Here is a 63,510-nt window from a genome sequence, read left to right as displayed (position 1 = left end):
AACTTTGGCCGTAATGATCCTGATGCAGATAATGCTACTGAACAAAGACCCAAAATGATCTTCAATGTATACCGTGATACATTCTGCAAGTAGGTATCATCAAATTTGGTGTTGATCCAATAATAAAGTTGCATCCTCGGAGTAAGTAGCGATGCATCAGACAAATTCGCATCATCGACACAATATTGCATCAACTCTGCCAAACGTAACAGCTCTTTGACCATGAAAGAATGATCTGCAAACAAAATGGCCCAAGACTTGATATCATGAACATTGCCAAAATGGCTCAAAACACCATACAGCACGGTACAGGTTTGCTCAAGGCTTTTGGTAGTCCAAAGTCCCAAAATGGCGTGGTTATATATAGTGTGGTCTAGCTGGATCCCAACACTTCTCACCAGCTTGATAATTAGCTCAAAACACCATGTTCCTGAGTAAGACATAGCAGCCCTAAACATCCAAGGCATATATAGTTTATAACTTGCTGATAGGCTCCATAAAAGTATATGCCCTTGATGAACATAAAGGAAATAAGAGCTTAGAAAAGATATTGCCAGATTGAATTGGAGAAGAGCAGTAATCCCATTGTGATGAAAATTGAAGTAAGCAAGGCCTAAACTAGCCTTTCTTGCACCAAATTGCTCCAGGGGAATATTGTGCTTGCTTTTTTGTGACTGGTCAAGGTCATTGATAGCAATTGAATGCACAACTGCTGACTCGGCACTTGAGAACTGAGGCAAAGTTAGACAGAACTGTAGTATCATAGTTTCTAGTGTAGCATTCCAGAGTGCTATGAAAATTTTCAATTCATTATTCATGAGCGTAGGATGTTCAGTCGCATACGTAGACTGCAACTTTGGAAGAATGATCATCCAATAGAAGTTCTCAATCTCAACAAGATTAGGAGAAAAAAAAGAGCAACCAATCTGCTCAGTACCCACTGCGAGAGAAAGAACCATAGAAATCAACTTCTGAAAATTAAGAGAAAGTGACTCTGCCATGATTTGGAAAGGATCAGGTAGGTGTCCACGGAGAAGAACTGCAAACGCTTCCGCTTCTTGTCTAAAATATCCATCTGTAGGCCATTTCAAGTTGGCAAATTTTTCCAAAAGCCGGATAATGGTTCTAGTGACAGATGTGTAGCAATCGGAGACAAGTAGACAAACATTGGGCATTATAGTTAAAATATTGCACGAAATTGTAGAACAAACCATGGAACTTCTAGTAGTAAATCTAGAAGCTTGTAGTGCCGTGTGCTGTAGCCTGTCAATTGGGTCCAAATTATAAAAATGGATTTCCCAGTCCTTACTGTCCAAAGGAAAACCTAACGCATTCAAAATCCCCATGTGCTGACAGATTTCCCCAAGCAGTATGTCAAAAAGTGATATATGAACAGAAATTTTTGTGTGCTGTATATATCCAAAAAATTGCAGAGCACTAAAAACTGCGAGAATCAGTTGCAGATTAGTGAACCGAATGAATGTGAAAGACTGACGAATGCCATTGTTCTGTAAATCCATGGAAGAAAGTGAAAGTCCATTTTGATGTGCATGTTGAGCAAGTTCCATTAGCTCCCCTTTCTCAGCAAATATCTTTTCGGAGCGCAAAACCTGCTGACCCACGGACGTATTACCCAGACGAAAATGCAAGTGTAGCCAATCCAATTGCTGGAAGTATGCCAGGTTGGGCTGATCCATGCACAATAACCGCAAAATTGGACGACAAAGGGAACCTCCAGGGTGTAGTCCTTGACCTTGCTCCCTACCAAAAAGATTTCCTGTCCACTTCGGAGCTTTCCCCACCATATTTACAAACTATCCACAAAACACAGACTCACCCATCCAAAAGTGCCAGTCAAAAAGGTAGGTTGAAAAAGCAAAATGATTTCAATATCACGCTGAACATTTCTAGGCAGGAATACACTCTTTAAGAACCACCAAGCAGGAAAATGAAGTGATAATGCAGGGTAAACCTTCTGGGCAATTTCTCTCTTTTGCCTTTTGTCAAACACCTCGTGGGCCAATATGTTTCTTCTACTTCCATAGGAATTAAACACAATCATTGCAAAGGTCATATAATGTGGAATAAATGCCAAATGCAACCGTGACTTTTTCAGCGGAGAATACAATATTGGTAGCTGACAACTGCGGGCCTTGTCTGGTTCCTTAAGTGGGTGGATTGGATGGGCAATCTGAAGAACATTTACCTTAGGAGAGACCGGCACGGTGTGGACGAGACCGGCAGTGCAAAAGTAGGAGCACAAGCTTGATTCTACGGAGGAGGAGGAAAAGTGTGAAGAGTTCTTGGACTGTCGGTATCCAAGGACCCCTGACTTAGGCTTCCTATTTATGTCCACGGGAGAAGTCGTGTTCAGGAAACGATTGATTTGTTTAGAAGTATTGCCAGAACGATTTGTTGCGTGGGAGCCCTCAACCGTTACGGAAGCCCGGGTCCTGGACGGAGTCGCCATTACTGTCAACAATGGAGATATCGAAAGTAACGGTGGAACACGATGGTTTCGGAGCTGCCGTGGTGCAGAAGATGGAATCCACGATGGAAGATGTGGTGTGGTTAGAAGAGAGCCCATGGGTGCTGTGGGCAAGGACCCACTTTCCGGCGCAAATGAGGGAATCGAAACTGCTGAGAAGGAGCAAGGAGCCTTCGTAACTGAGGAGGTCAGTGGTGGCGAGTATAATGAGAGCCGCGAAGACGCTACGGTTGAGCCAGGAGTGGAAGACGCCGAGTCAATGACACGGGAAGGGTTCAATTCAAGTGTTAAATCCAAACCCTCAAGTGGAGACTCTATCCCTTCTTCTCCTTCCGTAGTCGGAGTTTGCAGCATGTCTTGGCAAACACGCTGAGAGGACACGGAGTCCGTACCACTCGTAACATGTTTTCCCAATCTTTCACGGTGAAGAACATGCGTAAGCACTGCCGTGGTGACCTTAATGGCGGGTGGAGACTTTGTTGTCCCCAGGAAGGCCGAATCAGGAATGGTCATGGTCAAAGTTGCAGGGATCGAGTAAGGGTGGGTGAAATGAGGGTCGTGGGTTGGTAGAGGTGGCGGGTAGTGGTGGGAGGAATGTGGGTTCTCAGAATCGAAAACCCACGAATCCTGTTCGTATGATGATGGAGGGTAAATTTGGGGATTGTGAAAATTAGGGTTTGTGGCATAGGAATGAGGGATTTCAGGGACGTCTGTGGAGTCCGAATACACAACGGAAGGTGGTGCGGGGTGCGAGAGGAAAATGGGACTGGTATATGAAGGAGCTATGGGAAGCTCAGGCATATACGAGGCTGGGTAATCTGGCGGTCGATAGGTACAATCGGAGGAAGGAAAAGTGGGCGTATACCATGGAAACTGGTAGTGATCAGGAGGAAGAGGTGGTGGAGGCGGAGCCGGATTTGGATGTTCATATTGAGAAACATTGGTTTCTGGATTCCAATAGAACACTAGACCACTGGGCTCATCCATCACACTTCTCCACGGTGCTGGAAGTGTGGGATCGACGGAGGCAAACCACAGATCCACGGTGGATCTCTGGCTCTGGTACCAATTGATAGGATCAGACATGGTATAAAAGGGAAATTGCAAGAAAAGTAATGCAGTAAATAGAAAAGGAAATCAAAAGAAATTCATATCTTCATTCATGTCCAATTTAGATGAACATGGTGGTTTAAATACACAAAAGGATAGCTAGGGTTTAGTAGTCTTAATGGGCTTAACATTAGAAATGGGCCTAATAAATACTAGTAACCAATGGTGGCCCAAAGGGTCCTAACACACTCGGCATGCCATGGTTTCAGCTGGTACTACCACCATTAAGTTTCCTGGACTTCGGCTATCAGGGGCAACCTCTTTCTTCTGTTCACCCATAGACAGTAGGTTTCGATGTACGTTATCACTAAGTTCTCTCTCTTTTCTAGCGGAACTTGTATAACAATGGCTGCAATTTCAAGGTTTGGATGTAAATCTGCAGATGGCCAGGCTCAAGAATCATTATCACTGTTTTCGGAAGCATGTTTTTTTTGAAATTTGACCTTGGTAGGACAAGACTCATCCGGCTTTAAAGTTGCCCCCACTGTGCCTGGATTGGAACCTTTGGGAGGTTTAACATCATCAGGGGTACACTTCGAGTTTTCTTGGGCAGCACATGTTTGCCTTGCATGAGCAATATCATACAATACAAACTCCGTCACCATGGAATTTTCGAAAACTCCATCTTTGAGTTCCGAACATAGATAACAGGAAACTTGCATCTGTCCCACCATTGAAGAATCTTTGTCACTACCATATAATCCCCAACCACTAGCATTGCTCTTCTTTCTACTTCCTATGGAGTGAAAGGTATACACCCAATTAATCGCATTATCTGCTTTCCATGTCCTAGCCACAAGCACTCCAACGAGAACTCAAAAAATGGCATTCCGTGTTTATTTTGTAACTTGAGATGGCCATGTAGGTGAACTGGTGAACATGCAACAGAAGATTGGTGGTTATCTCAGTTCGTAAACTGGGGTTCACAATTTGGACTCTCTGCAGTATTTGAAAAGACTGCCAACACCGACTTTTGATGTGACCTGTTTCCCGTCATGTTTGCCAGCACAGTAGTTTTGGCTCCACCAGGTTCCACTACATAACTCGGAGTTCTCAAAGACTTGGACTTCATGAACGGATCAAACATCTTTCTAATAAGGCTGAACCGGGTCTTTGAGTTGACCCTGGACAAACGTGCACTATCTGGTAGGGAAGGAAAAATGAGCATTTCCACCTTAGCAGAGAAAGACTTGTGCAATGTGTGAACTTGGTCTCTTTCCAGAAGTGCATTACCATTGTTTAGAGGTCTGGCTAAAGAAAAACAAATCTTCTTCTGTAAGATTGTATTTCATTGACTGAATAAACAATTACATGGATGTACATTTATATAGCCTTTTGGCTCTTTACATTTATACCTTTAGCTTCCTTAACTAAACTTGTACAATCCTAACTAACCACAACTAATAACAAAACTAACTACATTTAGTTTTTCCAAACTATTTATCATTAACAGAAATGGATGATGTATCATCTGTCCTAATACACCCCCTCAAGCGAGAGGAGGAATCAGAAGTGATGCCAAGAGGAAGCTTGGAACACAAGTAGCGGAATCTGGTTTTGGACAAGGACTTGGTGTGTAGATCAGCCAATTGATCAGCACTGCACACAAACTGCACTTTAAGCAGATGAGCTAAAACCAGTTCTCTAATGTAGTGGTAGTCAATCTCGACATGCTTAGTGCGAGCATGGAATACAGGATTTGAAGCTAAGGAAATGGCGGAGATGTTATCACACCACAGAGTAGGCAGTGTAGGAATAGAACAGTGAAGGTCACGAAGAATTTTGCAGACCCAAGTGAGTTCTGCAGCTGTGTGAGCCAGAGACCGATATTCGGCTTCTGTAGAAGAACGAGCAACAGTGCTTTGTTTCTTTGCACTCCAGCTGATGAGATTAGAGCCAAGAAAAACACAATAACCAGTAGTCGACCGCCGATCAAATGTGCAGCCAGCCCAATCAGCATCTGAGTAGGCAGAGAGAGCAACAGAACCTTTGGTAAACCACAGTCCTTGGGAAAAAGAACCTTTGAGAAAACGGAGGACTCTTCTAGCGGCCTGAAAGTGTTGATCACGCGGAGCATGCATGAATTGACATAACTGATTAACAGCAAAAGCAATGTCCGGTCTAGTCCAGGTGAGGTATTGAAGACCTCCAACAAGAGACCGATATTCAGTCGGATTGGAGAGAAGTGACCCACTGTGATCCAGTTTTTGAGAGCCAAGAGGTGTGCAGCAAGGCTTTGCACCCTCCATATTTGTCCGCTGTAGAAGATCAAGTAAATATTTTGTTTGATGAAGAAAGATCCCGTGGGAAGACCTCTGAACTTCCAACCCCAAAAAATAGTGTAAAGGACCAAGATCCTTCACTGGAAATCCGTCACTTAGCTGCTGAATAAACTGATGACAGAGAGTGGAGTTAGGCCCAGTGACAAGAATGTCATCCACATACACAAGAACTATAACCAACTGAGGACCATGCAATACAAATAAAGATGCATCAGAGGAGGATTGGGTGAAACCAAGAGCATGTAATGCTTGAAACAGTTTATCAAACCAAGCGCGAGGCGCTTGTTTGAGTCCATACAACGATTTTCTGAGCTTGCATACATGATCTAGAAGGAGAGGATCAATGAAACCAGGGGGTTGTTGCATGTAAACAACCTCTTTTAAGTCACCATGAAGAAATGCGTTGCTAATATCTAATTGATTTAAGAACCAATTGTGTTGAACAGCAAGAGTAAGCAGAATTCGAATGGTAACCGGTTTAGCAACCGGACTAAAGGTTTCTTGGAAATCAATTCCCTCTTGCTGATGAAAGCCCTTGGCCACTAGCCGGGCTTTGTATCGATCAACAGTACCATCAGCTTTTGTCTTGACACGAAACACCCACTTGCAGCCGACGACATTTGGAGTGGAATGAGAAGGAACTAGAGACCAAGTCCCTGTAGATAGTAATGCATTATATTCATCCTGCATAGCAGCCCTCCAGTGAGCATACTTAGACGCTTGTAAATAGGTGCTTGGAACAAAATCAAGAGGAACTGGGAGTGGATGTTTAGTTGCTGCATAAGCCTTAGGTTTGTAAATTCCTGCCTTAGATCTAGTAATCATAGGATGATCATTAACAGAAATGGGAAGAGGGCGTGGCACAGGTGGTGATACATCAGGACTTGCAGTTGGTGATACAGCAGGACTGGCAGGCATAGAGGCAGGAGGAGAAGCACCCGGTGAAGAAAGAGACCTCGGGCTAGAGGAAGATGAAGTAGCAGCACCTGGATTAGCAGGTTGAGTAAACTTGCTAAAGTAAAGGTCCATGGAAGAAGAAGAAACTGGAGAAGCAGTGGCTGACCGAGAGTAATGAAGAGGCAGGGACTGAAAAGGATATGCGTCTTCATGAAAAAGTACATGTCTAGAGATGTAGACTCGGTTGTCAATAGGATCAAAACAGCGATAGCCTTTGTGTTGAAGACTGTAGCCCAAAAATATACAGCTCTTGCTCTTAGCATCCAGTTTACTATGCATATAAGGTTTGAGCCATGGGAAGCATTGACAGCCAAATACTCTGAGTTTGGAATAATCCGGCGGCTGAGTAAATAAAATTTCCCAAGGAGAGATTGTAAGACCAGAGATGGGCAGGCGATTGATAAGGTATATGGCAGTCGAGAAGGCTTCTACCCAAAACACATGAGGTACATGAGAAGCAACAAGTAAAGTACGAGCTGTTTCAACAAGGTGGCGGTGCTTCCTCTCGGCACATCCATTTTGTTCGGGAGTATGCGGACAGCTAAATTGATGAAGAATACCATGTGTGCGAAGAAAGGAAGCAAAAGAGTTACCAGTGAACTCACCCCCTGAATCTGAACGCAAAGTTTGTATTTTATTTCCAAGTAAATTTTCTACATAGTTTTTGAAGATAACAAATGTAGAAAATACATCAGACTTTGCTTTCAAAGGGAAAAACCAGCTATATTTACTAAAATCATCAACCAGAAGTAAGTTGTACTGGAAACCACTACTAGATTTAACAGAAGCAGGTCCCCACAAATCACAGTGCAACAGTTGAAGGCTACGAGTTGAAGTTGAAGAAGCCACTCCAAAAGGAAGCTTGTGGTTCTTAGCTAGAGCACAGTCTGAACAGAAGAAGTCAACTGAAGATTTACCATGCACTGCAAGCTTATTAGTAGAGATGACCCTGCGAAATATTGAAGAAGATGGATGACCTAAGCGTTGATGCCACACTTTGACAGGAGCTTTAACACTGAGAAAGGCAGAGTGTAATGAAGAAGAAGAGGTACTCGAACTTTGCAGTGGATAGAAACCATCTCTAACCGGTCCCCGCAAAAGCATCCTCCCCGAAGTACGATCCTTGACAGTGGATCCATAAGGGTCAAGAGTTAATTCACAATCATTATCCTTAAGAAATTGATAAGCAGATAAAAGATTATGTGCCATGGAAGGAACATGAAGAACATTCTGCAGCTTAAACGAATGATGAGGAGTATACAGAGAAGAGGAACCAACATTATGAATGGATAAACCTTTACCATTTCCAATATACACTTTGTCCTCTCCAGTGTAGGGAGTAGGAGAAGAGATGTTAGCAATATCATTGGTGATGTGAGATGTAGCTCCAGAATCAATTAACCAAGGCTGAGATGGTTTAGCAGAATGATGTACACACATGGCAGCAAGTTTAGCTGGAGGAATACGACCACAGATCTCGGGGTTCATGCGATCAAAGCAGTCAAGGGCCTCATGACTGGTAGATCCACAAATTTGACATTGGACTTTGAAGGTAGAAGAACCGGGATGATTGTGCGAGCCTTGATAAATCCGATTACCACGATTAGGATTGAAATTACCACGAGAATTGCGATTTCCTCGATTAGAAATGAATTGACTCCTGGGAGGCTTGCCACGATTGGAGTTGTACCGAGAGGCAGAGTGAAGTGGTAAAGACTGAGCAGCAAATGCCGAGGGAGTAGGAAGCAGAGGAGGCTGAGACTGCACAGAAAAGGCCTGAAATGGTTCAACCACAGATGCTGAAGCGACTGTCTTCCTTCGAGCCATAGAAAGCTCCTTGGTAAGTAAGAGACCGTGAAGTTCATCCAGAGACGTCGAAGACAAACGAAGCATTATAGAATCAATGAAGGACTCAAACTCATCAGGCAAACCATGTAAAGTAGCAGCAATTAGATCACGATCAGAGACGGAAGCACCTGCAGCATGTAATGAATCTGCAATTTCCTTGATTTGCTGGAGATATCCCGAGATAGAATTGGAGCCTTTCTGTACTGATTGAAGGCGTGAGCGCAATTGATGAATATTAGCCTCCGAAACACCACCAAAACGCTGTTCAAGCTTCACCCAAAGCTCGCGAGAGGACGAAACGCCAACCGTGAACGGAATAATCTCTTCAGAAAGTGTGGAATTCAACCAGATTAGCAGATTTTGATCTTTTTCATACCATTCTTCAAAAGCTGGATTCAGTGAGCGATCAGCCAAGAGAGGCGGTGGACAGATCTCAGTGCCTTCAATCACACCGAGAAGTTTATAACGCCGGAAAATAGGAGCAAACAACGCTCGCCATGGAAGATAGTTGGAGCTTTTCAGTTTAATCGGCACCATACTACCAATGTTGTGAATCGTCAGAGAAGTGTACGAATTCAGAGAAGGAGGATTAGAAGAGAAATTAGGGTTTGGAGTCAGAGAAGATCCAATTGGGGACGAATCTGACGGAGAAGCCATGATCTCGAACAAGAATCAATCGACGAACAGAAGAGAAATCAGAGAAGAAAGAGTGAAGAATCAGAGTTGAAACACCAAGAATCGATCAAGAGAAGATCGATCGATGCGGAAGATGGATACGATGCTGTGAAGCAAAAAGGCTCTGATACCATAAAGAAAAACAAATCTTCTTCTGTAAGATTGTATTTCATTGACTGAATAAACAATTACATGGATGTACATTTATATAGCCTTTTGGCTCTTTACATTTATACCCTTAGCTTCCTTAACTAAACTTGTACAATCCTAACTAACCACAACTAATAACAAAACTAACTACATTTAGTTTTTCCAAACTATTTATCATTAACAGAAATGGATGATGTATCATCTGTCCTAATACTGGTAACAGCATCACTTCTTAGTTTTAGATCCACTGAGAAGTCTCTTAAAGCTTCAGCAGAGTGATTTTCCCTGTTATCTGGATCCATACAAATATCAATTAAGCTATCTGACGAACATGGTTCAACATGAGGCCGTCCAACAGATGGTGCATTCAAGTCCGATTTCAAAGATACTACTGAAGACCTATTATGTGAGCTTTCCTCATCAGAACTACGCGGCATTTGAACCTTTCTCCTTCCTTCGACAGTGCCCATTTTCTTAATATATTGTACCTCTTTGGAGCTTTGATATATCGAACCACGCTTAAGGTCTACGTTAACAACAGGCCTAGATGGAACACTTTTACAAGAAGCACTGCGATAGCGATGAAAGCTAATTTCCACAAAATCCTCCTTTATGCTCAATAAATCATCTTTACGTTTTAATTTCCCTTTTGTGCTCCTGTTTTCAACATGGGAACGATGACCATGAGTCAGAAGCACAGTGTTAGGACTCAAATCCGCCGTGCAACTTCTATCGAAGTTCATCTCTAGTCCCATTAACAGATAGAAAACTCTGCAACAACTATGGAAACAATAACAAGAACAAAAATCAAGACCTGCAGGATTGAATTTAATCCTAACAATACTGATACTGCTAAAAATGACATGCAATTTCTACAACAAAATTCTTTTCCCAACATAGGCAGGAAAATACAAACAACAACAACAACAACAACAAAGCTTTATCCCACTAAGTGGGGTCGGCTCAGCATGCCACTTACGGGTGACGACCTAGCGTTAGCGCAATTTCGTATATAATTCATTATCATAAAGATTCGACATAAGAATGGAGTGTCAGCTGTCGACTACCAAATGCCCTCCCCCTCCCCCTCCCCCTCCTCCTTTATCTGGGCTTGGGATCAACAATGTAAGATAAACTTACACAGACGAAGTATACACCAAAGAAAATAGGCAGTACATTGAATAAAAATAAATACACCAAAGAAAAGCATTCAGCTCCAACAAAAATTGACACCAATGGCAGTTATTACATCTCATATGCCAAATAAATCAGATTTTTCATCTATTTTTCATGTTTTGCAACAGACAATTGGAAAGGAATATGCTTTCTGCAAATATTGATAAGAACAGAAGAAATTAGATTTTAAAGAGCAATTGAATTACACAAAAAATACTGATGGCAATGCATTTTTCTATCTGTAGAAATTAGATATCCTAATTTGCAAAATTCCTAAAATTCTTGAAAAAATAATAGTTGAATAATTCTCACCTTGCAAAAACCATTCTTTGAAAAGGCACAAAACCCATCAAAGATTCCAAACTCTGAGATCACATAAACCTCAAAAAACCAGAACTTGATCTCTCCAAAAATGAAAACCCATAAACCAAACGCACACAAGAAATTCTATTGACTACAAAAGCACCCAAATGAGAAAAGCAGTACAGCTAAAAGCTACATATTCTCTAAAAAATTAAAAATTAAAGAAAAGAACTTGCTTGTAATTTCACATGCATTTGAACTTTTGAAGCCAACAAAAAAAGTAATAGTTGCAGAAAATGAGCTTACCCCACCAGTAGATCTCTTAGAGCAGTTCCAGCGTTGGCTGGTGCTCGGGGGAAAGGCTGGTGAACAGGGTCGTAGAGCCCGAGTGAAGTGCTCCGGCGTGTGGGAGCCCGAGGGACAGGCCAGGCCCGAGCAACAAGCCTATGAGGAATTGCCAATCCGCGAGCCCGAGTGGATGTGACACCAGGATTGACGTCATCCTGGCGTCAGCCCAATTTTATATTTTTTTCTGTCAGGCGCGTGCACCTCACCCGCACGTGGGGGCGTGTCAGCCAACACCTTTTCAGAAGCCAGGCTCGCGTCACAATCTGCCGATGTTACCGTTGGGAAGCCACGTGGCTTCCTATAGTCCGTTCGATCTCAACGGCTCTTTAAATTGGACCGTCCGATTTGCAATGGTAATAAAAATAAAAATAAACTTATTTAATATCAACCGTTGGATCTGAGATCAACGGTTGATATTATTCTGCTTTATAAATAAATAAATAAAAGAAAAAATAGTTTTAAAATTAAGAAAAGTTACCGTTGTGACACGTGGCACAATCTGGAGTGTTGGAATTCAATTTTTTTAAATCAAACGGCAGAGATTAATTAGTTCAATAAAAAATTGTAAAAAATTGTAAAAAATCCGAAAAAGTATCTGAAATTTTTTTTAAAAAAAATTGTTTTTACTTTTCTATAAATACCTTCTCATTATCATCTACCTTATACCACAATTTCATATTTTCTTATTGTCGGAAATCCATCACCAATAATTGTCTTTTTCGGATTATGATACGTGGTGCAACGAGAACGATTAAAAATATTATCTAAAATTACAAATAAAATTATTTTGTATTATTTTATAAATAAAAAAAATACTAATATTTTATTGTCTATTGTCAGGGGAAGGGCTTCCACACTGGAGATGCAAAAGGTAATTATTGTTCGCTGGGTGGATTGAATAGTGAAATGTCTGGGGAGAGGGCTCCCACGCTGGAACTACTCTTAGATAAGTGAAGCCAAAGGAAAACCCACCAAACTACTAGCAAATGCAATCATGTTCTTCAATCTCTTCCACTCAAAGTTTCCTCAAATCCTCAACAGCAAAAAAACACCAAACTCCCAAAAGTGTACTAAAAGTAGTAATAATAATAAATAAATATATATATATATCACTTAGGATAAAAAGGAAAAGAAGAAACTAATCAACAAGTGTGACATCCCACATTGTCCAGAGGAGTGGATCATGTAAGCCTTATATGTATATTCTCATCTCTACCTAGTACAAGGTTTTTTGGGAGCTCACTGGCTTCGGATTCCTTAGAAACTCTGAAGTTAAGCGAGTTCACAGCAAGAGCAATCCCAGGATGGGTGACCCACTAGGAAGTTCTCATGTGAGTTCCTAGAAACAAAACTATGAGGGCGTGGTCGGGGCCCAAAGCAGACAATATATCGTGCTACGGCGGAGTCGAGCTAGGGATGTAGTGGGGGCCCGGGCCGAGATGTAACAATTTGGTATCAGAGTCAATCCCTGGCCGGATGTGTGTCGACGAGAACTTCGGGCCCTTAAGGGGGATGAATTGTGACATCCCACATCGTGCCAGGGGAGTGGATCCTATAAGCCTTATGTTTATTCCCATCTTTACCTAGCACGATGCATTTTGGGAGCTCGCTCACTGGCTTCGGATTCCTTATGAATTTTGAAGTTAAGCGAGTTCACAGCAAGAGCAATCCCAGGATGGGTGACCAACTAAGTGTTGTGCCTTGGCCCGTTCATTAGTGCGGAAACGAGATTCAGATTACAACCTCACCAAATCACACTCAGTTGAACAGAATAAAATACACGAAATAAAGACACCGAGAAATTTACGAGGTTCGGCAAAAACCTGCCTACGTCCCCGGAGAGATATTGTTCTTCACTATGAGAATAACAGTACAAGTACACATGAGTTAAATCAACATAATCCAATCCCAAATCCCTTGCACACCCACTCATAAAATTTTCCCAAGAGCCTCACTCTACCCCAAGAGTTCTTTCACTAGAATACTTTTCACTCTAGCTCTCTTGATTTTCTCTCAACCCATGTTCAACCTTTTCCATGGGATAGCCGAATGCTCTCTCCACCTTGGATGTTTTTCTGATGCTTACCTTCTCACTCGGCAAGCCCTTTTCACTTATAACAACAAAAGAAAACCACCTTTGAAAAGGCCACAAATCAAGGGCTAGACATGATGATGTCTCCCTTTTTCTTTGTCCCTTTCTTTAGCCAAAAGTAGATGTCTCCCTTTTCCTTTGTCCCTTTCTTTAGCCGAAAGTAGCTAGCACTCCACATGGTTGAGATGAAATTGTTGCCAACTCATAATTATATGAGCCAATCACAACACTAAGTAGTTCTTGTGTGAGTTCTTAAAAATAAAACCGTGAGGACGTGGTCGAGGCTCAAAGCGAACAATATCGTATTACGGCGGAATCAAGCCCGAAATGTCACAACAAGGGCAAGAGCAGTAAAGCATGAGAGACGCAAAAAGTGAGGTCTAGCGACAGAGAAAAGGAGAGATGATGAGGTGAGACAATGTAATAAGGAAGAGAAAGCATGCCGAGAGAGAGAGAGGGAGAGGGGGAGGAAAGAGAGTACTTCACATTGAAAATCTTTGAGTCTCTCAAGTCATACACAAAGAGTTTTGTTGCATTGAAGACAAAGAGCTGACGCGCTTCTGTTCATTGCAACTCATCATATGCTGTTTTTTTTTTTTTTTTTTAAATTTCTGTTTCTTTTTAATTTCTTTATTGTTTTTAATTTTCTTTTCTGGGTTAATAATTTATTTGTACATGTGGCGGCCTTGGAGAGAGCACCCATGTGTAGAAAGACTATAAAGCCATTCTTCTGGACCATTAGTGGTAGGAGGGGTATTTTTGGAATTTTGATTGCGTTGATTTGAATAACGTTGGTGTGCTTTAAGGTCGCACTGCCACAAATTATATTGCAAATACGAAGGACCGGAATCCTACAATTAATCTGACGGTTCCCTATAATTGATTATCTAATCACTAAATTAATTTAGTGATATGCAGATCTTGCCCTAGTATAAATTAATTATAATTACTCTAAATTCCTCAAACTTTCAAAATTTAGGTAAGGTAAAGAGAGAATGGGAGGGTAGGATGGATATTTATAAAAAAGAGTTTTAACGAAATACTTTTGGTATTGTTCATTTTAAAGAAAAATTATATTTTTACTCTAAAAAATCACTTTTGGTACTATTCACTTACAATACATTTTTGTCATTTTGATTAAAATTCAAAGTTTTCAAGCTTTTTTCATTAATTTTCCTTTTAAAAAAAATTCATTAATTGATACTATTCACCCCTGTATTAAAAAAATAAATAAATAAAAAAACCGATTTTTCAAAATTACATTTTTCTGCTTCAGTTTTTACCTTCTTTTCTTCAATTATGTAAAAAAACTATTTTCAGTGTATTTACCAAAGCACTAAAATAACCTTAAGGTTTTTTTTTTTTGTAGTTTTTTTTTATCTTTTCTAAATTTTAGTTTTACCAAACTGGTACTTAGTTGACAAGAAGCCCTCTAATATGTTTAAATGCCATCTCCTCAATTGAATCACTTTTGGATTGGATTTTTTTTTGCTTAAATGATTTCAAATGGATGAGAGCCACTTAGTATTATAGTCTAGTGGTATTCCTCTTCACTTGTAAGTGAGAAGTCTTATATTCGATTCTCGTCAAAGGCGAAGTTGAATCACATTATTATGACAAACCTATCATAAGGCTTAACCCACTCTTTCATCCTCTTAGTGTAGATATTGTTGTTTGTTAAAAAAAAAGAGAAAACTTAGTGAAAAAAGGGGATAAGCACAAAGTCAACACTCAAAAAGATTAATAATGAAACCTACTTCATTCAAATAGTTCAAACAACGATACATGATATAATCAATCTGTTTATGTTATAGTAAGGGAATTGACAATTAATATTACATTATGAATCTTCAAATCAATTGTTCATCTGTGTTGTAAACAAATGTGGGTTTGTATAATTAATAAGTTAATTAAATTTTAACATTGATCCAATGGTACTTAAACATAGGACGTTGGTTTTGTATAGTTATTAACTATAAATTGTATAGTTTTTTTTTAGTAAAGCAATACGTTAGTGGGTCAATTAATTAAGAGTAAATTACATAGAAACCCATCAGGTTTGAGGTCTATTACAATCTCATACAACATGACACACCCCGTCCCGAAGGAGGGCGTGCTGGCCGTCACGTGAGAGTGACGTAACCATTTACATAGTTCAGAAGCTTTAAAAAAAATTTCCAATTACTAAGATGACACACCCGAGGGTGAGTCCTACTTTTGTGAATTATGTCAGAACACCGTTGGATTCCTCGTGGCCACCAAAGCTCTGCTAACTTGAACCTGGAGGGGCGCAAAACAAAATTGAGTGGGTCAGTAAAACAAAGTTTTTCGAAAACTTTTCATTTAAAATATTTCTAACCCCTCACCGTAAAACATGTATACATTCCCAGAAAATAGCATATATATAAACATATATATAAGCAAAAATCTCAAATCTCAAACCTTTAACACTTTTCAGAAAAATATATATATATAACCATATGAAATCTCAAAACTTGAATCCCAAATCTTTAACATTTTTCAAGAAAAACATGCCATGCCATAAATCAAAATATAAATCAGGTGAAATAAGGAATCAATCGGAGACCCTGCAGTTGGTCCTATACGATTAATTCAATAGCTCAATATCTCACTAAGCCGGAGTCACCACAGTGACCTATACGGCCCTACTCTGCACATCACTCGGAACTACGTAAGGTAGTCTGTACGATGAAAGGTGTAAAAATACGCTCTAGTGCTTCTCTCATCAATCATCAGCGCGCATAACTAAGATCACCCACTAGTCGGAATCACGCCTAGTGATCTATACGACTAGCATGTCGGAACCCTCACATGGTCTGTACGACATCCACCTACTTGGATCCAAGGCGAGCGTGCGGTGTGGTGAATAAAATAAGCACTAACACCTAGGGTGCAGGTTATGAGCTTGAAACATCTTATCAACAATCAATTAAATGAATAATGAACTCACCTGACTTACCTGTGCCTCCACAGCACCATGCAACATGTATGCATCATATATCAATCATATAATTCATAAACCAATCCATGATTTTCAAATAATTCTATGCAGGGCATGTTCAAAACATATTTTCATATAAAACATTTTCTGGGAAAAACAGTAGTATATAGGTAATACGAAAACAAAACTGCCCACTCACCTGGAGTTCGCTCAACAACTCCCTAGCACCACACATCAAGGCGTCATGAAGATTAGCGCCTAGAACAATAATCAAACCCAACCTCAGAAATCCTGCCGATAGAATACATAACTTATATAAGACACGTCACTACGTAGTTCGATCCGGATGATCTGCAATTCAGATTTCAAATCCGAAACTTCCAGAGGTCCACAATATACCTCTAGGACAACATCCTAAAATTTCGTTACCATCCAACGGTCGGATCTCCGTCAATTTCCAAAACTAAGTGACGGTTAACATTCTATTTTATGAACTTACAATTCCAATTCCGGAATATCCGTAAATCGGATTCCCAATCCGTAAGTTCCTATAATCCTCAAATATTACGTATTACAACGTATCAAAGTTTGATGACGATCCAACGGTCGGATCGTCAATTCACATTTTCACCTAACCCCGAATCGTAACCAACTTAGGTTCAATTATTCAATTTACGTCCATCAATTATCAAAACAGAACCTAGAACCTTAATCACAAGCTAATAATGACATTGGCGGCCATTGGCCACGTGCCGCCGCGCGGGCCGCCGCGGGTGGCGGTTGGCCGCCCCCGGCTCGCCGGAAAATTCAACTATTTCCAAAAATTACCAAAATTTGCAGATTTGAAGATCTCAATGAGTAGAACAACTTTCATACCTGAGACCAAGGCCAATTTGGCCTGGAAGTGCTTCAATTTCACCAAAACCGTGAAGAACCCTAGAATTTGGGTGTTTCCAATTCGACCTTCAAACTTGTTCCAACGCCTCAATTACCTCTTGGGCTTTGTTCTAGGTCCTAAAGGAATGCTAAAGGTGTTAGTAATTGAAAGAAAACATTTCAAAATTTGGAGAATTTAAACAAAAGGGTCGCGGCACCCGTAGGGGTGTTCTTCGCGAAATCACAACGAAATTCAATGATTCTTGGGGTGAAACGTAAAGAGGGAAGGCCTAGATGATGATTAGGAGTGGTACCTTGACTCAATTCGTTGGAAATTTGGACGGAAATGGCGAAAACCCGCCGATTTGGAAGCTTGGGTCGCGCGGGTCAAGGGTGACCCATTCCTCCTGTTCCCCCGCGCACCACTCTCCCTCCTTTCCCTCCTTTCCGTCCCCTGATTGGTCAGCTTCTTCCTCTCCCTTCTTCTGGTTTGCTCTCACCTTCTTCTTCTCCGATTGGGCATTTCTGCCCAGTCTCTTCTTCTTTTCTGTTTTCTGTTTCTTCTTCTCATACACATACACACACCAAAAACCTTTCCCTCATCCCAGCCATCCATTTCATTCATCAATAAATCTGGGCCGTCCAATTTCATAAAAGAATTTCTATATTTTACTAAAATTATAATTCCTTAAAATTCCAAATTTCAAACGTTAATAACTTCTTCGATATAACTCCAAATCACGAACCGTCTGCGCCCACACGTCCGTAACGACGAGTACTACGAGGATATGTCAAGAAAACAAATCTTAGATGGCACGACACAACGATTAACCTCGAATGATGTGCGTGCCTCGAAGGGCATTTTTGTAAAATCCTTTATTAAAACTTTAAAAATTCTTAAAATTAGGGACGGGCTGTCACACAACATCTTTAAAACATTTCACTTTCATACCTCACGTACTATTTTATTTCAAAACAACACCTCCATTAGATTTTCCATCCAATGGACTGTTAAATGCTGACGTGGCTGCCACATTTGTGCTGATGTGGCTGCCACATGGCAAAAAAAATAAATTTTTATACATTAACAATATTATAATATTAACCCTAAAAAAAATTTTAAAAAAAATTTAAAAAAAAAAAAAAACCAGAAAACCCGAACCCATATCCCCTTCCCCACAACCCCACATCTCACCCCCACCCCCTTACCCATCTCTTCCTTCCTGTCCGTCTGTCCCCACCCCCTTACCCATCTCTCCCACTCTTCTTCTTCCTCCACACCAACCCCAACGCACTCCCTGACACCCTTTTTTCAATTCCTTCATTCCCTCTCCTTCTCTAGGGTTTGAACTTCGAATTCCACCCATCTCCCCACCTCTTCCCCCGCCACCCTCTGCCTCCATGCGTCTCTTTCCCCCAAAACCCATATCCCCATCCACCTCTCCCACCTCAAACCCCCCACCTTTAATCACTTATCTGCTTTTTTTTTTCACTAGTTTTCTTAGAAACCCTTGCAACCCATTACCTGCAAAACCACAACCCGCAACCCACTACCTGCAAAACCACAACCCACAACCCACAACCCAAATACCTGCAACCGTCGCCCGGGGGGGTCGCGAGCTTATCATCGACGGGAAGGGCAGAGGTGCCTAGATGGGTCGTCGCGGGGGGGGGGGGGGGGTGTTCACAGCAGGTGGGTCATCGTGGGGGGGGTCACGGTAGGTGGGTCGTTGCACCGGGGGGGTGGGTCACGGCAGATGGGTCGTCGCGCGGGGGGGGGGGGTGGTTTCACTGCAAGTGGGTCGTCGCGAGGGGGGAAAGGCAAGTGGGTCTTCGGCGGGAGGGGGGGAGGGGTTTGGTTTGTTCTTCTTCTGGGGGAGTTACAGATAGGTGGGGGAAATGAAGGGGATTGGGTTCGGGTTTTTCTTGTTTTTTTTTTTTAATAGGGTTAATATTATAATATTGTTAATGTATAAAAAATTATTATTTTTGCCATGTGGCAGCCACATCAATACAAATGTGGCAGCCATGTCAGCATTTAACAGACCATTGGATGGAAAATCTAACGGTTGTATGAAATTGAAATAAAATAGTACTTGAGGTATGAAAGTGAAATGTTTTAAAGATGTTGTATAAGATTGCAATAGACCTCAAACCTGAGGGGCTACTATGTAATTTACCCATTAATTAATTGTCAAAAGTAAAAAAATCATCGAAAATTGAACTCACATTAAAATGTATAGACATAATTACTTTTCTTCACAATAGTAAAATGTCATATGCTATAATTTGTAAAGTTTAACTTGATGTTTCTTGAGTGTTCCTTTTTTGGTCAAGTGGTCCTTTGAGGAGAAAAACACAAGTGAGTCAATGATAAAATGGGTAGTCTCATACATTTGGTAATTGGTACTGTTGGGGAATGGGAAAAGCAAGGACCCCAAAGGCAAAGGAGAAAATGGTAAATGTGTGTGCATATGATTGGGTTTAGGCGGGAGCTAAAAGATCTCAAGCGGTCGGTCGGTCACATCAAACCCACGGAATCTTCGACTCAACTCAACTAAATCCCATTTTTTCTATTTTAATCCAACTTTTGTTCTTATTTTTTATTGCTAATTACCTACTAATTAGAAAGTAGTATAAACTGTAAATTTGAAAAAAACTTTGGATTATGCAAATTGTGAGTTATTAGGGAAAGGGAGATCAAGGGATCAAACATGCACCTGCGTGTGTAGATATTATTGTTTTCCACTAGCGACAGTAGTGCAAGGAGGGTGTTCGTCTCTCCGGTTGTTAGAAATCTCCTCCTCCACTCTTCATGGAGATTTTCGACGACCGGAGGAGCCTTTTATTGAAAAAAAAAAAAAAACCAAGTCAAAATGACATCATTTTGAACTTTGGAAAAAAGGAATAGTAAAACGGCAACGTTTTGCTAGTTCTAAAAAAATATAACAAAACAAGAAGATCACTCGTCCCCCATTACACACACAAAAGTTGAAATTGATTCTAGACAAACAATTAGGCATGTCATCATAAAAGAACGATATTGTAAGAAACAATGCTTAAATCATCATTCAAATGATACGGTTAGTCCAAATCCTCGTTCGAATATTTCAGGTAGTCCAAATCCTCCTTCAAATATTTCAATTAGTCCAAATCCTCCTTCGGATATTACCGCTAGTTCACAATAAAGTGATGTCACTAAGTTTGATGAAATTTTTGCTAATCTTCCTGCAGACGTTGGACTTAGACCTTAAATGAGTAATTATAAGCTTAATTATTGTAAAACAATTTGTAGACACTATCTACAAAAGGGTCCTTGTCAACCTTAAACCCACAAAGCACCACGAAAAGTTATAGGGAAGGACAATCAATGTTTTTATCACCCATTGATTTGATTTATTTGAGTGGTTGAATTTTAACACAACAAAAAGATTCTGTTTTATGTGAACAAAAGAGGAAAAGTAATTGAAAGGTTTTTGGGTCTTCAACATGTCTCCCATACAACTACTAGCAAACTTGCAGAGGCTATTGAGAGATTGTTTGCTATAACAAATTTGAGTATGAGGACCAGATTATGATGAAGCTAGTAATATGAAGAGCTAAATGCTCTTAAAACAAATATTTTGAACAAATATCCTTAAATATTTTATGTTCATTGTTTGGCACACCAACCTTAACTAGCTCTTGTAGCCCTAGCAAAGGGAAATGATGATGTTGCCACTTTCTTCGCAACGACTAGTATTTTGGTTAATATTATTGGATTATCGTGTAAGCATCATGATGCATTTAGAGAAAAACAATAATAACAATTTAAGAAAGCTCTTGATATTTGTGTTCTTGAAACGGAAAAAGTGTTAAATCAAGAGAATAATCTCATGTATCCTTGTAATATATGTTGAAACTAACATTATAGTACTTATTATTGTTATGTTTCAACTTATGGTGGAGGTGCTTCAAAGGATTATTGGTGATCGCAATGCTTTAAAAGGTGAAGGTGGAGGCGAGGTGTATCATGAATAGCTCCGCCTAGCCAAAAGTCTTGAGGCATGATAGCTTTACGGGACTTAAAATTTTTTGAATAAAATATCACTGGAGAGGGAGGGGCCCTGCTGAGGGAACAAGGAGTCGAATTAGCTGCCTTTTATTAAGCGGTGTGCTATCCACACATCCTATTTTACTTCTCACACCCCTTGATAATTTCTGTCCGTTGATCTTCTTCAATTCATCCGATTCGACGGTCGAAAATTAAAAAGGTGTGTGAGAAGTAAAGTGAGGTGTGTGGATATCACACCCCTTTATTAATTACACACTTGATGACAATATAGTTACTACACTACACTTGAAAACAATTTCAACAAAGACTCTGCTCCAACAAGTAGGCGAATTAGCTGCCTTACTTTTATCAATTAATCGATCACCTACCAATTATCCAAATATGCATTTACATATTTAATTAGAGCTCCACCACCACCACCCACCACACACCACACACCACACACCACACACCAACTTAAAATCCTTCACATTCTAATTATTATTTCCCTCACTTTTTACTTCTCAGTCACTGCATACTAAACCAAGTACAATATTAACTCTGTTTACCATTTGATGCAAATGCCACCCACACAGAAGCATACACAGCGAAATAAAGACTGCAACGACACAATGGAACTTGCTAAACCCACAAAACTCATTCAATAGAATGGTGGAACAAAAAACAGGTATAATGCATCCATCTCCTTTACTTGTCCGGTCGGTCAGTGTTTTCTATCTTTGGAGCATCAGCAGCAGATACAAAAAAGGGCTCATGATCACGTCGAACTTATCTTATCCTAAACCCTGTTCCGAGGCCTCAGAATATCCTACTCCTACACAAGGAAACCGCTTTAACTTGGTTAATTCTGTTCTCTCAAGTCTGGGAAAGAAACCATGGATTAACATATGCACATGTATACGACTGTACAAAACTACCAAGGCTGCATTCCGTAGATAATCCATCAACCTAACCTAAACTTTCCAGATCCAAAAACTATGACAAACGCCGCATTTCTACTCAGGTTTCTTTGCAGATTCAGAATTTTCTTCCTTTTTAGACTTAATAAATGATCTTTGCGCTTCCAAGACCGGCATATATGCTTCAGTTGTTTTTCTTACAGTGTCCTTGGTTGCCTTGTCAGACTCACGAGGGCTCACCAGCTTCTTCTCAACGTCTTCGAACTTGGCAGTGGCCAAAGGAGCCGTCCCCACGTTCTTGTTAGAACTGGGTGAGTCAATTGTGAGCATTGAAACCACATCCCGGGCGGCATACCATGAATGACCACAGGAAATACACTCCAGCTGAAAAATGAATGAGAAAGTAAATTCCATTTGCAAGAAGGAAACAAATGATATAGCTGTTACAATCTAATTTACCCTTGAAACAACGTTCATGCATTAAGCTTAGGGACTGAAAAGCAAACGAGGCTACAGACATCCATGGCGATATCATCTTTTAGTGAAAAAAAAATCAAATACTGGAAAGAGAACTCAATGATACTTTGCCAGAACCAGAAAAAAAATTGGTAGATAGAGATAATGTACAAACGTCTTTCATCCATCATCATCGCCTACTTTTAGTCAGAATACAGCTAATATCAAAAGTTTAGGGACTGAAAAGTATGCAATTCAACCTTTGAACGTTGCCAGCAAAGCCGAACGCCTTGGCAAAATTAGGGGCGGTACAAGGCAACATAAGAAACCAGATAGAACAACTGATGTAGTGATCACAATGTGTAATTAAGCTGATCATAGGCTTTGATACACGCGAGATATCCAATGTTATAATTTAATGGGAAAAGTAGTTTTGAGTTGCCAAATCAATGCCCACCAGCCCATAGTTGATGCTTGCCTATAGAGTCTAGACGGTAGGTAAGCCTTTCAGATTACTCAACTTAACCCCTACTCTGCCGTTGGTATGATACCAGAGACATCTTTTCTTTTTGGTATTTTCGTCGGACCTGGACTATTGCACACCAGACTTAGTCCTCAAACATTACCCGTTATTTTGTATGCTCCCAACAGTGTATAATCCCAGTTTAAAAAGAAAAATGTAGAGGCAAAAGCAATCGCCACTTGCCTTCAGACTCTGGTTGGTGACCATATCATATATTAATCTCTATATGCACAAACCTGATAGCGAGCACTATTTCCTGCTTGAATAATGTCCCTAACTCCCACTTTAAACTCCGAGCATCTTGAGCAACGAGCATCAGTCATCTGCTTCACAGGCAAGAAATCAACAACGAGCACAGAACATATATACTGCAGAGTGCAAGGTACTCAAAACCGACTACAGGTACAAATAAAATCACCTGCATACGCTCCCAATCATCAGGCTCCTTCTTTGCTCTCTCCTCAGCCGTTAAACCCTCCTGAAATAAAAACCATGAAAGCAAGAGCAACTATAGTATTATCCCTTTTGCATACACCAAGAGTTGGCCATTGCAAATACATCTTGTCTGATCATACATGGATACTCAAAACGTATCATGTCAAGAGGCCATACTCAACCCAGGGCAGAGGAACTACAGACGCATTTTATTCTATTCTCAACTGAGACCTTCATACAAAATGAGAGAAAAAGTGAACAAGTAAGCCTAGTCCCAGACTCCCAGCTAAGGCATAAATACCTAGAGAATTGCTGAAGCAATCTTGACTCTACATCTTTCACCTGAAATTAATGTATTCATTCCACATAGAAACATCCACAAAGTTACTCTTTAGATCTTATGAACTTTATCGAAAATATGCAAAATAAAAGAACAAACCAACTCGAAAACACCTTAATTCAACAGAAATGAAATAGTTTACATGAATTTCTGTGCTATTCCATAATAGGTCACCTTTCATTAAATTTATCTGTCTTGAACAAGTAGAAGTTTGTTTCAAATGACCAAATCGTCCCAGGAAATTGTCATCTTTAATGAAAAAATTGGAGCACTCATGAAAAAATTAGACCTCTTTAGATGTTATGGACAAATTCTTCACTAAGCATGTTTTTGCTTCCACAAAAGGAATTGAAGTTCCTTGATTTTAAAAGCAAACAAATCAACATGCAGAACCTAAAAGCTAATAGTACCACCAATTTTTCTATGGCTATCTGCTTTGAAGACTAGTCGGATCTAAAGCTAAAAGTACCAACAGATTCTCTATGAATAACCTATTTCAACCCAAACACCCAAATATCAAACATATCCATGATCGTTCACTTTCCTCGATAAATGCTCCCCACCAGTTGAACAGCCTTAACAAACTTTTCTCTGATAAAAACCTTACATGGAAATGAAAAGAAAGGAAGGAAAAAAAAATGACAACATCCAAAGATATAAGAGACTTGTGTCCACTCGTGCTGCTGGCATACATACTTCCATCCCTCCTAAATTAGCAAACGGTAAGTTAGGCTAAAAAGGAAGAATTTGTCAGCAAAGATGTTACAAATATGTCCAGTGAGACCAAAAGCAGCTACAGGAAACTGAATCTGATCAAAATCGAATACTTAATCTTCCTTGAGAATCATCACAAAAATGAACCACCTATAAATCAAGCCATGATAAAGACCATACCTTTAACTCATCGGGTGACATGTTCACTATTGTTAAAGGTTCCAATTCTTGATTTAGCAGACGACGGGCTAGGAACGAATTTTTCTGCCAGGAGGAGAATAAATATAAGAACAAAAAAAAGGAGTGAAAAAAGACATTTGAAGAAGAAAAGAAGGTCGGGCCTCAAACAAACCAAAAATATAGTGTTATTTTTTTTAATGGAAAAATGCATTGTTCTTTATAACACAGTTGGAAGGTCTTTTCAAAAATATGTTATCTGCACGCATATGCATGACCATGAGCATACAAACACACAGAACCTTCTGACCTGGAGATTGAATCCTAGTTGCCGCAACTTCTGGTTATACTTTTGGAAATCAAAGGAGAGAGATTCATGCGAAGCCTTCTCTAGAGAAGTAACTGCATGAACAGCATCCTCTGGCCAGAGAAAAGACGTTTTGCCACTCTGAATAATACGGTAAAGTTAACAAGTGAGTTATAACATCTCCAGATACTCCACTCCTGATTTCCAGTGCACCCCCTTCGTCAAACAAACCAAAGGATAAATATAGAGCTGCCAAACTGAGGGTGAATTGCATACCTTGAGATTATCCTGAGATCCATTCCCAACTTCTGGGGACTTATGGTCACTTTCATGATCAATATCATCAGAACCAGATTTTCTCTTTTCAACACCGTTCGTGGTGTCAGCAGAGTTGCATACATGGTGCCGAATATTTTGAAGAAGTTTCTCCATCCATCTGTCACGTAGTGTGTCTCCGGTTAGTGCCATGGACTGGGCTAAAATGGAATGATATTCTGTGTTACTTGTTGTGCAGCTTCCAGGTGTTTCAGCTTTTTGATTTGGGCCAGGCCTAGCAGTTGCTTCTTCCACCCTAGAAATGTCAAGGGGTGACATATTCTTTTTAATCTGACCACTTTTAGTCTTCAAATGATCATCCTGATAACCAGTGTTATCTGCAATCTCTATATCAGGAAGTTCTCCCAATAGTTTAATAGTTTTCTTAACTAACAAGTAAATCTCATGTTGCTTATCCTCTTCATAGTCTCTATCTGTCAGCTTCCAGAGTTTTTTCCCTTGGGTGTCATACACCTTTTGCACAATGAAGCCAGGATGCTGTTTACGACTTGGCAGCTGTTTGTTTAACGGAACAAAATGAACCAAACATTTATGCATTACAGATTCTGCAGGAACCTCATCACGATGGAAACTATAAAACAACTCCCTTGTATCAGTTGATTGCCAGTTTCCCCCAGCTTTTTTCTCTGCCTCTTCAGGACGATAAAACCACTGTCCTAATACCATCATGCTCCCACCTCCGGTCCTACTTATATCCTAATTAATCCCCAGTTCCAGCAATCAGAAAATTAAAGATAAAGTCATTGTGAATATGAAGGAGATGAAGGAGAATAACTGCTTACAAAGAAAAAAATAGAAAGCAAATCTGCTGCCCATAACTTCACAATAACAAGAAGCCCACCAAAAAGCTTAATAGAACACAGACCACCATGCCAAGAATTTCAAGGCAAAATATTTGAGCAAAAGGTATATATATTTAAAGGAAAACTAACGAAAAGTCCAAAAAAACTTTAGTTTTAATGAAAAAGGACAAATAAAGGAGTACTGAATAGTACCAGGTAAAATTGTAGTTTTTCGTTAAAAATGAACATTACCGGGAGTGTTTCGTTAAAACTACCTATATTTAAATGGTCAAAGGTGAGGATAAAGTGAATCACGGGGTAAAAGTGAATAACAATACATGAAGCAATCAACATGCTTATCACCACACAGTTAGCCTGTATTTGAGAATTTCTCGATGTATATATAACCCCTATATCTTTGTTATATCTATACATGTCCTTTGGCCACAAAATGCATACCTGCTGATAGTTTAGTTGTTTTCTCAACGTGATCTTAAATCAACATCTACTAGAAGAAAAGTAGGTGACCCGATCATGGAAACCTTCATCATATAAAAACCCCTATAGTTAGTTGTTTTCAACCAAAAAGATATCAAATTTTCACCACCTTACTAAAAAGTAGCCATGTTTCACAATCTGAACAACTAATCATAACCTGAATTTCACTGCTGATCTACTATAAATTTTAGAAACTTGGGCCTCAAGTAATGAAACGCAAATACATTGAACAATGTGAAAGGCAAAATGTTTAAAAGAATAAAAAATAATATCCATAGACAAAAGTGATAATATGATTTCATAAAGCAAGTACCTTGATAATTGCCACATAAGGCTTTTGTCTTGTATCCTCAGGAGTTAGAAGAACAGGATCCTCCTACAGAGTGACTACATGATCAGTGTGAAACATTAAATGAAATAAACGACTGATACCTCATATGAAAAATCTAGAGGTATTCAAAACCTAGGGTATATGAATCAAATAAATGAACTTTTCAAATCTAAACCATTTGAAAATTATATACACACAAGCACCTGTCACACGATATCAACAACAACAACAACAACAACAAAGCCTTACCCCACTAAGTGGGGTCAGCGGTATGAATCTTAGAACGCCATAAGGGGGGAAAAAAGACAGTACACAAAACCATCAGGTACACAGAAGTTCAAGTGACAACAACATTTGTCAAACATCCTGAGCATAAAACTATATAGAAATATTACATTAACATGAAACACTTTATGAGAATTATTTCTGCATGTACAAAAGCATACATTATACCAACAGCAAGAAACAGAAGGAAGAGATATTCAATCAAAAATCTTTACATAGACAAGTAATTTGAATTTTTACAGTATCTTCTTGTCAAGGGACAAGAAGAGTAAGGCTGCTGGAAACTCAAAACACAGAAAGTCTATAAAAAAAACACTCAAATCTGAAAGCTTTCATGTATCCAGAGCTGCACTCATCCCATGTTTCCATAGCAATCAGCTGAGGACCTATTTGCTTCAACATCGTAACATTTTCTGGTTCAGAATCCAACATGCAAAGTTACTTTTACACTACAAATCGTATGTAGAAATTTATCCGGGAGGGGAAACATATAAAATGTCCAAAAAAAAACAGGGAAAAATAGGAGCTGTGCTTAAAGTAATAGACAAAATTTCTAGAACATTCAATTGCCTCCCTAGTCACAAGAAGACGACAACAACGTGTTTGTCTGCATACAAAACTCAATCATTCCCTCTTTGGAAAATTTGACAGTAAGTTTCACGGGATCAGTAACTGTCCTAGACGAAAATGCAAATCGCAATTCTATCATTTCTTGAATTGACGTATAAAGAGACAGAGAAGTTCCAAAAGTAAATGACACCACAATGCCAGCTTAAACAGCAACAATTTCTAAACAAATAAAGTGTAAATTTTTCCTACTGTGCAGCAATGAATCAAAACCAACAAAATTCCACAAGAACGAAACGAAAACCCAATTCACCAAACCTTACAAACCCAACAATCAAAACCAAAAATTTCAAGATACACAAAAACAACAAAGTACCCAAATTTCACAATTCTAATAATTCTGCAATACGAACAAATTAATCAAACAATGCCAGAAAAATCAGAACCCTAAAACCCAACCAACAAACACAAAATCACAAAACCCGACCAGAAAACGAAAACTGACCAGGTCAAATCGGGTCCCGTCGTACTCAAACGCCTTGTAGTGCTGCCTCCGCCCCCTTCCCTTCCCGGAAAGCTTAACCACCTCGCCAATCGGCTTCAAGTCCTCAATGTGTGGCTCCTCCTCCTCGTCTTCGCTGCCCGATGCTGTTTCGGCCTCTTTCTCCTTCCCTCCCCTCCTCTTCTTACTCTTCTGCTTCTCTTCCTCCTCCGACTCTTCGTCGTCCCCTTCTCGAATCTTCACCTGCTTCCTCTTCCGCGACGACGTCTCCCGCGCCGTCTGCTGGTGATTCCGCGGCGAGACGTCGTCGTCTTCGTCATCGCTCGTCGAGACCTGCGCGAACCTCCTATTCCCCATTTCTTCCAGGCGAAACGGTGCGTTTTGGTAACCTGCTTGTCAAGGGCTCTTCGCTCGCTCTCTCTGCTGTGTCTCAGAACAGGGAGCTCCGAGGACGATGACGTGGGTCGTTGCGGTATTTATACGGACGCCGTTTGGGATGCGAAAACGGACCCGTACTTTGACGGAATATCGGATTTGCCACTGTAGCGACTACGTGTGTATTGGAGAATATACGTGGGGGTTCGTTGGGATCACACCCGGCATTACAGGAGTGTGGAAGTTGAGGTTGTTGAGGAGAGGGTTGTAGAGGGGTCTAATGGACTCAAGGATGACGCCGAAGATGAGGTTTTCGAGGAGGCAATAGAGACACAGGAAATTTGCAGGAGCAGGGGAGCAAAAATGATTTAGTGGATGCTGCTGCTGTTGGTGAAGAAAGAAAAGCTGAGACGGTTGGTGGTTTGCAAAAAAAAAAAAAAAAAAAAAATTGTTAACGGTGAAATAGATGATCCGTTAACTTTACAGGTTGGATTTGAATGATCCGTTAGTTTAGCGGGTTGGGTTTGGATGACCCGTTAATTTAACGGATTAGGTTCAACCTAACTCAAACCCAATAAACCCAATCTGTTTACAGGTCTAGTTGTGATTGAGACCGAGAGGAAGAAAGTGCTCTCCTTGCTTGAGGGTTTTACCGATTGTACCCTTATCGTCTATTTTTTTTTTAACAAACGATAATGTAGTTCAAATTCGTATTTAGTAAGAATCGAACTTAAAATCTCTCACAATTATACCCTTATCGTCTTGGATGTACAATTCATTAGCACAATATTTTCTATATCTTTTGTTAGTACTACAATTTAGTAGTATTCCTCTTCATTTATAAACAAGAAGTTTTTAAATTTGAGTCTCGCCAATAGTGAATTTAAATCACATTATTACTATGTCCACTTGTTAACAAAAATTTGAGTAAAACAATTAATAAACAATAGTTAGATTACTAACATGATTTAACACTAATACCGTAATACGATGAGTCGGTTGTTTTTCTGTATGATAACCATTTTGTTTTTAAATTTTATTTTTTCACATTTTGTGCTTGAGAATGGAATTTGTGCTTGTGAATGGAAAAATATCCAACATAAGGAAGAAATGAAGAAGAGCAGAGGAAAAATGGCAGACGAGATAAATAAATAAATAAGGGTTACACAAAAAGCAAATAAAAAACTATTTCAAATCGTTTTCACTTTGAAAACTAAAATAAATAAAAAACAAATAATTATCAAACGACTCCTAAATTTCTATCTTCGACCTGCTTTGCTTTATGTCTCCTCCTAGTCGCCTCGGAACAACTCGGTAGAATTATTCAGTGGGTTCTTATCGTGCAGCAGGCTTCATTTCAGGCAAACTCCCTTCTCCTTCAATCAAAGAATCAACATGCTATTTCATATCATTCGAAATTTGATCTACCGAACTACAAAATTGTTATGCACTCCTGGGCCATCGAAAGGGATTGTCAAATCAAACTGATTTTTCGGATGTTATTGTGATCACTGCGTATAGCAATCTCCTTCAAACTGGTCCATGATTTTCTCCTCCTTTTGTTTGACGTGCTAGTTGTGTTTTCAGCTATTGAGGTGGGACTGCTCTCACGTTCAGCTGGTTTCTTGGTCGCCGAATTGTTTCTCCTTCTCTTCTTCCCTCCCAACAACAAAGCAATTCCAGTCTTCACCGCAGGAGTTGCAGGAGTATCCACGCCAGGAATCTCTGTGCCTGCTGAAGGAGCTATTTCATTCGCCTTACTAACCTCACCTTCGCATGCAAAAGTGTTGACTGCAGGAATCTCTCTGCCTGCGGAAGGAGCTATCTCCTCCGCTTTACTAACCTCATCACCTGCTGTGATCTCCTTTGAGTTGATAAACTTCTTGGAGATGGACTTAAGTTTCAGATTCGAAGTTGTTTTGGCCTTAGGGGGGCATATCATTTTCATATGTCCATTCGGAGTCCCTCTCTTCACATTCCGGTGTGAACAGAAGTGGCATGTATACACTACATTGTTTTGAGAGAAATTAGTAATCTTCTTACTTCGTCGTTGTACCTTTGCTCTATTTTTCTCAATTCGAACAGTGCAGTTGAAGCCAGGCTGAAGAACTGTTTCACATCTGCAAAATAGTGAAACATTGATTACGGGTCGTGCCTTTTAATATACTTTATAGTATCATTCATTTCAAAATGTATGTTGTCCAAAATTATAAAACCTACAAGGTTACAACACACATTACACGCATCCAAAGACAAATTGATTCCAATAATTTTTTTCATGTAACGTAATGGCTGACACATTTCAGAGTCGAAGTCATGGGACTTAAGCTCTATGCTTATCTCAAAAGCACTTCAGTTTGTTTAGGTGACATAAATTCAAGGTGACATAAAATCCAAATCACGTACTCAGTAAAGCAAAAAACGATACATGCCTCAGTCAGATTCATGTTTCATGTCAATACGGTATACAGTGCAAAACAAGTTAAGCAGAAAAGAAAGCCCTGCAATTGCGGTTTGTGAGAACTTTGTTAGGATTTTATCTATTCATGGTTAACCAATAGCATTATGGCACGGAATGTTGGATGGTGATGTATCAACACGTACATAAAATGGGTGTAGCGAAGATGAGAATGCTTCGTTGGATGTTTCTTAGTTTATATATCTGACTTTCAGGTTAGTCGAGTCAGAATCCTATTCTCTCTCCACCTTTCGAGCCTAACATTCCATTAGATGTTTCTTAGTTTATATATTTGACTTTCGATGGTGAATCCTAGATGCATGTTGTTCCCATATTACTATGTAACAATTAAGAATTTCAGAACTCCAACACGTTTAGCTACGCAACCAGAACTTCAACACGTTTAGCCATGCCAAACAGTTTCAAACCTATCCAAACCAATAAGATTTCCATCTTTAAGGTGTACTAAGCTTAATCAAGGTGGAATGTAACTTCAGTAAGCATCATGATTACAATCAATTATCTTTGTGGAATGCGGGAATGGTTAAGCTAAATATGAGGTTATATTATGAAATCCTACAGAAGATACGCAATCCCATGAAACTCAAGACTCCTTATAAAGATACGCAAGTCAATAATGCCTGTTATAGCTGGATTAGTTTGGTTCATTTTGGTAGAAAGAATCTATCTCGTTGGTTTTATAAATTTCTATTGCAATCCAATCCAAACGACTTGGATGGGACTAAAGCGAGTAGCCTGTTTTCTTGTTTCTTTTTCTCAACAGCTCTAAGTCATGCCACATTCAAAGAGCTAATTTTGTATCAGGGACAACAAACTTTCAATCACAAAAATATTACAATGATCATATGAAACCAATAGTTTACAATCCCACCTTAACAGTGAGCAGTTCATGATCACTTCCTAACAGAAATTCAAATCTTCCACCATTTTTTGACAACCAATCCTACAACATGCAAAACCCACAAAATTAAACTAAAAAGGCAAGTAAATCCACCTATAACCACACCAAATTCAAATACAATAAACCCTCTTTTTCTTTTGGGGTTTTTCAATAAAAAATCTAAAGATTTTTTGCATACCTCTGGCAAGGGAAGAGAGAAGGTTTAGGGGGCACACCGATGGCCTCTTGGGCAGCGGCCAAGGTGCACCCAAAGAATGCACCCAAAGAAGGAACAGAAGTCTCCGCGCCAGTCCACACAGCAAGTCTCTGCAAGTGCTCGAGCTTCAGCGCGGCCTTGGCATTGATGGAGAAGCCGCCCTTGGTCTGCTTTTTCCCGGTCAGTTCTTCTCTCAGTGATATGTTATTGGTAGACGCGAATGAGATGTTTGGCGCCCTTTGAGCTCCTCCTCCTCCTCCTCCTCTCCTGCCCATGGCGGTGCTTTGTTTTGGGGAATTTTGTCCAACAGTTGGACTGCGCCGCTGCACGGTTTATTTGATTTATTCGATGGACTCGGTGCGGACTAGACTACTGCTTATCTTCTCTTCTTCAAACTTCATCACGGCCGCTCGTTTTCATGTGAAAACCTGGACGGCCGAGATTCGATCAAGCCAAATGATGCGCATGGTATGGACAATATTTGTATCTTCACCCCCAAATCTACAAGCCCGATGGGTCGAGTTGGCAACTTGGCCCAAATCGCACTCAATCCGCCATCGAGCTTTGATTTTCTTTGATAAAAATATGTATTTATACTATGATAAAAGTATGCTTAGGCAGTTCCTTCGCTGAGCACAACAGAATGAAGAGAAATTTGTATCATTTCAAATCCCTATTCTTATCGAACATAAGGAATAAGAAAAACCAAAATCTTCCTACTCGAACAAGAAGTCCTATAGTTTACAACTCTTCTTTATATAGAAATTCGACCTATTGCTCCGCATCCCCCCATCAGTTTACTATGAAGAGAAGAATCAAAAGGATTGAACTACCTATTCATTAGTCAGAGGTGAATCATAGAACACTAAAAGCTGTGGTATCTTATGGACCTAACATAGGTCACATCCCTCACAACATAAGATTGAAAGATCTAAACCTTCATCTTCGGAGCGGAAACGGACGTGGCCAAAACATATAAAGATCGGCGCAGTCGCTCATAGGGGCATATCTATCCGGATAGAGGATAGTCTAGATCGATTCATAGATAGATTTCTATCCGGTATCTCCGTGGGTAGAGATAAAGATAGGGATCCATCTAGATCTTGATTCACTATTTCCTTTTTTTCTTTCTTGATTCTGATTGATTGCCTTTTTGTGGCGACAAGTTTTAAATCTTAATGCAGGCTGGAAACATCATTTTTCAATTATTACTTGCTGGGTCGGAGTGTAGACGAGCAAGTAGAGCCCAAGAAACTGGGAAGCCCGTCATTGAGCAGGCGACTAGGCGGCCTCTCCCAGAAAACATGGCCCAATTTCTCTTTCTTTTTCTTTTTTTTCTTTTCAGGTTTCTTTATTTTTTCAGGGGCCCAAAACACTAAAGGGTAGGGGAGAAGCAAGCCGAACCTCTAATCGACCTAGACACATAAAAAATTCTTGGCGTCCAGAGAGATTTGAGATTCCATAAGTAACTTAGTGCAACATGGCAAATTTCATTGAGAGGAATCAACAAAGAAAAGAAAAACGGGTCAACATCTTAATAAGATTTGATGGTTGCATTACTGTGAGATGCCCAAAGACTCCCGTGCCTTTCTTGGTTGGACCAACCAGATTTCCACAAGTCTTTCTGTTATTGCAAAAGAAAAAGCGGAACTACAAGTGAATCTTAATAAAAAGCTTATGATGAGCATCTATTTGAGTCAAGCATTTCCAAGATCTAATTCAAGTTTTTTCTTATGTAGTGGAAATGCCTTACAATCTGAAGTTTTCCGCTTATGGGAAGAAATATTCTTGGTGGATGCAGAACCTGGGACCCCTAGAATTTGTATGCAAGATTAGCCTACTGGAGTGCCAATCAACCGAGCCGCCAGGTTTGAGAATAAGGTGGGATCTCTGAATGTAGTGGCCCGTGAATCACCGATCAAAAAGCAGATTTTGGAGAGATTCTTCATTGATGTAGTGGCCGGTGAATCACTGATCAAAGAGCGAACAACTGCCAGGTTTAATGATTTAGTGGGATTCACAGATGTAGTGGCTGGTGAACCGCTTCTTCTTCTTCCGCGAAGATTCAAACAAAACCGAGCTTGGATGAAAATGAACAAGATTTGGCGAACGAATACAAAGGTAAATGGCTTTATTATTGAGAAAGTAAAAGAAGGTTATTCAGTAACTATCGCGGGTTTCATTACTTTTCTTCCATTCCGTCCAAAAATAAGAAAAGGATATCGAATGATCGATTCACCATTGAGAGGATTAACCTCAAAAGGACGAATATTGTGGTGTTTTAACAGCGGTAGATCAAACAAGAACTTTTTTTTTTTTTTTGGATGTATCGTGCAACTAGGTAAGGAAGAGACTGTTTAAGGTCACAAACGAACCTAAGCACACGATCCATATCCTTAATCGGAGTGATGAACGGTTCAAAAGTATTCTTTGATATCTTCTTTGCAAGGATAACAAGCCGATACAAAGAAAATATAGAAAGATAAAATCGAACGCATTCATCAGCCCGATGACCACCACCGTAGATCACGCGACAATGGAACATGGGAATTATACTAGGGTACCTTCGACGATTAAGAGATACTGGAACAGACGATAGTTCAAGTTCACGACAATCGCCACCATGAGCGATCAACAGTGAAGATGAACACTGCTTTAAATATAAGGCAGTGGACAGAAATCCTGAACGTCTAACTAAGCTTAGTACTCTTCGAGCGAATAGGTGAGTGGTAATACAGTACTCCTTAGTATAACCGTCGAATAGTATCAATTGGACCTTAGAAAGAATCCCCTTGATGCTACAAAGATCTTCTAAAATCTTCTGCCACTGTAGTGGCTTAAGTCGGAGTACAACATCGAATAACCATGTCATGATACAATGATTACTTTGCAGAGTTTTGTAGACATGCAAGAATGAAAACCTCGTTCTTTGGTTTACAAAGTTCCCACTGTAAGAGAGTTACCAAACTCATCTCGTGTTACATGTCATGAGGTTTGCTCCACGCCCTACGTTGTTGTAGATAACAACGTGTTATCCGATGGTACAAGACGAAAGACGCTACAGACTCATCCACATGGTACTTCATCATGTGAGATCCTAGAATGGCACTTAGTTGGTTACTAAGGCGTCATCCTGGTGAGTTTACCAAACCCACAAGAACGTGTGGTTTCCAATGGTATATCTATAGATATTAGCCATATCTATAAACCACCATTGGCGCCACAGGCACATACTAACCACGATTGTGTCCGGAAGACACAGTAAGTGGCAAGGTGTTTTTTTTTTTTTTTGTTAGAAAAACCCAAAAGCTTCATATGTTATATTTAGGGAGTCAAACGGACATGCCGAGTTAAGCAAGGTTTTGTTTGGCATGCTTTCGATTAATGTCAAATTTTGTATGCGTGGGAATTTTAGTGGTTTTACCGACAAACCCAACCAACCAACCGAAATGGTTTGGGTTGGGTTGTAAAATTTAAAATTTTATTTTCGGGTAAAGACCCGATTACTCATTCAATAAATGAATTGAGTTGGGTGGAAGCATTATTAACCAAACTGAAATCGATCAACCCGAATGTTTTGCACAAATAGACTGGATCGGCTTAACTTGTTCACCAGTTAGTCCTTGGATTATCAATTTTGTCGATCTAGTGTATGTGTTTAATAAGGAAATCAATATAGTCTACTATGTCCGGTTACCATTAAAATCTTAATTAGAAGATTGATTTCTAATAAACAAATCAAATTGTCACTTGCCTACAATGTAACAATATTCTTGTTACCAGTAAATGAGATGTATCATAGCCGATTCACTTGAATGGTGATGAGTATTGTAATTAGATGAAATCGTTACAAGTTTTCCTCTTAGTTCGTGACAATTGACAATTAATATAATTATTATAATATCGAGAGAAAAATTTACCTATTGCATTAAAAGTCTAAAACACGTCTATGCACGTTATATACTCATTTTGGTTGCTCTCGTCACATTACACTTATTTTTTTCTTTCTCTTTTAAACTTTGTAATAATAATTTTACAAAAAATTTAACTAAACGAAACATATTGAGGAAGAAAGTCGAGTTTTCTTTATAAATCATGGTGAACTGCTTTGGCTGTTAAAGTCTTTATGTTCAACCCATTATGTCCCGAGTTCAAACACTTTTCCTTCCTCTCTAGTTAGTGTAAGTTAATGTAAAATATCATTTATAAATAAAACAAAATAAAATAAACTCATGCAAAGTTTGGCTTTTCTTTCCTATATGACTTAAAAAAAAAAAAAAACAAAAGACCAATTAGTGGTTTCGTCTCAGTAGTCCATCATTTCGAAGACTGTGAAGATTTACAGAGACATTTCAACCTTAATTTGGCCACTATCGTGCGATTCACTAAATGCAGAAATCGAACTCAAAATATACAATTTGAAATACAGGCTTAGAATTCATCCCCAACCTAATTCTCTGGTATATGAATTTATCTTCCACATTTCACAACTGCATGGAAGTTTTTGTAAGATTGTAGTGCCAACGTGCCGTACTTAAAGGCGGCTGCTCTAACAAATTTTGTGGCATCGGTGGCAAAAGTGTGGACGCCGTTGAAAGTTGAAGTGGCCGACTTGGCTTTTGCGTGGCCTCGGATTTAGCAGAGATGATGAATCTGGAATTGCTTGCTTCTGGAGCACAAACAGTTGAAAGGATCTTCACACTTCCAAAGTCAGGTTCAGGCCCACCTACTTAATTTGTATTAGTGAGATTATATTCAAAGAAAAATTAATGAAAATGGCTTGAAAACTTTGAGTTTTAATGATAAGGACAAAATAAAGAGTAAAGTGAATAGTACTAGGATTGACTTTTTAGTGTAAAAATGTGGTTTTTGGTTAAAGTGAACAGTACCGGATGCTTTTCGTTAAAGTTTCCTATATTCAAACCTCAAATTACTTTTTTCATATCTTTTTAATTTTTTAATATTTTCTACACATCACTAATATTTAATAAAAAAATATTAAAAAATTAAAAATGTGTGAAAGAAGTAATTTAGAATGTGAATATAATCTCTTTGTATTATTATTTGGTGTCAATTCTTAGTTATATTTCTACACCGTATGCATAGGGTCCTAGGACCACACGTTTAGTCCACCTATTAAAATAGTAGTCTTTAATTTGTACTATTATTTGGTGTCAATTCTTACTTCTTTTTTTTTATATTTTGTTGTGGTTTAGTTAGTTTCACTAGAAATTTGCACCTGCGCGATGCTGCAGGATTGAAAATCATATGAGGTATTTTGCTAAACCTTATCATGAACAGAACAAATTTAGTGCCAAAAGAAAAATTAAAAATCTATATTTTCAAAGTGCAAAGAAGAGAAATTGTTTATTCAAACAGTTGGACCAATGGCAAAATTACAAATGCAGTATTGAGAGTATATTAGTCAAACAAAGCTTGCTACATGCTAAACAACGTTGAAAAACATCATTAGCTTTTTCAAGTGTTATATGCCATGAATGTCATTGGATACCAGACTTGTTCCTAGCTTGAGATGCTTCCAAGGAAAAATTGACCTTTTGTTGTACTCTCTTGGACAGTTGTGAATACAACTGCAAAAGATAATAAAGACAGCCAATGATTAAAAAAAATGCATAAAAAGTTCAAAATTGAGTTTTGGGAGAGAGTGGAGAGGGAGAGTGAGAGAGGTGAAGTCACCTTATAACCGAAGATCAAATGTATTTTTTCTTATTATTGAGGTGGTAATTCAACTTGTGAAATTCTGAAATCAAACATTTAAATAAAGTTTAATCAAAATTTAGTACGAAATGTTAATTAGAAATGTGTTACAATGGAAGCAAAAAAGATTGAAACTTTCCTAATGTGATGTGTACAATTTTACCATCTGTTTGTGAAAAATATACTGTTGTGACATGCCATATGTTGGTCTTGCCTTCTCGGAAGTAATATTAGTTGTTGATTGCCATGTAGCATAAATCTGTACAATATTTTATAAATTATGAGAAAAATTATTATGTCAAAGTTATGTGCTAAAAAATAATTTATTCTATATTGACGCAAGTTATGATTTTAATTTGTATATACCTTGGTGGAGTAATTTTGTGTATGAGCTTCTTATATTCATCATCCATGTTATGTGAAAAGCTGATTCCAAGTTTTGCATAAAGTCACAAAAAATGAAATATAAAATTGGAGCGAAGATTCAATTATACAAATTTGCACTTCTAAACACATAATATTCAAATAAAGAAAATTTTGAACCAGGAGGCACTAACATTTCAATGCCCATTGTTTGGATGAAATGAAATTCTCAGAAATTCGTGACAAATCCTCGATGACATACTCCTAAAAGATGAAAAACATATAATTTTAAATAGAATAAAGGTACAAAAAATACCTCAACAAATCGATTGAGGTGGATGATCGCAACATTTTCTCTTCTTTTTATCCTCATACTCTTTACCCACGTTCATGCATGTACAATGCTCAAACACAACCCAAATTAATTCAAAGGAAATATGCACAACCCAAGAGAAATTAATTAATTCAAATAATTATTCACTTCCCTCACAACCCAAATTAATTCAAATGAAATATGCACAACCCAAAGTAAGAGATCAAACGAAATATGCACAACCCAAATGAAGAGATCAAACTCTTAGGGCTAATTTGGTATTGTTGTACTTTGAAAAAAAACTACTTCTGCTGTGTTGTGAGAATAATCTCATTTTTGCTGCTCCACGTTTTCAGCTTTTTTTTTCACCAAAAACTGTTCAAATAAGCTGTTTTTAAGTGTTTACCAAACACCTTTTTGATGTCAGCTTTTTTCGATACCCACTTTTTATAAAAACACCTTAGTACCAAACCGGTACTAATTCTCTCAAAAAAGCCATTATTCCTAATGCCACCTTTCTTTTTGGCACCCTATCCATTCTGTCAGCAACAGATATAGAAGCAAATAAGTCCATAAAACAGAAATATACCCAAGAAGTATATGTACACAACACAAATCAAAGCAATCAGCGAACTTTATTTAAATAGACCAAAATGAGTAATAAGTCATTGAACCCTCACTTCACCATCCTAAGCTTTTCCATATCTTTCTGTGTATCTATGAGGGTAGACATTCAACCCTCACTTCTTTATTTTTTGAGAGTTCTGCATACTAATTGGAGGAAACCAAGGAATTCGAAGCTTTTCCATACCTCAGCTTATATTTTGAGGGAATTTAATGTGTTCTTGGAAATTGGTAAAAGCGATTGTGAAGGAATAGGGGAAGAGTCCATTGTCTCTCAAGCTCTTCCCTTTGAACTGATGTAAAAGAAACTTTCACATCCACCACTCCTCCTATTCCAATTCACAAAATTTTAAGAAAAAAATCAACAAAAAATCACTAAATAATTCAATAAATTTGGAATCTTTATTATTTTCTTGAAGAAAAAAGGTGGAAACTTTACCTGAGGAACTGAAAGCGAAGCTGTGATGAGAGCAAGGCAGATAGTGCTACAAATGCTATGGAGGGACAAAATCAGAACCGATAGGATTGAATAAATCAGTCGGAAAACTCACGATGTGATTAACCTGTTCGTTGCCAAGTTGCATCCACACAAAAACCAAACAAATTAATCCCAAAACCCCAACATCCCAAATCCCAATAACAAACAATCATACAAAACAATTGACAATTAGACCTGATAGCTTACCACAATGTCATGTGACGAACTCCGATCACTATCATCGATCTTCATCTGCTACCAAAGCCCATACGGGATCGGAGAACCAAAACCCACAAAAAAAAATCTCAGGAATAGGCGAGAATTCCTGAGAAAATTCAAAATTTTGGGCAAAGATAGTGTTTTTTTTTCCGATTTTGTTGGAGGGCTTGAGGGTTTTTGGGATTTGTTGGTTTCAGATTGATATTAAGGGGAAGCAAATGGAAAAGTTATTGGAACATTTGAGAGAGCTCGAGAGATCTGAGGGAGAGAACATGCTTACACCATCCCCAACACTTGCTTCCGCTCCCAGATGGTCAACACGCGCACATCCAGCCTCATTTCCTTCCATGATAACCAACACGTGTACAATGGGGGCAAATACGTGATTTCACTGTACAACAGATGAAAAAGGCTGAGAATTAGGTAACGAACGAGGGGCAATTTCGTCAAATCACTGTTAATAAACAGTGACTTCCAACTGAGTTTTAGTATATATAATTTTTCGACATATAATCTGAAGGGTGGTGAATGGTTTTTATGTTTAACATATTTCTTTTCAACTCATTACATTGTTTTTTAAAATGATATTATATTCAATAATTAAAAAGAGATAATTTTAGCTTCACAATGAGTTAGTAATAATATGGTTCAAACTCGCATCTGACGAGAATCTTACCCGAAATTCTCACTGACAAGTGAAGATGAATATTATTAGGCCGTAGTATTGAATGGCTTAACTCACTACATCTTAGAGTCAAACTCTCTTTCTCTCGTAGATTACCTTAGAATAATAATATTGTATAGATATCAAAATTTCAATGAAACAAATATTCACCACCAAATTAAGGTTTTAAATTTTGACTTGTCAGGACTTACGTGGCGAGTATTGGTTTCACGTTGCACACGTGGCATGTGACTTATCAAAACCTGATGAGTCACCAAGAGTGGCACACATCGACATTAGGCGAAATATAATTATGGAATGATCTTTAATTAACCTTGATTTAAATTAAAGAAAATAATCAACAAATGAAATGAATGTCAAGTTGGGGAGATTAGCTAAATCAAAGATGAAAGTTGATTGATTTATTTGATTAAATCAAAGATTATTTGATGAAATCAAAATCACGAATAAGTCTTGGTTCTTTTCTCCATGAATCAATTCCAAATCAAGTCTTGATTCTGTCGTCATTTAATCAAGTCCAAAATTAAGACCAAATGAAGCCTCAATCAAGATGTGGAGAGGCCTATAAATATGAGAATTTAAGACAAAGAAGACCTCTTACATACACACACCCTAAGATGTTCAAACACTTTTTCATCAAGCTCGTAAAGAATCAACAAGCACAACAAATACATGTGTCGTGTCATCCACACCAAAGCTGTCACGCCCCAATCCCGACCTACGTCCAAGATTAACACGTGACATCATCAAGTAACCATATATCCAACAGATCCTGCCTCTAGGATATGTAAGAAGCATAACTCAAGAATCGAATTGCATAGTAATTTTTCGTATACTTTATGGCTGCATCTAACCTCCTCGTTAGACTGCCTACGTACCCTCAATAGGGATCAAGCCATTTGTAGTTCACCCAAACATTATCCTCAACTTTTATCATAGTACTTTTAAGTGGAAAATCATAGCACTCATCAATCAAGTAATAGAACTTGACATGCTAGAAATTTCTAGGTTCAGGGTTACATAACAATCCCACATGACCATTACTATTTCCATTTCATCCATCACATAAATCATCACGTTTCTCCACATAAAATCACAATACTTAGCATGTAACATATTAAAGAATCAACAAAGCACAATATTATTTTCTAGCCACATCGATCAACTAAACAATCATACTAATAACAATCATATCCAGTGTCATTCCACAATCCCGTCAATTAATCAATTCATGAATCAAAGATGCACGATCTTAACATTTAATTACGTTAATCAATCAATGCAAAAACATATAATTTCATGAATTTAACCAAGGAACTCTATATAATTCCATACTTGGATTATGAGTAATAAATATGATAATTCTAATTATATTCACAACGTCTATTAGGGGTAATTCCCATTCACTCGAATCTAGAGTTCTAGGCTAACCTTATGGAAATGAGCAAGAGTAAGGATTTCGGACCACTCAACTGAGCTAAAATACCAAGCTGTTTCCCGTAATCTACCCAGACTTGTCATATGTACAATCATGCCTACATTAAGGAGATATCACACTGGGCAAATCAGACACTCAAATAAGCTGCGAAGCTTGAGTGAGTGACAATAATACAAGTATGTGATATTCAATTAAAACAAACCATCAATCACAATCTATAAACATCAAGTATAGAATCATGCTTTATGGAATCATAATCAAGTCGCTGAAAACTCCGTAGAAGTCACCCAAATATCCAACGGTTTTTCTAATTCAAACTCACAAGATTCTTAAAAACCATTGTTCATATGTACATTAAAAACTAGGGCTAGATGGACGCAATTCGGTCGAAACTTACATAAGTAACCAAATAGGAAGTGGCCCCTCATAGCGGATTAACCAAGCAGAGCCATCCCTAAGTAACCATGTAGGTAGTGACCCCCCATTACGGATTAACCAAGCAGAGTCACTCCCACGAATCTGTTAGGCAGTGATCACCCATCGTGGATTAACCAAACATGATCACCCTTAAGTATGTATGGCCGTAAGGATCGCCCATCACGGATTAACCAAGCACGATCCATAAATAATATGGTCTTCTATCACGGATTAACCAAGTAGGACCACTAGTGACCCCCCATCGCGAATTAACCAAGTAGGGTCATGATAACCAAGTAGGTAGTGACCCTTCATCGCGGATTAACGAAGCAGAGTCACACCTACTGAACTGTTAGGCAGTGATCACTCATCGCGGATTAAGATCACTCCTAAGTATACATGGACATAAGGATCGCCCATTGCGGATTAACCAAGCGTGATCCATAAATAATATGATCCCCCATTGCGGATTAACCAAGCAGGGTCATGGTCCCCTACTAGCCCTCAATTTAACAAACATTTCAATATGCAATTCGAATCACTTTTTTTCACAAATATTATGAATTCATGAATCAAATCACATTTAATAAAAATAGATAGATGGCCAATTATAAAAGAATCACATCTAAACAGAAAACACATTTATAAAACCGAATCATATCCACAAAGGATATTAATATAAGGAATCGGGTAATCACCATATCACATATATTAAAATCACTCACCGAGACAAATCCACAAAGCTTCACTGAGTCTCTAGTAATACTAATTTTAGTAATTCAAATGGTTCACAACCTGTTGTCCAAAAGTCAACGGTGGGGTCCACACCCTAGCAATTTAATCTGGAAGATCCGTACATCACAATATTGATCTGTAACTTCCTAAGGTCTACATTATGCTCAAATAAAAACATACTAAAATATCATCACGATCCAACAGTCGGATCTCTGCCAATTGCTAGAATTAAGTGGTAGTTAACAATTAATTTTACTAACTTAGAAATCTAATTCGGGATGATCTGTATGTCGGATTACGGATCCGTCAATTCCAATTATCCTCAAATATTATTTTCTATAATTCATTAAGTTTTGATGACAATCCAACGGTCGAATTGTCGTTTCATATTTTGACCAAGTAATGTATCGTAATGAAACTAATTTCAAACAATCAAATTATGTCATACAGACATCCATTATGGAATCAGGGCATCTAATTGAACTTAAGAAAGACATCATCTGCCCATTGGCCATGCGCTACCGCATGCGCCGCCGTGTGTTGTGGTCGGCCACCTCGACTCGCCGGGAAATTCAACTATTTTTAAAAATTACCAAATTTTATAGGCATGTAGATCTCAGTGTGGGGAACAATTTTCATACCTGTGACCAAGTCCAATTTGGTCGAGAAGTGACCTGAAATCATCAAGAACTGCCGGAAAACCCTAAAAGGGTGAACATCGATTTGTTCATTCCGTCGCTTCGCTGCCCCAAATGTTGATTGGGCTTTGTTCCTGGCCTTAAGGGGAGTGGTTTGATGGTGGTGGTGCTCAACATAACCTTCACGATCGTCGGATTCCGTCATGACACCCTCGAAACCCACAGGTTTCATTCTTCTTGAACCCATGTTCAAACCCAATACAATTTGGTTGGAAATGGAAGAGGGAAGGCTAGGGAGTTGCTTCCAGGTGGCAATTTGCATCGATTCGTTGTGGAACGCCGTGAATGGCGTCGAGTTTGAAAGTTGTCGAGTAGGGTTGGCTGCTACCCGATTCCCCCTATTTTCTTCTTCTCGCCTTTCCCCTCCTTTCCCTTTTTCTGATTGGTCCTCCCTTGACTAACATAAATTTTGATTGGCCTCTTTCCCACAAGGTAGGAGTTTAAATAAATTTAAAATCTATAGTTAAGTAACATAACTTCAAATGTCTGTATCTATACCGTTATAATCCAGACTCGCAAACGGTTTTTGCCTATGCGCTCGCAGTTTCAAGATCTATTCGAAAACGTTACTTGTGACCTCAAAAGGTGAATTTTAGATAATTAATTTCCAAACTTCAAACTTCGTAACTAATTTAATTAAAATCTAAATCCAAATAAATTAATATAATTTCTCGAAAAATAATATAAAATCTCAATAATACAAATATGTAGATTATAACAGTGAAATCCAGTTTCCCCCTTAAAAAAAAATTTCGTCCTCGAAATTTTTAATACCAATCCTAACAACCATCCACACAATTAGTTAACAACAAGTTCAACAATTCCAAGTACTAGTTCCCAAGTACAATCGCCGTAAACAAGGTGGCAACATTACCATTATGCTTACAAGCAAAACATTGTCATCCCAGCTCGACAACATCACTAATATTTGTACAAGTACAAGGAATGTCAATACTAATAAGAATTTATCAATGTACATGGGATTCAAACAAAAAAAATTTGAAACAAGCTTGGATTGAAATCGTAGGCTAAGAAACTTTTCATCTAAATTGATGGGGAAAGGAAATTATGCAATTTTCCCTTTAGCAATCGGGGAGGAATTGAGAAACTATACGCAAATAATCTGATACTCTTTTCAAGTGCTAGAGAAAAGGCTTGGTCAGTAATCAAGAAAGGATAGAAGTAATATGCTTGGAAAGCAAGCTCTCTCTTCTGTCATATCTTGGTCTTGCAAGGTCAAGAAAACTAGCTGAATTTGATGACAGCAATTGGTGAACCAAAGAACTTCACCAAAGATGGAAACATGATGTTTACCAAAAAGATGGAAACATGATATGAGATAATCTCGCTCCCTAATGACATGATATCATATAATCTTGCTCCTCAAAAGCATATTGAAAGATATTCTCATTCCAGAAGATCAACTATTTCTTAGTAACAACAACGGACACGCAAGCCGTTCATGACTCTTTTGAGTAATCGAAGTGTGGCTTCTGTGGCAAACACGAGTCAACGCCTACAAGCCAGAAGTATCGAAGTATAAACTCCCAAGGTTTAAATCTTCGACACAAAAATAAGGTATTGAAGAAAGAGAATAAACAAACATTTACAGAAACTCGTGAATAAGTATTCAAACGAAGTGAGCATAAAGCTCGACGGGTTACAAAATTCTAGGGGCCCAATTCTGGAAGATCACATTAGTATGATGAATGCCTTCCGGAGAAATCCTTTGTTTTCTCGTTCAAAAGTAAGGCAAAATAATATCAAGGAGCTAAACGTGCTCGATCCTCTTGAAGAGGTTAGTGAAAATGTAAAAAGAGAGTGGAGAGGTTGTAGAATGCTTAGGATTCTTGTGTGTATTCCACCCAACACAGTGCATTTATTTATAGTAGCTGAAAGGAACTTGTTCTCCAAGTAAATACAATCCTATAGGTACCGTTTGGTACATGGGACGGGACGGAACGGAGTAGGACAAGGCGTACCGTTTCACGTTTGATGCGCCTAAAACAAGTGGAACACCCTGTTCCACGGGACAAGTTTTGGGTGAATTTTCGTTCCATCTCACTCCCTGGAACGACTTGTTCCACATCCGTGGAACACAAAATTATAACATCTCCGTCTCTTTCTTTTTACTCCTTATTTCCATCCGAGGGCATCTTTGCTCCCTCTCCGTTCCGTCCCGTCTTGTCCCATCCCGTCCCGTCCCGTCTTGTCCCATACCGTCCCGTCCCGTCTGCATACCAAACGATACCATAGGAAAAGAACAACTAGATTAATAGATAATCTAGAAACCAAATCCATCTTTGATTTACACAATCACAACTAAAAATAACACTCTTCAAATTTTATTTTTTATTTTAAAAAATCAAATATGTTAATATCATATGTTCAATTTTTATTCTAAATTCTTTGCTAAACAATATTTTTAAATAAAATATATTGCACAACCCAATTTATTAACTTAAAAAAAAGTAGCAATCGACCTTATAAATTTTCTGACACGTAAGAGAAATGCATTTTTAAACAAAGTACTAGCAACTCAAATGGTAAATGAAAGGTGCTACCTCTTTTTTTTTTTTTTTTTTTTTTTTTTTTTTTTTTTTTTTTTTTTTTTCAAGTGAGTCGAGGATGGCTGAATCACTTGCTTTAACGTCCTTTCTTGGACATCGACCGTTATATACGGGAGCCTTCGTTAAGAATTTCTCCAACAAAAGGAGATTGCCTGATAACTGTCGGTTTCCAGTAGCGGAAGTTCTTGGTAGAAGGGTTGTTATGGCTTCTCCTTTGCCAAGGTTGGGAAGAGAATAATAGAGTATATAAAAATGTGAAAGATGTTAACAGTTAGTTAAAGTTACTGTTGTAATAATTTCTTTTACTTTTGGTATCTTTAGTTTTACCATAGTTGATTGTGGTTACAGTTTGATTCATAAAGGGTATCGCTGTTTAGATCCAATCACCAATCGAGTCTACATATCTCGACATGTATATTTTGATGAGACCTCTTTCCCTTTCCACACATTTACATCCTCTTCCCCTACTCCTTCTCCTACTACTTCCTCTCCTTTTTCCCTTGACTTTCCCCATCTATATCCTCCTCCTTCTTCACCGTGTCCTGCTCCTCACCCTGCCACACCCTCTACCCAACCTCTATCTGCCTCTCCTATCTCTGCCTCTCCTTCTCCTGCCCCTCCTTCTCCCATAGCTTCCCCTACCTCTCTACCTTCCCCTGTTATCTCTGCTCACCCTATGCAAACTCGATCTAAATCCGGCATCTTTAAACCTAAAGCATACACAGCTACTAAACATCCCTTACCCAATCCCTTAGACAGTGCATATGTCCCTTCAACCTATCTTCAAGCCTCTAAGTATCCCCCTTGGCGGGCAACAATGCAAGATGAATTTAATGCTCTGCAACATACAGGAACCTGGCAGCTTGTTCCTCCTTCTCCTTCTCAAAACTTAGTCGGCTGTAAGTGGGTTTTCCGCATTAAACGCAAACCTGATGGCTCTGTGGATCGTTATAAGGCCAGATTAGTGGCAAAGGGGTATAACCAGCAAGAAGGCATTGATTTTAGTGAGACTTTCTGTCCAGTGGCCAAACCAATCACCATCCGGATATTACTTACTCTGGCAGCTCAATCTCACTGGTTTTTACATCAATTGGATGTTAGTAATGCATTCTTACATGGTAATCTGAAAGAGAATGTCTTCATGGCTCAACCCTCGGGGTTTATTGATCCCGCTCATCCTCATCATGTGTGTCACTTAAAGAAGTCACTGTATGGTTTGAGACAAGCTCCCCGGGCTTGGTTTGAAAAGCTTCAATCTGCTTTGTTTTCTATTGGCTTCCATGCTTCTCAATCGGATCACAGTTTGTTTATCCTTCACCAACCAGCTTTAGTCCTTGTTCTCGTCTATGTGGATGATATTATTGTGACCGGCCCCTCTTCTATTGCCTGTAACACTGTTATATCTCAGTTAACTGCTCAGTTTCCTGTCAAAGATCTCGGCGATCTTCATTATTTTCTTGGCTTAGAAGTCCAGCGCTCTCCTGCGGGTGTATTCATTCATCAATCCAAATATATTTTGGACTTGCTCACAAGAACTCACATGGATGGTGCCAAACCTTGCCTTACTCCTCTCGGCTCTGCCAAACTTGATCACACTGGCTCTTTCCTTGAAGATCCTACTGAATATAGGAATATTGTTGGGGCTCTTCAGTATCTTACATGGACTAGGCCTAATCTTTCCTTTGTTGTGAACCTTGTGTGTCAGTTTATGCATTCTCCACGGGTTCCTCATCTCCAAGCTGTCAAACGTATTTTACGCTATCTCAAAGGGTCTTTTGGTCTTGGCTTGTGGTTTCCCAAGGTCTCTTATTCTCTCACCCTTAAAGCTTACTCGGATGCAGATTGGGCTGGGTGCTCTTGGGACAGGCGGTCTACTGGTGGTTTCTGTATATTTCTTGGCCCTTCCCTCATTAGCTGGAGTGCTAAGAAGCAACATACAGTTGCTCGATCCTCGACCGAAGCTGAATACAGATCCTTAGCCCATACTGCTGCTGAAATTACTTGGATTTGCAAATTGTTTGCTGATATTGGTTTTCAATTACCTGTTTTACCTCAGATTTGGTGTGATAACATTTCAGCGATTTCTTTGGCTTCGAATCCGGTCTTCCATGCTCGTACCAAGCATGTTGAAATCGACTACCATTATATTCGGGAGCTTGTTCTTGCTAAGCTTCTCACTGTTCAGTTTGTTTGCAGCCAAGATCAGCTTGCTGACATCCACACTAAATCTCTTCCTCGTCAACGTTTTCTTGATCTGCGGTCCAAGCTTTCCCTCCAATCCTCTCCGTTTAGCTTGAGGGGGTGTGAAGAGAATAATAGAGTATATAAAAATGTGAAAGATGTTAACAGTTAGTTAAAGTTACTGTTGTAATAATTTCTTTTACTTTTGGTATCTTTAGTTTTACCACAGTTGATTGTATATATACTCTGTAATATTATTCTTTCAGATTAATGAAAAAGACTTTTCATTTCCTCAATAGGTTGAGGGTTGGTCAGTCAAAGAATTCTTCGATCAAGGCCCTTGCAATGGAGTTGGCGAAGGAGACGTATTCATTCAAGGAGGATAAACTTCCTCATAAATGGAATTATCCAATTGATACCGGTGTAGATCCAAAACCTGGGTTGTGGCCACCAGAGAATAGAGCATATAACCCTTCACTACACAATCCCTTGCTTCGGCAGGAGCGGATAGGGAGTGGTTGGCTAGTTGTAATATTCGAGTGGGAAGGAGTTTTGATTGAAGACAATACTGATCTTGAGAAGCAAGCCTGGCTAGTTCTTTCTCAAGAAGAGGGAAAATCTCCTCCCTCGGCTTTCATGCTTAGAAGAATAGAAGGTATGAAGAATGAACAGGCAATGTCGGAAGTTCTATGTTGGTCTCGAGACCCAGCGCAGTTGAGAAGAATGGCTGCTCGAAGGGAAGACATTTACCAAGCTTTGCAGGGTGGAATATATCAATTGCGAGCTGGGTCAAGAGAGTTTGTGAATGTCTTGATGCATTCCAAGATACCAACGACACTGGTCTCCACACGCCCTCGAAAAACTCTTGAGGCTGCAATGGGATCCATTGGTATTGAAGAATATTTCAGTGTGATGGTAGCTGTAGAAGATGTTCAAAGGGTAAAACCTAATCCAGAAATGTTTGAGTACACGGCACAACTTCTAAAGTTCATACTTGAGCGGTGTATTGTGTTTGGGAACTCGAATCAGACAGTTGAGGCTGCCCACGATGCCAGGATGAAGTGTGTGGTTGTTGCAAGCAAGCATCCTGTATATGAGCTTGCAGCTGCAGACTTGGTGGTTAGGCGACTGGACGAGCTATCAATGGTTGATTTGAAGAATCTTGCTGCTATCTAGTCTGAATTCAGGTCTGGAGAGTCAGAGTTTGAAATGGAAGAAGATGAGGATCCGTCTCCGTCAACCAGGGTAGCATTTGATGACAATTTCTGGTAACCCTGTAAAATGTACATATGTTTATTTGTCATTTGATTCATGAAGATATAGTTTTTACTTTTTATATCAACATTGATGTGTATAAGAAGAAAAGGGCAAAAAGTGAAAAGGAAAAAAGATTTCAGGTGGTCAGCATTGGACTCCCTTAATGTTATCATGTATCAATGTATGTATTTGTTGTACAATATATATATGATTAGAACTTCTAAGATGATTTTGGTGTTGCTTCAGCCACAATTCTTTTTGCTTTTGTGATAGGACTTGATTTGATTAGAGCCTGTAGGTAGAGGTGAATATTTTTTCGTTTTGAACAGATTAGAGGGAATAAACATGAATGAAACTTTTATCCGTTGGTAGAATAAGTTGGGTAAATCTTTTTCATCTTTCGTAAGCGTACATTGAATATAATGAGTTATTCAATCAGAATCCTAGACGCCAAACATGACTAAAGAGAGAGCCTAAAATGTAATCAATAGAGGTACTAGTTTTTATAAAACTTTGGAGCATTCATTTATTTGAGAATTTTGCCATAATCGCTATGGTTTTCGATTTTCACTACCAGATTTGCTGGAAGCTTACTAGATGCTAAAGAAACGTCATACCCCAACTGTTCCATAAGATACTAGGAAAATACTTTATTTTCTCAAACAAGGAAAACAATGGGCTGCTTTTTGAGATTTTGTTTTTGAGAAGAAAATAGATGCCTTTTGTTTCCAAAAAAAAAGAAAAGAAAAGAAAATAGACGCCTTTGAAAAATGGACCGGATCTAATAGTCTGCCCAAAATGTGTGATTCTAGTTTGGAATGCCGGTGTTAGGGTTTAGTGTTGTGACTCTGAGTGCAAAGCTTTGATTTGATTTAGATGAAGCTAAGACTATCTCCAACCGAAAGGGTTAAACATAGTCCTCTCAATAATTTATTAGTTTTAAGTTTATTCTTTAATTTAGTTAAACTCGTTGAATGTTTTCAAATTTAGTCTTTGAATATGAATCAATTATTGCAACTGAGGAGTTGATCCTCAAAAAAGGGCTAAGAGGGGCTGGCCAAATAATAGTTTGGTGGGCTCTATAAAGTTATAGCCTAGCCATCAATTGGAGATGAGTTTTTGGGTAATCAGACAATTTTTTGGTTTTTGGACCTTTAGCCCTCTCCATTGGAGATGCCCCCTTCAAAAGGGCTAAGAGCATGTTTGATAACCATGTTGATTTTAGCTTTTAATAATTTTAATTTTTTTGGTTAGAAGAAAAGAGGAAACACAAGGAATGAATGATGGGGGAAAACGGCAATGATGCATCTCTAGTAAGAAAAATTGAACATTAAAAGCTAAAATAGTTTTGAGTATGCTTATTTATTTAGTATTACGGTTTAGTGGTATTTTTCTTACTTGTAAGTGAGAGGTCTTAAGTTCGATTCTCGCCAAGGGCAATTTGAACAACATTATTACTAGTCCATTGTGAGACTTAGCTCACTCCCCTATTCCCTTAGTGTAGATAATATCGTTTTTAAAAAAAAAAGTTAATGAAAAACAAAATGGTTGTTAAATGCGCCCCAAAGTTAATGTTGAGGCTTGGGAGGTTAGGTTTGAAGGTCTTCACTGGGGTTGTTTTTCAAAACATATCATGGGTTGCGACCCTAGTACATGACTGAGTTTAAGAATCAAGTATGTCGTTAGGGATTGAGGGTGGAAGTTTTGTGTTTTTGATATTACAAGTTAAAAGTTTTAAGTACAGAGAATTCGAGGTTTATTTTATTTTTATATCTTATTAGATATGAATGGAAGCGCTTACTGTTTGGATTAATATTTAACATTAGGCTTCATGCTAGTGAAAGCCCAAAGGCACTAAAACAAACGATACTTGCCCAAAAGCCCAGTCGATACGCCTGAAGTGAATTAAAGCCATTTTCAGCTAAGTCATAGACCATGTGCCTATGATGGAAGTGATGGGTGACAAAGACCAACTCACCACCAGCCAAAAGCACATTTTCAAGGGCAAGACAAGTAAATAAAGCAATGACTCATTGCCCTCCAAATTATCTCAGTTAAAAGCAAGGCAAGAAGGGTTGGGCCAATTTGTCTATAAAAGGAGAAAGAGACACCAGAGAGAAAGACATTCAACCAACCAATCAAAAGACATACAAACTTTGCTCTCAAGCCAGTTCATAACCAGAAAGCTTAAACTTGTCAAGATTAAGTCATTTTAGCTATAGTTCCCCTTAGGAAAAGCCATAATTTGTCTAGTGTAAAAGCTATGCTACCTTCCCTTAGTATTGTAGTATTGATTCCCTCATGTAAAACCTATTTACTTTCCATCCCTTTTAGCATACAACCTTCTGTAAACCCAAAGAAAAATGGTTGCAAGAAGTTCAACCTTTTGTTTAGTAGATATGTCACTTAATATACTTTCCAGCATGTATTCAAGTTATTATCAACTGTTTTCTACTTAAGAGTTCCATTTGTATTTGAATTTGGTTAAGTTAATAAACCTAGTTTCATTAAAAACAAATTGTGATCGAGGAAGTGGTTGAAAGATGCTTGAACTCCATTTGTTTTAGACATACAAGATTATGAACTAAAAGTCCTTGTTTACAAGGCAAGGAAAGAACTTAATACAGACTTAACCCATATGTGACAATCTTTTGATAAACAAGAAGTTAGAGTAACTTGGGGCGCAAGTAATCAACTTAACTCATTCGTATTCAACAATCTGTTATACTAAGATAACAGTGGCATACTCAAATCTTTGCTAGCTTTGATTGTGAGCCTCAAGGCTTACACCAAAAGCCCTACAAAGGCACCTTTCAAACTAACTACAAACTTTTTTTGCAATGTACCAAGCAGCAAGAACCTGCTCGATAACCAACAAAGTGCCACCTCATCGGGAAACTGTGCGAGGGAAATCTTGCTCGAACATAGTTTTGGCACACCTTGTGGGATCACAGTAACCTTGTATGCCAAGAAGAAGATATGAGCGAACTTTCAGGTGGAAAACAAAGTACGGGCAACCCCATTGTCCAAAAGGATCAGACATTACAAATCACTCGGAAGACTTTCCCTCCCTACGAGATCCTGCTATTCTGGAAAGCCCGACTTCTTCTGAGAAGTCAGGTGGAAAAGTTACAAATGGAGGTTTGCAAGCTACTACGGTACAAGTCCTAAGAAGTATAAAGAAGATCACTCTAGAAACCAGAGGAGAAGTTAGTAGACTTTGTTCCTTAACAGGAACTTTGTAGAGAAAGTTGGAATTAGAGTACTCCACACCAATAGATTTTGAATAAGCTTTATACAACAAGAAAATGGATCTCAAAAAAGGAAGTGGTACGGGTAAGTGAACATGTCTCTGCAGTTTTGCAAAGAAAGGTGCCACCTAAATGAAAAGATCCAGGTAGTTTCACGATCTTTTGTGTAATACCAAGTTTGAACGTGCTATGTTAGATTTAGGTGCTTCAATTAATGTCATGCTTTACTCGATTTATGCATCTATGAATATGGGAGAGCTTCAAAATGATGGTGATATTATTCAATTAGCTAATCAATCTAATGCATACCCGAAAGGAGTTTTGGAAGATGTTTTGGTGCAGGTTAACCACTTGATCTTTCCAGTAGATTTTATGTGCTTGAGATGAAAGATTCAGCCCACTATACACCATTGCCAATATTACTTGGAAAACCTTTCATGAAAACAGCCCGAATCAAGATAGATGTGTTTAAGGGGATGTTAACAATGGAATTTGATGGTGAGGTCATTGACTTTAATATTTCTAAAGCTATGAGGTATACTATTGATGATCATTCTTGTTTTTCTATTAATGTAGTTGATTCTTTGGCACAAGAATATCTTGAATTCTTAAATAGCGATGCACTTAAGACAACCATTGTCAAAGGAATTGGACTCAAAACCAATATGGCCGAGCCTAATCTTGCATAAATTTTTGATATTTTGGCTGCCCTTGAGTCTTTGCCATAACATATTGGTAAGCCTCCTCATCCAATTCCAATTTCTGTTTCTATTAACAAGTTGTTACCTTTAGTGATTCAGGCACCCTCTATTGAGCTTAAACCATTATCGAATCATTTGAAGTATGTTTTCTTGGGAGACAAAGAGACTTTGCCAGTCATAGTCTCTTCAACTCTCATGGCATTAGAGGAGGAGAAACTGGTTAGGGTGTTGAAAGAGTAAAAAACAGCTATTGGATGGACTTTGGCCGACATTAGGGGAATAAGTCCTACAACCTGCATGCATCACATACTTCTAGAGGTGGGAGCTAAACCAAATCGAGAGGCTTAACGCCAACTTAACCCTCCAATGATGGAAGTTATGAAAAATGAGATCATCAAGCTTCTAAATTGTGGAGTCATTTATCCAATTTCTGATAGTCATTGGATTTCACCGGTTCAAGTAGTACTAAAGAAATTTGGAGTCACTGTGGTAAAGAATGCAGAGAATGAACTTGTGCCCACTCATATCCAAAACAGGTTGAAGAGTTTGTATTGACTATAGGAAGCTCAATGCCACCACAAGGAAATACCATTTTCCTCTACCATTCATTGATCAAATGCTTGAAAGGTTAGCTGGTCATTCTTTTTATTGCTTTCTTGATGGTTATTCGGGATAAAATTAGATTGTTATAGCTCAAGATGATCAAGAAAATACTACATTTACTTGTCCATTTGGTACTTTTGCTTATCGTCGAATGACATTTGGTTTATATAATGCACCAGCCACCTTTCAAAGATGCATGGTAAGTATCTTTTTAGATTTTGTTAAGATTGAAGTTTTCATGGATGATTTAAGTGTCTTTGGTGATTCTTTTGATGATTGTCTAACTAATCTCACTTTGATATTGAAACGTTGCATCAAAACTAACCTTGTTTTAAACTGGGAAAAATGTCACTTCATGGTAAAACAAGGCATTGTTTTAGGTCATATAGTTTCAAAAAAGGGAATCGAAGTTGATAAATCTAAAATAGATCTCGTACGCTACTTACCCTCTCCTACTTCGGTGAGAGAGGTTCGTTGTTTTCTTGGACATGCAAGATTCTATAGATGGTTTATCAAAGATTTCTCAAAGATTTCAACACCCTTGTGTTGACTTCTACAAAAGGATGTGCCATTTGTGTTTGATGAGGAATGTGAGAAAGCATTCAATCACCTCAAAGAAATGTTAAATTTAGCCCCTATCATTTTCCCACCAGATTGGAGTCTTCCATTCGAGCTTATGTGTGATGCTTTAGATTATGCTTTAGGAGCTGTTTTGGGACAAAGAAAGGACAAGAAGCCGCATGTACCTTGAATGATGCTCAATTGAATTACTCTACTACTGAAAAAGAACTCTTTGTTGTTGTGTTTGCTTTGGATAAGTTTCGGTCTTATTTACTTGGAACTAAAGTTATAATTTACTCTGACCATGCAGCTTTGAAGTACTTACTTACGAAGAAAGAAGCCAAGCCAAGGCTTATTCACTGGATACTTCTTCTCCAAGAGTTTGACGTGGAAATACGAGACAAAAAAGGAAGCGAGAATGTAGTGGCTGACCATTTGAGTCGTTTGGTACATGACGAAGACCCATTATCTATCCTTGAGGCAATTGTTGGAAGGTTTAGGTTTTGTTTTGTTTTCTTTGTTTTGCTCGGGGACTAGCAAAAGCTAAGTGTGGGGGAATTTGATAGGAGCATATTTATGCAACTTGTTATCTTATTTCTTTACATTTATTTAGTTAATTTCCATTTATTGTAGTAATTTAAGTTATTTTCGTATTATTGTAGGTCCAATTGGTAAAGATAACAATATATAGCCAAATGGAGCAATTTGGAGCAATTTTGGGCTTGGATTGGATAGCATGCATGGATAGCATATGGGTTGAATGTTTTTGGTGTTTAAATGGTGCTAGACATGGGCTAAAATTTGGAGAAATTAAAGTTGAGGCTTGGAAGGCAAGGAATTACATAAGAAAGAGGAATCCTAGTTGGAGAGGAACATTATCTTATCCTATCTTATCTTATTTTATTTTATCCAACCTCATCTTATCTTATCTCTAGCTGCAATGAGGAATCCTAATCACAATCCAACACTTTCTACCCGATTCTTAGAGTTCTAAAATAATTTAAAACGCCAAAACCCCTTCCTCTTGGGATTCAGTCGTTCCCTCCCTATATATATGAAATTCTTGCAGCGATTTAGGGTGTGCCGCACTTGCCATTCATCCATTGAAGTTGCTGAATTTTTTAGAGTTCTTTCTCTCTTTGTTTTAAGTTTCAATGTTTATTTTAGATTGCTTTTCAGTTATGATGAACATGTGTAACTAAGTTTCTTTTTAGCTAGAGGTGAATTTGAAGTCATGATCATATGTTTTATATAAATTGATTACATCCAGTTATTGTTTCATAAGATATGAATGCGATTTACTTGTCTGCTTTACAGAGAACTTATTCTTGTATGTTTATTAAGGGTGCACACTTAGTTTGCATGCAGGGATTTAATGCTAGAATATAAGGGAATTTCACCTAATTGTTATGAACTTATATTTGTAAGTAGTAAAAGTCACTAGTCATGATTGAGTTAAGTAAATTCTTGGCAGAAGTATTATGCTTTTCATAGTTATGAATGCTTTGTCAATACTTATGATTTTCACAGAACTTAATGATCTTTAAGATGTATCTCTATCATGCTTTTCATAGTAAGGTAATTTGAGAAGAATAATTTGGTTGCATCACTGAGTCCAATTCAATGAACTTAGGAAAATTTGAGAGTTAATTATTGATGTTCATAAATAATTTAAGCATTGCCATTCATGGTTTATAGGAAGAATAATTGGAAATCGATTTGTATGCATATGATTCATGTGTGGAGAAGAATCATTTAGCTATAATTTCATCCATATTTCATTTACAACTTAATTTACTTGCTGCCCTTTTCTTTTGTTTAATTAAATTCGTCCAAAATCCCCCTATTCATTATTTTATTGTTAGTTTAACTTAGTTTTCAGTTTTATAAATTTAATTTGTGTTGATTAACTTACCTTCTAATCCCCGAAATAGAACAATCCCTACTTACTCGTACTACGATTGCATATTTTATACGGTTTAATTTGTGTGTGAGTTTCTACCACATCATCAAAGTCTTATGCATTGTAGCAATCATGGAGGACTTCATCGAGTAGGTATGACATTTCGCAAAAGAGTCTGAGTAGACGACAACTTTCCGAACACTATCAACAAGCTTGGCGCATACATCAACGTCTTCAAACAGGTCAGCCTTCAACAGTGAACAAACCTCAGGAAACTCCTTAGCTTCAAACTTGGTGGATCTCTTACAACTGCCTGTGCGAGCAGACTTCCCGTTCTCAGCAGATGAATCAGTTGCAATAGAAGAAGGAACAGGCCCAAACGCCATCTTAGTAGTATAATTCACTCATAGCGGTAAACCTCTTAAAAGCCAAACCGAACTTAGCTCATGACGTGCGTTTCGACATAAACCCAGACACTGGGGGCACCACCGAACCTTTCCGTTGGGCAATCCTCTCAGCAGGTTTCACAGGCTCTGACTTAACGGTTTTTTTCATCATCTTGGGATTCATCATCGATGACAAGTTTCTCAATAGCAGACGAGCCCCCGTGAGCAGTAGAAGAAGTCATTAGCTTATTCTCAGCTGAAAGTTCACGAGTAGGTGATGAAGGTCTCTTATTTCCACCCTCATTGGCAACAGGCTCTACAGAGGTGATCGAGCGAGCAAGTACCTCATCTTATATCCGCTTTATCTATTCCTTCGGAGGCAAGCCACCTTTCTCCCGACGAAGAAGACTGAGCAGTCAGCGCTACTCACAGTACTCGGTAGGAATGGCCAAAACGATGTGCATTTTCTTCATATCCGCCAAAGTTGTTGGAGTTGAGCCAAATTCTTAAATTCCAAATCTACACAAAGTAAGAAGGTCTATCAATAAACTAAAGTTATGAAGCAGCTCAACAAAAATTCAAGCAGGCCAGGAATGAAGCAGTTCACTTACTACTGATAAAGACAGTCAAAACACGTAGCTCATGAAAGGAGTCAGACTAGTTCGAGAACCCTACCATCGTACGAACTGCATTCAGGGAGCACTGAGCTGACGCGCATTTCATGGGGCAGATCACTTCTTGAAAAATACACGGCATGGGAAAAGTAATGTTGGAGATGTGCCCTAAAGCCAATCATATGATGATACTTTACGAACATTTCATATGTTAAACTAATCTAGTTTAATATGAAGGGCAAAAATGATTGTTTAAAGCCGTCTCATAAAAATGTTATATGCTTAAACGATAAGTCCAAGGAATATGTAATTGGAAGAATGTGATCTAAATAAGTCAGATTCATGATACCATTCTCTTTCGTATACATATCATAAACGTTATTGATCGTATGATTGCTAATTGGGCATTGACAGTCCATTAAGATCAGTACCTGCTATGTCTTTTCTTAGGGAGAGTGACTGGTCTCGAGTCATTGGTGTGACTGACACCAAGACAAGCATGAATGAGTCCACTGAACACGATCAACAAGGAGTTCTTATACTCATGTCACATGAGAACTCATGGTTGAGATAATGCAAGGTAATCTTTTGACCTGAGGCATCATAGTTGTCTTGTGGTTAGGTCATTAATCTTTGAGTATGTCAAAGTCACTTCATCAGAGGGTGTCCACGGCATAGTTAGGGTTAAGCCACTTAGCCATGGAGGCAAGTGAATGTGCAACAAGGGATCTCTAACCTTCAAACCGTTTGAGGGAGAATACTTTGTGATATGATTAAGAATCTTTGGCCAGAGTATGAATGAGATTTAGGAAGTTGTTCCAAATCACATTCAAGATAATCATATAAATAAATGAATCACATTTGATAGTAGACATGAATAAACTATCAAACCAAACAATGTGGTCAAGAGTATTGTATTAGAGAAAGACCGTATTGCATTGTAATCCTAAACTGAATAGGTTCTCCACCTTTTCTGATTAGCTTGGGTAACCATGATATACTGCTAGGTGTCACTCATGGTTTGTGGAAACCCTAAAGGTGTATAATAACTAAAGGGAGAATTGAAAGTATGTTTCAATTCATAATCGATTTGAAGAGTTCTAATCGTCCACTGCCTCGCTAAAAGGAACCTAATGGATCGTACATCGTGTAAGGTAGAGATTGAAGAAACAATAGAGATGAGTAAGGATAATTAAATGGTTTAATTATTTATGGTTAGGATTAATTATATGTTAATTAATCAAATGAATAAGTTCGTTATAGACCTCTAGTTAGTTTTGGGCCTCAAGGCCCATGGGATTTGAATGTCAAAGTCCAATAACTCAAGTTGTATGACAACTTGAAAACACAAAGGGCTTCAAAGCCCAAATAACCTACAATGGCTGGCCATATAGAGATGGGTAGTGAACTTGCCTTAATTGCAAGTTTGCCACTCCATTGTGAGGTGATATAAAGGCAACTTTATAGCCATTTCATCCTTAGGGTTTTCTTTTAGAGAAAATATAAGAACACAAAGCTCTCTTTTTCTCTCTAAGAGGCCAGCCACCTTAGAGAAAATTAGCTAGCAATCTTACTTCCTCTAGGTCACTTATCTCTTCATCAATGCACTTTTTGGTGTGGAGACTTAGAGGTTCTCTATTTTGGGAACTTGGAGAATCCATTCTACCATCCTTATCTAAGAAATCCATGGAGCTAAGAAGTAAGGAATGAAGACCCTATCTCTTGGGTGATTAGCCTTTGCTTATGCAAAGAGGAATCAACAAAGGTATAATATTTCTCAACTCACTTTGTTCTTGAGTTGAGTCTTGATTCACCACACTCACTAGGCCTTGAATTTTATGGGTAAAGTTTTGTTTTTGAGTGCATACAAGCATGATTCCGCCTTTTAATTGTTAATTGCATGCATAAATGTTGCTCAAATGAACTAGTTTTCACAAATATTTCCTTCAAGTAAATCCCAGCATGAAGTAATACAGATGGAATTTGATAGCCCTCCTCCTAGCAGTGGCACCCTCGCCACACAGTTCATGGCCGCTATCATCCTTACCCCGCTTGACACGAACCCCTGACGAAATTGCATGCTTTTACATCTTAAGAAAATCCCAAAATCGCCCATCAAAATTGATCTTGACATGTGCAGCCTTGAAGCAGCCCACCTTACCAGAAGAACCACCTTGACGGTATAAAAATAGAGGGTATTCGTCACTTTTGCAATCAGAGGAAGACATCTCAAAATCCTTGCAAAAAGTACGAAGAAAAATATTTAGAAGGCAGTTCGCGAGAAGAGAAACAAAAAAATAAAAATAAAAAATAAAAAATAAAAAAGAGAGAACTGCAGAGCCCAGTGCCAAGCCCCATGACCCAGCTCATCCACATGGCCAAGCCACAAGAGGGCCCAATCCTCACTCTCTATCTCTCCTCTAGCATAGGCCCAAACCGCAGGAGCCCAGCAGCACGACAAGCCTCACGACCTGGACCCTAGCTCTTTCTCTCGCGCCTAGCGACCCAAGGACCTCTTGGCCCAGTCCACTAGCGAGGAGGGCGAGCGCCCCATGCCTCTTTCCCTTTCTTCCAAGCTCTAGTGAGCCCGAGCCCAGCTATGCGCCCCTCCTTCAACTAGTGTCGAGCCATCACCTGGCCCACGCCAGCCGCGCGCTGAGCCTTGCTTGTGCTTCTAACACCTCGGCTTAAGCCAAGTGGATTCTTGTGCCGCACCACCAGTAGCCCACGCTACATACTGCAGCACAACAGCCCCGTGGCACCCCTGCCACATTTCTCATGCCTCCTCAGCCTTCGCCGAGCAAATTTTTCAAGCCCCGAAGTTCCAAAAAATTAAGAATAAGAAAATTCAACTTTTTCTTACCTTGGTGTGGCACGGAGAAGAAGAATAACAACGAGAGACGACTCTTTGCAAGGGCAAGAGAAGAAGAAAGCTAGGGGAGGGGAAACAAATTTCCTCTGGCTTTTCTCTTCCTTGTTAGAATGATGATTGTTCTCCAAATTTATTTAATCCCCTGCTTAGAGCAGAATTAAATAGGTATTGGGGGCAATTGGTTTCCTTTTCCCAGAAGAAGTCTATCTCCAAATCAAGGAAGAAGCCCTTTTTTCTACTTACAGCCCAGCAGGTGTGGGGGTATTTCTGGAGCCTAAAATAATCCCAAAAATTCTAAAGGCTACATGTGGACTTTTGCTCAAGAAAGACAAGATTGGCCTCATTAAATGGACAGGCTCCTCAGATACTCTCATGAGCAGCTCACACCCCTGAAGGTCCCAACAGCTAAATACGACTACCCATAGCTCACCTTCCATTGGCAAGGAAAAGTCAAAGCATTAAAAAATGATTAATTACCCAAGTCCTATCTTTAATACATTCCCAATTGAAGATTGACTCCATTCAAGTAAGTAATAAGTAATCCTTATTTCAATCAATTAGGGATAATTTGTGACGACCCGTCCCTAATTTTCCTATGTAATTTCTCCCCGAGTATGTGTATTGACGATTATGCCCTTATTGGCAAGTGACGTGGACTTATTCTTATCGTTTTCCTTTTTATTTCTCGCTATTGCATTTAAATTGTACACGCTAGTACAAGTATGCGTAAATTTTAAAGTGTAAAATATCTACTTCGGATAGATTTTGATTTCCTTTTATTGTAGGAAATCTAAAAAGCTATCCTTGGATTCCTTTTAAATCCTACCCGTGCACTTCCCTTCATCATTCAATCTCAGCTATCCCATTTTTTTTTGTATGTTTTGTCCCCCCCTCAATCAGAAAAGCATCTCTCTCTCTCTCTTCTCCCTCTCCCACGCCACATTTCTTCTTCTTCTTCCTCTCTGCAACAACCACAAAACACACCAAAACTCCCAAACGTGACAAACCAACTACATCATTATGCTCATCCTCAGTCCCACGATCACAACCATGTCCTTGAAATCTGGTGTGGACGAGTTTTGACTCACCAACTCGGAAGGTCAACTCGGCGAGTTCGACATATCGATTTTCAAGCCATGCATGGCTAAGGTAAGCCTTAAGAAACCCTTAGAACTTTCATTTCACTTATATGGGTTGTTATTGATAATTTGTTTGTGTTTTGAATGTGTGGTTTTACCCAGAAACTCGAGAAGAAGGAGAACCCGAAATTTTTCATACAAGAACCGTGGCCATTTAGTCACTTTCAAACCATTTTTCTGGTCAACGTCGACCACAACTAGACTTCTTCTTAGTACAAACTTGTTCTCTACATTCCTAACTTCAAAATGGCTTTTGAATCACTGAGTTTGGTTCAGTAACGAGTTAGAAATCAACTCTGGAAGTTGGGAAGAAAATTTTAGTTTTCTGGAAAATTTCAACCGTGGTCGTTTGGCCACTTTCAGGCCAAATTTCTGAACAACACGGCCTATATTAGAACTTTCTGTGAATTGGGATCGGTAGATCACATTCCTAGCTTTAATTTGGCTTTTGTATAAGTGAATTTGGTTGAGAATCGAACTCGTTATGGGCTCTGGAAGTTGGGCCAAAAATCTGCAAAATTGCAGATTTTCGCGAAGAAGGCGAGTACAGTGTACTCGCGGGGGCGCGCGTGGACTGCCACTTTGGGTGGCGTGTGGGGCGCGTCTGGCCTTCGGCTGGCGTGTGGTTGATGCGTGTGCGTTCGTGTCATTGAGTAGATCGATTTCATATATTTATACCCTAGGTTTGAGCAAATTATGGGGATTTTATTTAGGTTTCCGTTATGTGCTTTAATTAATGTTATTTAGGTATTTCACATATAGAGGAAACTTATTCCGAGGATTTTCGAGGCCAAGCTAGGCTTGGGGGCTACGACCCAGCGACGTACTTGTGAGTGGGCAGTTGTTTTATACCTATATATATTTTATAGTTTCCATAAATGTGTATTTATTTCACTTTTACGCTTATCTTGCCTAGTATCATTATTGTGATATAAATTGTGATAAATGCTGCTATATGGTTGTGATATTACTATCATGGCATTCATATGTAGTTGTGTACATGCTCATCTTGCTGCACCCGGTGTTAGTACTCGCCCCAGGGCCAGGGCTAGTCCTTCACGTGTATGTTCACATCTGCACCGTTCGCTCACATTGGATCCAAGTTTAGGTGTCAGTCTTGTCGGGTAGATTGCATTAGATGATCCGACTTGTATGTGATGTGCTTTTGCACCAGTTTTCACGTGATCGTAGTACTAGAGCATATTGATTACACCCAGTCCTGTTCGTGTCAGAAACCATCTGTTCGAACTTGTGTGTCAGCTTAGATGGATGAGCACTTAGTTATATTGATTATCGCATGATTATTATTATGGCATATGATACATCATTTACTTGGCATATTTCTGGCTATATGGCTGAT

General features: G+C 38.8%; 3 protein-coding genes across 3 annotated transcripts; 1 reads left to right on the top strand and 2 right to left on the bottom strand.

Moving 5' to 3' along the window:
* Positions 1 to 15,392: 15,392 nt before the first annotated feature.
* LOC103449063 (zinc finger protein CONSTANS-LIKE 4-like) lies at positions 15,393 to 33,522 on the bottom strand (the record flags this gene model as incomplete). The annotated part of the gene is given in 3 exon segments (NM_001329006.1): positions 15,393 to 16,787; positions 22,497 to 22,517; positions 33,497 to 33,522. Coding segments are annotated over 2 exon segments (47 nt in total), but the record flags the coding sequence as incomplete, so codon positions are not given.
* Positions 29,974 to 32,780, bottom strand: LOC103454753 (uncharacterized). The gene is made up of 2 exons (XM_008394356.4): positions 32,407 to 32,780; positions 29,974 to 30,968 (listed from the first exon to the last, which is right to left on the bottom strand). Exons 1-2 carry the CDS (start codon positions 32,697 to 32,699, stop codon positions 30,323 to 30,325), a joined length of 939 nt encoding a protein of 312 aa, XP_008392578.3. The 5' UTR covers positions 32,700 to 32,780; the 3' UTR covers positions 29,974 to 30,322.
* Positions 33,523 to 49,133: 15,611 nt separating the features above from the next.
* On the top strand, positions 49,134 to 50,275 carry LOC103431069 (5-amino-6-(5-phospho-D-ribitylamino)uracil phosphatase, chloroplastic-like). Its single transcript, XM_017331133.3, has one exon. The coding sequence runs from the start codon at positions 49,134 to 49,136 to the stop codon at positions 50,037 to 50,039; it is 906 nt and encodes a 301-aa protein (XP_017186622.3). The 3' UTR covers positions 50,040 to 50,275.
* Positions 50,276 to 63,510: the final 13,235 nt, after the last annotated feature.

The sequence above is a fragment of the Malus domestica genome, chromosome 14 (assembly GCF_042453785.1).
Source record: "Malus domestica chromosome 14, GDT2T_hap1".
NCBI lineage: Eukaryota > Viridiplantae > Streptophyta > Magnoliopsida > Rosales > Rosaceae > Malus > Malus domestica.
This window is presented reverse-complemented; position numbering and strand designations above follow the sequence as displayed.

Bases quoted from the DNA above. Each gene is read 5' to 3' on its own strand.
- LOC103454753 (XM_008394356.4), bottom strand. From the start codon at position 32,699: ATGGGCAGGAGAGGAGGAGGAGGAGGAGGAGCTCAAAGGGCGCCAAAC. The intron at 30,969-32,406 runs GTATGCAAAAAA...ACTATTTTGCAG, and splicing joins TCTCTCTTCCCTTGCCAGAG to ATGTGAAACAGTTCTTCAGC.
- LOC103431069 (XM_017331133.3), top strand. From the start codon at position 49,134: ATGAAAAAGACTTTTCATTTCCTCAATAGGTTGAGGGTTGGTCAGTCA.